The following is a 72089-nucleotide window of genomic DNA, read 5'->3' as shown; positions in this document are numbered from 1 at the left end:
CCTTTACGTCATTGAGGTGACATCCCTGCAAATCATGATTATAAATAGGAGATAGGGTTAGGATCAATCTTCATTTAAATTCAAGATATTCTCCCTTTATAATCTCTACCGAAGATCAATCAGGTATTCTCTTCTCTTTCTTCCCTCTCTTGCTCTGTTTTTCTGCTTTTATCCTGCCAAGAGTATGTTGCTCCGAAATTCTCCTCACAAGGATCACAAGAAGATCAGTCCCTTGAAAAGCCAAGGGGTCGTCAAAGACTCTCCTACAGAGAGGTGCTGCTTTACTGATGCTCATGTTGATAGGATCCGTCACTGTTTTCCGGCGGAAACCGTCTTCAAGTCTTTTACTCCCACCGCTCTGAGTGATTTCGTTTCCGACGCCTGGGTGGCCTTTCCTGCAACTCCGTTTACCATAGGATATTCATATCCTTTTCCAGCCTTCACCCAGTCCTTCTTTTCTCTGACCGGTATGTCCTATATCCAGGCCATGCCGATGATCTGGAGGGTTCTGTGTACCCTTGAGAGGATCATCGAGCAGGAGGGGATTGACTTAGGGATGTCGGAGCTGGCCGAGTTATATGATCTTACCACATTTGGTTCCTGTCGATACTTGTTGAAACGGAAAGCTGGAGAGGATCACCCTGTTTTTAAGGTCACAAAAAATGATACCAACTGGAAGCGACGATTCTTCTTTGTTAGGAGAGATACCATCCCTAACGGGGAGGATCTGCCCAAGGAGTGGGCTACTCATGGTAGGATAGAGGATCCTGGAAGGATCACCATCAGACTTGTCTCTTATGATGAGGATCACTAATGTCTTTTTTGTCTTTTGTGTTTTTTCAGCTATATCCGTTACTCATCTCAAGTTAACTCCTGCTGCAAGAGAGAGAGTTTTAGCTTTCAAGAAGCTTGATCCTGAGACCAGAAGTTTTCAAGTCACCATCCAAGATTCACAAGAAGTATCCTCCGCATCTGCCACAATGTCAAGTAAGTATCCTTACCAAAAAGTAAGTTCTATGCAAAAATATTAAGTTAGTTAGGAGACTTATCTTGTTTTGATTGTGTAGGTGCTGGGAAATCTGCTAAGTCCGCCAAGTCTGCCTCCTTGTTTGGGATTGATGATCTTGCCAACGTCAAGTCTTCGAAGAAGAAGACTCCTGCTGCTAGTCCCTCTGCTTCAGCCCCTAAATTACCCATTAGGGGTAAGGGAAAGAAGAGGAAGGCTCCGGAGGATCTTCAAGGATTTCCTCTGCTCCGCCAACAGTTTCTCGACTATGTCAATGAGGTAAGGATCATTGCCCCTGTTGGTTATCCTGATGGTTTTGAGGATCACCTGTGTCTGACGTCATATCCTGTTTTTCTTGCAGAGATTTACCGAAATAGAGACTTATGTTAATCACGTTGAAGATCAAGACCGCCAGATTGCCGACCTTCAACAGATGGGTGTGCTGAAGGATCTCAAGATAGCTGATCTTGAGAAGGAGCTCCGGGCTACCAAGGATAAAGCTGTCAAAGCACTGATCAGCTTTGACTACGAGAAGCGTGACATCACCCAGGATGCTAAGGTCTCTGCTGCGACAACTATGTATAAGATCCAGCTGCAGATGGCTGCGGAGGCTCAGGACCCTTCCTTTGACAAAGGCACATGGGACGTGGAAGGTTGGAAGGCAAGGCTAGCAGAGTTGGAGGATGACGATGATGCTGAGGATATCCCAATGCTGGAGGGTGGTGATGCTGGCAAGGATCAGGGTGGAGAAGCTAGTGGAGCCGGTGGTGATGAAGCAGCGAAGGTTTGAGCTGCTGGATTGGGCGATGATGGATATTTCGAGACTAGGCCGGAGCCCCATTTTTTGAGTTTGGTAGTGGTTTGTTTGTGGTTGTTGATGTTTGAAACAATTATGGTTTGTAACTTGAACAATAGTTTTTAGGGTTAAGGATCATGGATCCTTTGGACAATAGGTAGGATTACAAAAGGTGGAGGGATCCTCTGTTTGGGGGATGAAGCCTTTGTGATCCTGCCGCCTTTAATTTCCTGCACCTGCTAAGACCGCATAGACAATGGACACCCTTTGCCAACCCATGTGGACGGGCCACGTTTTGCTGGTAGAAATGTGGGTTGGCAATTTTGACAACTTTTTGAAAGGGTTTAAGATCCTTTTGTTAATAATATAACTCTAATCTTTCTGGCTTATCTCGTGTTGTTATCCTTTATTTATCTTCTTATTTCCCCGTTTTTAGAAACATATTTGTTAGAGTAACAAGAGTTGAGCAAACCATGTTTAATAAATTTAGGATATGATCCTAGATCAAATATCCTATCATTGAAAATTTTCAAGGATCATAGTTTTAGTTGTCAAAGTGTAGGGGTTGTTTAGTATAATCAAAATAGTCAAGGATCATACCTGAGGATCCAAGTTAGGATCCTAACCTTTAATCAAGATAACCATAAGTGAAATTTTAATGGATGATAAGGATTAAGGATCCTTATTTGTTTAACTTCGAGAACCTGAAAAATGGAACATATCTTGGGACTAAGCCAATGTAAAAGATAAATTAGTAGCTGGGGACATGCCCAAAGGATAACTGGGGATGATCCCAAAGGATCACTGGGGACAAGCCCAAAGGATAACTGGGGACAAGCCCGAAGGATAACTGGGGACAAGCCCAAAGGATCGTATGTAAACTGGAGTATGGCCCTTACTGGCGACTATCCAAACTTAGTGACATGAAAATGTCAAAACCTTAGCTAACGTGAAAACGTTAGAAACCTTATGAACGGATGTATGGTACGTCTACCCTTATACGTAGGATCCTGGGTATAGCCAGTACGATGAGGTTGTCAGCCCCGGAAGTGGGTACTGGTCCCAAAGACGTGAACTATATCAGGATCATCGTGCGCTGCTGGCGGAAACTGGGGATAATCCCAAGGATAACTGGGGTTGGACCCAAGGATCTGCGTTGCTTTTGAAGATCTTTGACGATATGCTGTAGATACCTGAACTATCATAACTCAAATGGTTCGTGAGAAGAGGATGAAGGATACAGGATCCTTATCCTTTGGTAAAAAGTAAGGAAATGTAATAGTTTTAAGATAAGGACATTACCAGAGTAAGGATCACTGACATCGCCGTGATCCTTTGAGGATACTTCAATGTAAGGATCACATGCTCGAAGGATCACGTTCACATAAAGTATCTCTTTAAGTGAACAACATTCCAGGCTCTTGGTAATAAGTTTCCTTCCATGGTTAGCAATCTGTATGCCCCCTTTCCTGCTTCAGCCTCAATCAAGTAAGGGCCTTCCCACTTTGGTGCTAACTTTCCGTCAGCAGGATTAATAGTGTTTTGGAATGTTTTTCTCAACACCATATCTCCGACTTGGAACTTCCTTATCCTAACATTTTTGTTGTAAGCACCAGCCATTCTTTGTTGGTAGCCTGCCATCCTTATCCTAGCCAGGTCCCTGATTTCCTCAATAGTATCCAAATCCTGAGCCAGGATTGTAGCATTCTCTTCAGGATCACGAGCACTTGTTCTAGCAGTTGGGATCACCATCTCTGTTGGGATCACTGCTTCTGCCCCAAATACTAAAGAAAAAGGTGTTTGACCAGTGGCATTCTTGGGAGTTGTCCTGTCAGCCCATAGCACATAAGGTAACTCCTCTGCCCATTTTCCCTTCTTGGATCCTAGCTTCTTCTACAGATTGTTGATGATGATCTTGTTGGATGATTCTGCTTGGCCATTGGCTTGTGGATGAACCGGTGTTGATGTTATCATCTTGATTCCCCAACTGTCACAAAAGTTAGTAGTTCTGCTTCCAATGAATTGGGAACCATTATCACATACAATTTCAGAGGGAATGCCAAATCTAGTTATAATGTTTCTTTTGATAAAGGATATAACTTCTTTTTCTCTGACTTGAGCAAAAGCTTCAGCTTCTATCCACTTAGAGAAGTAGTCAGTCATGGCAAGCATAAATACTTTTCCACCAGGTGCTTTAGGGAGCTTGCCAACTATATCCATCCCCCATCTCATGAATGGCCAAGAGGATGGTATGGGGTGTAGCAATTCAGCTGGTTGATGAAGGATATTGCTGTGTCTTTGACAAGGATCACATTTCCTAGCATATTCTACAGCATCCCTTTTCATGGTTGGCCAGTAGTATCCTGTTCTAAGGATCCTTGAGAACAATGCCCTGCCCCCAGTGTGGTTTCCACAATCTCCTTCATGGAAGTCTCTCAACACTTCTTCAATTTCAGGATCCTCGATACATCTCAAATATGGTCCTGCAAGAGATCGTTTATATAGCACATTATTTAAGATTGTGAATTGAGATACCTTAATCCTGAAGGCTCTAGGATTTTCTCCCATCGGAATCTCCCCGTATTGCAAGTATCTTATGATTGGTGAGATCCATGATCCTGCATAAGATTGAGCTTCCTCACTAGGGATTACTGCAGTATCCTCTTCTATTTCCATGGCTACCTGATTTTCAATAGCAGGAGCCAGGATATGGATGATAGGGATACTTATATCTTCTGGAATCTTTAAGGATGATCCTAAGTTGGCCAATGCATCAGCTTCCGTGTTATCCTCCCTTGGTACCTGTGTTAAGCTGAAAGAGACAAAAGAGAGTGCCAATTCCTTGACTATCTCTAAATATTTGGTTAGTTTTTCACCTTTAACAGCATAGGATCCATTAAAGTGATTGGTGATCAATAATGAGTCTACATATACTTTAAGATACTTTACCCCCATATCCTTAGCAATTTGTAAGCCAGCAATTAAGGCTTCATATTCAGCCTCATTGTTAGTTGCTTGGAACTCACAGGCTATGGAGTGGGGTATTATGTCCCCCTGTGGCGATTTTAGTAGTATCCCGAGCCCTGTGCCCTTGACATTTGAGGATCCATCAGTGTGTAGTATCCAAGGATCCTTGGTCTCATCCAGCTGCTGGACTTCCAATTCTGCTTCTTTTTGTAGATCACTACTGAAATCAGCCACAAAGTCAGCTAATGCTTGGGATTTAATGGCTGTTCTTGGCTCATATCTTATATCATGGGCACTAAGCTTTACTGCCCACTTAGCCATTCTTCCTGACATCTCTGGTTTCCTGAGGACATTCTTAATTGGAAAGTTAGTTCTAACAACAATAGTATGGGTTTCAAAATAATGCCTTAACTTAGTTGATGCCATGATTAATGCAAGAATAAGTTTTTCGAGGTGTGAGTACCTGGATTCGGCATCAAGTAAACTCTTACTTACATAGTAGATAGGATATTGTGTACCTTCATGATCCTTAACAAGGACAGCACTTACAGCGGTTGAGGATACCGCCAAATATAAGGATAACACATCTCCTTTTTCGGGCGTTGTTAATGCTGGTGCTGAGGACATATATTCTTTAAGGGCTTGTAAAGCATTCTCATGTTTCTCAGTCCATTCAAACTTCTTGTTCTTCCTTAGGATATCGTAAAATTCTTTACATTTTTCTGAGGATTTTGATATGAACCTGTTCAGAGCTGCTATCCTGCCTGTTAGCCTTTGCACATCCTTAGCATTGGCAGGGGACTTGATGTTCACTAGTGCTTTAATTTGCTCCGGACTTGCTTCAATGCCCCTCTGAGTTACCATATATCCTAGGAATTTACCTGCCTTAACGCCAAAGTGGCATTTTGAAGGATTAAGCTTCATGTTATAATTATCAAGGATATCAAATGCTTCTTCGAAATCCCTTAGGTGATCCTCAGCTTTCTTTGATTTGACTACCATATCATCTATGTATACTTCCATAGTTTGTCCAATTTGATCTTTGAACATCATATTCACCAGCCTTTGATATGTTGCACCTGCATTTCTTAATCCAAAAGGCATGGCAATATAACAATACAAACCTGTTGGGGTCATAAAGGCTGTATCCTCTTGGTCAGATGGTTCCATCTGAATTTGTTGGAATCCAGATGATGCATCCATAAAGGTCAACAGTTCATGCCCCGCTGTTGCATCCACCATGGAGTCAATGTGGGGTAATGGGAAAGGATCCTTGGGACATGCCTTATTCAGATCAGTGAAATCGACACATACCCTCCACTTTCCGTTTTTCTTTTGGACAACGACCACATTGGCTAACCATTTTGGATACTTTACCTCTCTGATCATACCTGCTCAAAGTAGTCTCTCTACTTCTTCTTGGATAATGGCATTCCTTTCTGGTGCAAACTTCCTCCTTTTTTGATGGATTGGTTTGATAGACCTGTCAATGCCAAGTTTGTGAGTAATAATATCCTTAGATATACCTGTCATATCTTCATGTTTCCAAGCAAAGGTAGATTTTCTTCTTTTGAGGAAGGATATTAAGTCTTCTTTCATCTTGCCAAGGATCCCTGATCCGATATAGATTTTTGATTCAGGATCACTAGGATCCAAGAGGATTTCGTCCACATCTTGTTCCCTTGCCTCCAAGACATTCCTCGGAGGATACTGTAATTGCTATTGCTTCCTTGGCTTCGAGGTTGGCTTCATGGATGAGGTATAACAATCCTTAGCCTCCTGCTGATCACTGTCGATCTTGATTATCCCCCATGGGCTAGGGAGTTTCACACATTGATGATAGGTGGATGGGACTGCTTTCATATCATGTATCCAGGGCCTGCCAAGGATAACATTGCAACAAGATAAACAGTCAATAACACAAAATTTTTGATAATTATGTAATCCTTCCACGTAGATTGGGAGTTTGATGTCCCCCAGAGTTTTCTTCGTTTCTCCACTGAATCCTACAAGCACGGAGGATCTTGGTGTGATGTCTGATTCTGGAATACCCATTTACTTCAGAACATCAAGCTGGATAATGTTCACTGAGCTTCCTCCATCGATAAGGATCCTGCGGACAAAATGGTTAGAGATAAAGAGAGTAATAACTAAACTGTCATGATGAGGATCCTGAATATTAATGCGATCATCCTCATCAAACGTTATCATCTTCCCTTCTGAGACACTTGATGTTCTAATAGGTCTTTCTCCATTATCCATTTTTGACTCCTTTGCATGCCTTTTGGCTGCCGAGAAGGATGTACCACAGATGTCTGATCCTCCAGAAATAAAGTTGATCACTTGTGCATTTGCCGGAGGTGCTGGAGCCTTTTCAGGGATCCTTTCAGGATCCTGAGTTTTTTGCTTTTTTCTTCCCAACAATTCTTTTAGGTGCCCCTTGCTTAACAGATATCCAATCTCTTTTCTTAAAGCTATGCATTCTTCAGTTAGATGCCCGAAATCCTCATGGTATGCACACCATTTTGACTTGTCTTTAGTCCCGGATGGTTTATCATTCTTCCTGGGCCACCTAGCTTTTTCACCTAGATTCTGCATTGCAAGGATTAGTTCATGATTATCAACGGAAAAACAATATTCTGAGATTGGAGGATAATCTTCATCATCCTCTTCTTGGTCAACAGCATGCACATTCTGGTTCTCATTTCTATGGTAGGATTTGAATTTGTTGTTCTTGAAGGAGGATCCTTGCTTCTCCTGTTTTGAGGATCCTACTTGTCTCTCCTGGATCCTCTTGTCATCCTCTAGCCGGATGAACCTGAGTGCCCGAGTTCTTACTTCATCTAGATTCCCGCATGGTGTCATAACAAGATCATCATAGAATAATGAATCCTTAAGCAGTCCCATTTTGAAGGCTTCAACAGCCGTAGCCATATCCAAGTTGGGAATGTCCAAGGATTCTTTACTAAATTTAGTTATATAATCCCTTAATAATTCATTATGACTTTGAGTTACCCTATATAAATCACTGGTTAATCTTTCAAATTTTCTACTACAAGAGAATTGGTTATTGAATAAATTAACTAAATTAGCAAATGAAGTAATAGAGTAAGGGGGAAGACTTAGCAGCCATTTAAGAGCTGATCCAGTAAGAGTGGATCCAAATCCTTTACATAGGCATGCTTCCTTTAGCTTTTCCGGGATTGGATTGATCTCCATCCTTTCCCTGTATTGTGCTATGTGCTCCTCAGGATCCGTTGTACCATCATACAGCTTCATAGTAGGGATATGGAACCTTTTGGGTACCTCTGCATCACAAATTGGTGGTGCAAAGCGAGATACCTTATGGCTTCCATCTGCGATCTCTGGGATAGGCTTGACTACCCCTGGAACACTTGAGATCATATCTTTTAGCTTCTGCAACTCCCTGGCCATAGCATGATTGATACCTGTATCCTGCATGAATCCATGGTTAGTGGTAAGATAATTATTTAAAGTGTTACCTCCTATTGGGTTCAAGTTAGTGAATCCATATTGCTGGGATTCTGGAATAACGGAGGGACCAGTGGAAGCAATGGTCTGCATTGGAATGAAGTCCCCTTGATGGACATCTAGACTTCCTGTTTGCAAACTCTTTAGGGATCCTGGCATCTGGGAGTATCCTGGTATCTGGAAGGATCCTGGTATCTGAGATGATCCTGGAACGAAGGAGGATCCTTGAACCTGGGATGATCCTGGAACGAAGGAGGATCCTTGAACCTGGGATGATCCTGGAACAAAGTAGGATCCTTGAAACTGCTGCGCTCCCGGGTAGGCTCCTGATTTCATGAAGGATCCCATATGCTGGGGATAGGATCCTGCCGGCTGAAAGTGTGAGCCTGATGTCTGAGTCATTGCTGTTGATCCGAGGTGCAATCCTCTTGATTCTCCCATAATTTGCACGTCTGGAATTTCCGATGGCTGAGAAGTGATCATTGGAGTATCAAAGCTCAAGGATTTGGGCATCAGTGGGGAATGATCCTCTGCCGTTCTCCTTTGTCTTTTGAGATCTCCAATTTCCCTGAGGATCCTTTCATTAGTTTCATCCTGCCGCTGCATTCGATCCTTCATCTGCAAAATCAAAGTAAATACATCACTAGTACTGGGAATATAAGAATTCATAGCAGAAGAAGATGGAGGTTTAGAGTTAGTAGGAGTTTGTCTCTTCTCAGCATTCTTCTGGGATCCTGCCGGTGGAGGAGGCAGAGTGTTCTGAGATGAGGTGACTGCAGACATCGCCGTGGACATGTTTTTCAATGATGAAGCCATGTGATTCTTTGAAATGATTTCGAACAGAAAGTTTTCTTATGAATGAAGCACCAATTGCCCCATGGTGGGCGCCAAACTGTTTTGGTCAAAAATCACACAAGGATAATGCAACCAAACTTTATGTAAATGGGGTATGATGCTTGGTTTGTAGAAAAAGTAAAGGATCACTTCAATGTGAAATATGCAAAGACACAATGATTTATACGAGGAAAAAGCCCTTGATCAATGTATGACCTCCGGCATAAAAAACCTCGGGTGATGGCAACTACCGATCACCAAACTTCAATATAAGAAAAATAGTTACAACTTTGGATGATAATGAGCTGAGTACAAGGATCACTATAGTTTCGAGTGTCTAAGCGTGTGAGAGTTGTGTTGTGTCTCCTTCCGAATGAGGAAGAGTGTTATATATACAAGTGTAGGTGACCTATTTTAGGTAAAAAGACTAATAATCAGCTCATTACCCCTTTAGAAATAAAAGTAAATCTAGCCTAAATTATCGCCCTTAAATCATGCCAAGTTTCCATATCCTTCACAACGTCCATCTCCGATTAAGCACATGCCATAGTTGTAAAGACGTGTCCTTTAATTGTGATGCTTAAGAGCGGATCCTGCTAGATGTCCTGCAAAACAACATTAAATTCAACGAAAGCAACTGTTAGCATGAGGATTCTATGATGGTCCGTGATCCTGATCCTGGAACTCTGCTGAGGATCACTATCTGCCAAAGAAACAAGGATCACCGGTTAGGATCACATGTGAGGATCATGTATTGTAAAAATCCAGCCCTAACACATGATATGAAAGCAGTCCCATCCACCTACCATCAATGTGTGAAGCTCCCTAGCCCATGGGGAATAATAAAGATCGACAGTGATCAGCAGGAGGCTAAGGATTGTTATACCTCATCCATGAAGCCAACCTCGAAGCCAAGAGAGCAATAGCAATTACAGTATCCTCCGAGGAATGTCTTGGAGGCAAGGGAACAAGATGTGGATGAAATCCTCTTGGATCCTAGTGATCCTGAATCAAAAATCTATATCGGATCAGGGATCCTTGGCAAGATGAAAGAAGATATGATATCCTTCCTCAAAAGAAGAAAGTCTACCTTTGCATGGAAGCACGAAGATATGACAGGTATATCTAAGGATATTATAACTCATAAACTTGGCATTGACAGGTCTATAAAACCAATCCATCAAAAAAGGAGGAAGTTTGCACCAGAAAGGAATGCCATTATCCAAGAAGAAGTAGAGAGACTACTTCGAGCAGGTATGATCAGAGAGGTAAAATATCCAAAATGGTTAGCCAATGTGGTTGTCGTCCAAAAGAAAAATGGAAAGTGGAGGGTATGTGTCGATTTCACCGATCTGAATAAGGCATGTCCCAAGGATCCTTTCCCATTACCCCACATTGACTCCATGGTGGATGCAACGGCGGGACATGAACTGTTGACCTTTATGGATGCATCATCTGGATTCCAACAAATTCAGATGGAACCATCTGACCAAGAGGATACAGCCTTTATGACCCCAACAGGTTTGTATTGCTATATTGCCATGCCTTTTGGATTAAGAAATGCAGGTGCAACATATCAAAGGCTGGTGAATATGATGTTCAAAGATCAAATTGGACAAACTATGGAAGTATACATAGATGATATGGTAGTCAAATCAAAGAAAGCTGAGGATCACCTAAGGGATTTGGAAGAAGCATTTGATATCCTTGATAATTATAACATGAAGCTTAATCCTTCAAAATGCCACTTTGGCGTTAAGGCAGGTAAATTCCTAGGATATATGGTAACTCAGAGGGGCATTGAGGCAAGTCCGGAGCAAATTAAAGCACTAGTGAACATCAAGTCCCCTGCCAATGCTAAGGATGTGCAAAGGCTAACAGGCAGGATAGCAGCTCTGAACAGGTTCATATCAAAATCCTCAGAAAAATGTAAAGAATTTTACGATATCCTAAGGAAGAACAAGAAGTTTGAATGGACTGAGAAACATGAGAATGCTTTACAAGCCCTTAAAGAATATATGTCCTCAGCACCAGCATTATCAAAGCCCGAAAAAGGAGATGTGTTATCCTTATATTTGGCGGTATCCTCAACTGCTGTAAGTGCTGTCCTTGTTAAGGATCATGAAGGTACACAATATCCTATCTACTATGTAAGTAAGAGTTTACTTGATGCCGAATCCAGGTACTCACACCTCGAAAAACTTATTCTTGCATTAATCATGGCATCAACTAAGCTAAGGCATTATTTTGAAACCCATACTATTGTTGTTAGAACTAACTTTCCAATTAAGAATGTCCTCAGGAAACCAGAGATGTCAGGAAGAATGGCTAAATGGGCAGTAAAGCTTAGTGCCCATGATATAAGATATGAGCCAAGAACAGCCATTAAATCCCAAGCACTAGCTGACTTTGTGGCTGATTTCAGTAGTGATCTACAAAAAGAAGCAGAATTGGAGGTCCAACAGCTGGATGAGACCAAGGATCCTTGGATACTACACACTGATGGATCCTCTAATGTCAAGGGCACAGGGCTCGGGATACTACTAAAATCGCCACAGGGGGACATAATACCCCACTCCATAGCCTGTGAGTTCCAAGCAACTAACAATGAGGTTGAATATGAAGCCTTAATTGCTGGCTTGCAAATTGCTAAGGATATGGGGGTGAAATATCTTAAAGTATATGTAGACTCATTATTGATCACCAATCACTTTAACGGATCCTATGTTGTTAAAGGTGAAAAACTAACCAAATATTTAGAGATAGTCAAAGAATTGGCACTCTCTTTTGTCTCTTTCAGCTTAACACAGGTACCAAGGGAGGATAACACGGAAGCTGATGCATTGGCCAACCTAGGATCATCCTTAAAGATTCCAGAAGATATAAGTATCCCTATCATCCATATCCTGGCTCCTGCTATTGAAAATCAGGTGGCCATGGAAATAGAAGAGGATACTGCAGTAATCCCTAGTGAAGAAGCTCAATCTTATGCAGGATCATGGATCTCACCAATCATGAGATACTTGCAATACGGGGAGATTCCGATGGGAGAAAATCCTAGAGCTTTCAGGATTAAGGTATCTCAATTCACAATCTTAAATAATGTGCTATATAAACGATCTCTTGCAGGACCATATTTAAGATGTATCGAGGATCCTGAAATTAAAGAAGTGTTGAGAGACTTCCATGAAGGAGATTGCGGACACCACACTGGGGGCAGGGCATTGTTCTCAAGGATCCTTAGAACAGGATACTACTGGCCAACCATGAAAAGGGATGCTGTAGAATATGCTAGGAAATGTGATCCTTGTCAAAGACACAGCGATATCCTTCATCAACCAGCTGAACTGCTACACCCTATACCATCCTCTTGGCCATTCATGAGATGGGGGATGGATATAGTTGGCAAGCTCCCTAAAGCACCTGGTGGAAAAGTATTTATGCTTGCCATGACTAACTCCTTCTCTAAGTGGATAGAAGCTGAAGCCTTTGCTCAAGTCAGAGAAAAAGAAGTTATATCCTTTATCAAAAACATTATAACTAGATTTGGCATTCCCTCTGAAATTGTATGTGATAATGGTTCCCAATTCATTGGAAGCAGAACCACTAACTTTTGTGACAGTTGGGGAATTAAGATGATAACATCAACACCAGTTCATCCACAAGCCAATGGCCAAGCAGAATCATCCAACAAGATCATCATCAACAATCTGAAGAAGAAGCTAGGATCCAAGAAGGGAAAATGGGCAGAGGAGTTACCTTATGTGCTATGGGCTGATAGGACAACTCCCAAGAATGCCACTGGTCAAACACCTTTCTCTTTAGTATTTGGGGCAGAAGCAGTGATCCCAACAGAGATGGTGATCCCAACTGCTAGAACAAGTGCTCGTGATCCTGAAGAGAATGCTACAATCCTGGCTCAGGATTTGGATACTATTGAGGAAATCAGGGATCTGGCTAGGATAAGAATGGCAAGCTACCAACAAAGAATGGCTGGTGCTTACAACAAAAATGTTAGGATAAGGAAGTTCCAAGTCGGAGATATGGTGTTGAGAAAAGCATTCCAAAACACTATCAATCCTGCTGATGGGAAGTTAGCACCAAAATGGGAAGGCCCTTACTTGATTGAAGCTGAAGCAGGAAAGGGGGCATACAGATTGCTAACTATGGAAGGAAACTTGTTACCACGAGCCTGGAATGCTGTTCACTTAAAGAGATACTTTATGTGAACATGATCCTTCAAGCATGTGATCCCTACACTGAAGTAACCTCGAAGGATCCCGGTGATGTCAGTGATCCTTACTCTGGTAATGGCCTTATCTTAAAACTATTACATTTCCTTACTTTTTACCTAAGGATAAGGATCATGTATCCTTCATCCTCTTCTCACGAACCATTTGAGTTATGATAGTTCAGGTATCTTCAGCATATCGTTAAAGATCTTCAAAAGCACCACAGATCCTTGGGTTCAACCCCAGTTATCCTTGGGATTATCCCCAGTTTCCGCCAGCAGCGCACGATGATCCTGATATAGTTCACGTCTTTGGGACCAGTACCCACTTCCGGGGCTGACAACCTCATCGTACTGGCTATACCCAGGATCCTCCGTATAATGGTAGACGTACCATACATCCGTTCCTAAGGTTTCTAACGTTTTCACGTTAGCTAAGGTTTTGACATTTTCATGTCACTAAGTTTGGATAGTCGCCAGTAAGGGCCATACTCCAGTTTACATACGATCCTTTGGGCTTGTCCCCAGTTATCCTTTGGGCTTGTCCCCAGTTATCCTTTGGGCTTGTCCTCAGTGATCCTTTGGGATCATCCCCAGTTATCCTTTGGGCATGTCCCCAGCTACTAACTTATCTTTTACATTGGCTTAGTCCCAAGTTATGTTTCATTTTTCAGGTTTTTAAAGTTAAACACATAAGGATCCTTAATCCTTATTATCCATTAAAATCTCATCTACGGTTATCTTGATTAAAGGTTAGGATCCTAACTTGGATCCTCAGGTATGATCCTTGACTATTTTGATTATACTAAACAACCCTTACACTTTGACAACTAAACCTATGATCCTTGAAATTGATTGCTTCAGAAATTTTCAGTGTCAGGATATTTGATCTAGGATCATATCCTAAATTTATTAAACATGGTTTGCTCAACTCTTGTTACTCTAACAAGTATGTTTCTAAAACAAACTGGAAAATAAAAAGATAAATAAAGGATAACAACACGAGATAAGCCAGAAAGATTAAAGTTATATTATTAACAAAAGGATCTTAAACCCTTTCAAAAAGTTGTCAAAATTGCCAACCCACATTTCTACCAGCAAAACGTGGCCCGTCCACATGGGTTGGCAAAGGGTGTCCATTGTTTATGCGGTCTTAGCAGGTGCAGGAAATTAAAGGCGGCAGGGTCACAAAGGCTTCATCCCCCAAACAGAGGATCCCTCCACCATTTGCGATCCTACCTATTGTCCAAAGGATCCAGGATCCTTAACCCTAAAAACTATTGTTTAAGTACAGACCATCATTGTTTGAAAACACCAACAACCATAAAAACCACTATCAAATTTTAAAAATTGGGCTCCGGCTATGTCTAGAAATTTCCATCATTGCCCAATCCTGCAGCTCAAACCTTCGCTGCACCATCACCACCAGCTCCACTTGCTTCCCCCTGATCCTTGCCAGCATCACCACCTTCAAGCATAGGGATATCCTCAGCATCATCATCATCCTCCAACTCTGCCAGCCTTGCCTTCCAACCTTCCACGTCCCATGTGCCTTTGTCAAAGGAAGGATCCTGAGCCTCCGCAGCCATTTGCAGCTGGATCTTATACATGGTTATCGCAGCAGAGACCTTAGCATCCTGGGTGATATCATGCTTCTCGTAGTCAAACTTGATCAATGCTTTGACAGCTTCATCCTTGGTAACCCGGAGCTCCTTCTCAAGATCAGCTATCTTGAGATCCTTCAGCACACCCATCTGTTGGAGGTCGGCAATTTGGCGATCTTGATCTTCAACGTGGTTAACATAAGTCTCTATTTCAGTAAATTTCTGCAAAAACAACAAGATATGACGTCAGACACAGGTGATCCTCAAATACCATCAAGATAACCAACAGGGGCAGTGATCCTAACCTCGTTGACAGAATCAAGAAACTGCTGGCGGATCAGGGGAAATCCTTGAAGATCCTCAGAAGCCTTTCTCTTCTTTCCCTTACCCCTTATAGGAGCTTTAGGGGCAGAAGCAGAGGGACTAGCAGCAGGGGTCTTCTTTCTTGAAGACTTGACATTGGCAAGTTCATCAATCCCGAACTTGGAGGCAGACTTGGCAGACTTAGCAGGTTTCCCAGCGCCTACACAATCAAGACAAGATAAGTTCCCTTACTAACTAAACAGTCTTACATATAACTTACTCTTTAATAAGGATACTTACTTGACATAGTGGCAGATGCGGAGGATACTTCTTGTGAATCTTGGACGGTGACTTGAAAACTTCTGGTCTCAGGATCAAGCTTTTTGAAAGCTAAAACTCTCTCTCTTGCAGCAGGAGTTAACTTGAGATGAGCAACGGATATGGCTGCACAAAAGACAAAGAAAACATTAGTGATCCTCATCATGAGAGATAAGTCTGATAGTGATCCTTCCAGGATCCTCTATCCTACCATGAGTAGCCCACTCCTTGGGCAGATCCTCCCCGTTAGGGATGGTATCTCTCCTAACAAAGAAGAATCGTCGCTTCCAGTTGGAATCATTTTTTGTGACCTTAAAAACAGGGTGATCCTCTCCAGCTTTCCGTTTCAACAAGTACCGACAAGAACCAAACGTGGTAAGATCATATAGCTCGGCCAGCTCCGACATCCCTAAGTCAATCCCCTCCTGCTCAATGATCCTCTCAAGGGTACACAGAACCCTCCAGATCATCGGCATGGCTTGGATATAGGACATGCCGGTCAGAGAAAAGAAGGATTGGGTGAAGGCTGGAAAAGGATATGAATATCCTATGGTAAACGGAGTTGCAGGAAAGGCCACCCAGGCGCGGAAACGAAATCACTCAGAGCGGTGGGAGTAAAAGACTTGAAGACGGTATCCGCCGGAAAACAGTGACGGATCCTATCAACATGAGCATCAGTGAAGCAGCACCTCTCCGTAGGAGAGTCTTTGACGATCCCTTGGCTTTTCAGGGGACTGCTCTTCTTGTGATCCTTGTGAGGGGAATTTCGGAGCAACATACTCTTGGCAGGGTAAAAGCAGAAAAACAGAGCAAGAGAGGAAAAGAATAGAATACCTGATTGATCTTCGGTTGAGATTATAAAGGGAGTATATCTTGAATTTAAATGTAGATTGATCCTAACCCTATCTCCTATTTATAATCATGATTTGCAGGGATGTCACCTCAATGACGTAAAGGTTGCAACGGCTAGTTCGAGATTAACGGCTAGTTATCCGAGTTGTTCGTTGCAGATAAGATCAAAGCAAAATATAACTCATTTATTTACAAAATCACTCCTTATATTTTGGGGGCAATTGTTAGGGCTGGATTTTTACAATACATGATCCTCACGTGTGATCCTAACCAGTGATCCTTGTTTCTTTGGCAGATAGTGATCCTCAGCAGAGTTCCAGGATCAGGATCACGGACCATCATAGGATCCTCTTGCTAACAGTTGCTTTCGTTGAATTTAATGTTGTTTTGCAGGACATCTAGCAGGATCCGCTTTTAAGCATCACAATCAAAGGACGCGTCTTTACAACTATAGCATGTGCTTAATCGGAGATGGACGTTGTGAAGGATATGGAAACTTGGCATGATTTAAGGGCGATAATTTAGGCTAGATTTACTTTTGTTTCTAAAGGGGTAATGAGCTGATTATTAGTCTTTTTACCTAAAATAGGTCACCTACACTTGTATATATAACACTCTTCCCCATTCGGAAGAACACACAACACAATTCTCACACGCTTAGACACTCGAAACTATAGTGATCCTTGTACCCAGCTCATTATCATCCGAAGTTGTAACTATTTTTCTTATATTAAAGTTTGGTGATCGGTGGTTGCCATCACCCGAGGTTTTTTATGCCGGAGATCATACATTGATCAAGGGCTTTTTCCTCGTATAAATCATCGTGTCTTTGCATATTTCATAGTAAAAGTGATCCTTTACTTTTTCAACAAACCAAGCATCATACCCCATTTACATAGAGTTTGGTTGCATTATCCTTTGTGTGATTTTTGACCAAAACACTGTATATGATCCCTCATCTGTAAAATCAAGGTAAACATGTCACTAGTAGTGGGAGTAGAAGAAGCAGAAGAAGTTGGAGGTTTAGAGAAAATAGGAGTTGGTTTCTTCTCAGCATTTTTCTGAGATCCAGCAGGTGGTGGAGGCAAAGGGGGAATGCCCTGAGACGAATTGACCGCAGACATTGCAGTAGAGGTATTCTTCACTGATGAAGCCATGTATTCGTATTCAATGAACCGGAATGATCACCAACAGAAAACTTTCTTATGAATGAAGCACCAATTGCCCCACGTTGGGCGCCAAACTGTTTTGGTCAAAAATCTAACGAGGATAATGCAACCAAACTCTTAGTTATGGGGAATGATGCTTGAAATGATGAACAATGACAAGGATCACTTAAATGTAAATTGCACAAGTGACACAAAGATTTATACGAGGAAAAAGCCCTTGATCAATGAATGATCTCCGACATAAAAAACCTCGGGTGATGGAAACTACCGATCACCAAGTGCAAATTAACCAACCAATGTTTACAACTTCGGATAGTAACGAGCTAGGTACAAGGATCACTATGGTGTAATGTGCAAGAATGTGGGAAAAATGTGAAGTGTTTTGCCGAATGCTCAAGAGTGTAGATGTACGAGTGTGTGTAGCTGTAATTAGCCAAGTGTTCTAACTACTAGCTCGTTACCCCTTTTTAAAAATAGAAGTTAACTAGCCTAACAAACTATCCGCAATTCGTGCCAAGCTCCCACGTTCTCCACAACGTCCATTTTCGGTCAAACGTGTGCGAAATAAGCATGGAATATTCCTTAGTAACGTTGCCAAGACCAGGACCAACTTGTAACTCCTGCAAAACAATACGAAATTCAAAGAGAACAATCGTTAGTATAAGGATCCTTAGGATGATCCATGATCCTGATCCTGTAGCTCTTCTGAGGATCACTATCTGCCACAGAAGTAAGGATCCCTATTAGGATATCATGTGAGGATCACAGGTCATTAAAAATCTTGCCCTAACAATAAATACCCCCTGTCACATCACCAACATGTGACAGCTCTCTCTTCGACCAGCATGCTCAAACCCTCAGTTCTCCTGATTTCTCACGATTCTTATAAGTTTTCAACTCAAATCTTGTACATCTATCATCTACACACACTTCTTCATCATTTTCACATTTCAATCTTAACTTTTAACCATGAAATCAGCGGATTTGAGGTGTTCTAGGATAATGTCATCATGGAGTTCTTATGAACTACAAGATTTGGCTTCATTCCACCAAGAACAACTCAGATCTAAGTGATTTCCACATGTTTTACCATTGTTTTCGCATAAATCTAAACGTTTTCATGGTTTGAAGGATTGAAAGATGGTTTCATCTCTTTCTTTCAACTCTTTTACACTCAATGCACTCAAAACCGATATAATCGGAGCTCATTCAGGCCTTCTACTCTTTCCTAGTGAAGTGTCGGTCTAAGATCTGATTCCTATCAACAAGATAACCGACTTAGCGGGTTGAACATGAACAACCGTCACGAACAGTAAACTGATCGGACTGGGGTGATTCCCACTTCGGTCGGACGACTTGGACTTGAGGAGGTTCCGTTGTTTAGCACGTCTTCATACCGTCTCGAGCAAACCGCAAACTTTCAAGACTTAACAAACTTTTCAAGTTTCAAAACAATCAGATAGTTGGACGGATTGCCGTCCGATCGGATTGCCATCCGATCGAACGACAATCCGATCGGATTTCACCTGTCTTCAACACTTAAACTTTTTATTAATTATCAAAGATAATCAGTTTCTAACGGATTGCCATTCGATCGGAAGACCATCCGATCGGATGACCATCCTACTGTGAACTTGTTCTCAACTTAAATGTCTCGCTGATCAGATCGCCTTCCGATCGAACCGCCATCCGATCGGATGACCGTTCGATCGAACGACCTGAAAGGTAGAGATACTTCTCTGATTTTAAAATGCTATAACGAAAACTTTAAAGCCATCATACACCAACACATCCATCCCAAGCGAATGTCAATCTGACCGAATGGCCATCCGACCGGATGACCATCCGAACGGATTGACATCCAATCGAATGACCATCCGATCGGATTGTCATCCGATCGGATTGCCATTCGTCAATCAGTTCACATCACCGCTTAACGCGCCGTTCATCGCTTATGCTATCGTTCTATAATCAGACTAACTTTCCAGTGCTCCCTTCAATCCAAGATGGTGTTTATTTACTTAAACGTTATCTGTGAGTATACTCGAACCCTTTTTGCTTACGCACTTTTGGGTGTTACATACGTTACTTATTCAAATCACAATCGACACACAATGCAAACACTTTTATACGCCAACCGTTATTGCATGTTACGTATTATTCGATGAATGCTTGTATGTTATGTATACACAGTGATTGTTGCCTGACACCTTAGCAACGGTAGTACTATAGTTTGGACTCAGCACCTGTCGTGCACAGGGGTTGTTAAGGGCTTTACTTCACATGTCCCAGTGGGGATATGTGTTGCGCATTCTACAACTCGCAGTCACGTCTGTGCATATTTCAATGTCGATAACCTACTAGCTTCACTTTGCTACATGTTACATTCTGGTTATGCGTAAACGATTTTCGCTATCTATTTATACTATTAAACTTGTATGCTCACCTTTACACTATGTGTATTGACCTCTATTTTAACGTATGTGACAGGTGTTTGAATGCTTAGGATGTCGTGCTCTTGCTTTTGTGGAATCAAGTAGGAGAGACTTGAAACAAACAAAAACAATTTATATTTGAGTTGTCGAAATAGTTCTATCTGTCTTTGAGATATTTGGTCTGTAATAATTAGATTGTTGAATATGTTGTGGTATGAGACATGACTTATAAATATTTGGTAAATTTAGTTGTTATGGATTTCTCTTGGACAATCTGTTTCGCTCAGTGCCTCGCCCCGTTGTTTCCGGCATCGTTTGGGGTGTGACAGATTGGTATCAGAGCCCGCAACCGTTGACTCTGTGATTTATTGTGATTTATCGCTTTTATGTGAACTTTTATGTGTTTTATGTGGTTTTACCTGTTTATGTGTTTCGATTTTGGTGATTTATACGCTTTTCGCTGTTCGCTTTGATCATCACGCACAACTCGCACTGCACATTTATCTCAAAACGCTACCAAATCGCATGCCATGTTACTCGCTTATGCTATACCACTCGCTATGCTACTCACTATGTACTCGCTAGTCGCAATCTCTATTCTCGAACGCGTGACCCTGAATGATAGGTGAATATGTGCAATATATGTAGGTGAATACGTGCAAAATATAGTGTGGTTTCTGTGGTTTACGTCCTTCTGTGATCTACGTGCTTATGTGTTTCTGTGCCTACGTGACTATGTGCTTATGTAATTAGACGTATTAAGTGTGTTGTGAGGTGAGATTCGACATATAGTGTCTGAATCATGTGGCGATGTCTACTGCAGACAATGTCGTCATTTGGATCGCATACTGCTCGCTTCGCCCGTCGTAACCACGAGGACAAGCGTATCGCCTCTCTGGTCGCCAAGCAGATGGTGAAAGTCATACCGCAAATTGTCAGCGAGCTGAATGAAAACGCTAGCAAGTCCTCTGAAGAGTCTAGGACTGATTCCCCAAAAACTACTTTTAGCTTCAAGCAGTTTAAAGCCTGTAGACCCAAGGAATTCACCGGAGAAGACGGGCCTACTGCCATGTTTCAATGGTTCGATTCTATCGAAGTCACCCTGCGCCAAATCGACTGTCCTGAAAACCTTCGCACTGTTAACGCCACTGGCGTTTTCCAGTCCAGGGCTCTAGACTGGTGGACTGCCGAAAGAAACAAGCGAGGGAATGATGCAGCTTACGGGCTTACGTGGGATGAGTTGAAGGACATCATGATGAAGGATTTCTGCCCTCCCCACGAGCTTCAAAATTTGGAGGACGAGTTCTGGCACATCAAACAAGAGGGTGGCGACAACGCTGGTTTAACTGCCCGCTTTAAGCAGCTGAGCATAATCTATCTGGGCCAAGTTACTACCCCTGAAATCACCATCAAGAAATACATCCGTGCTCTACCGGATCGTGTGGCTGATTTCGTGCAAGCCGCGAAGACGACAACTATTGAGGAAACCTTCCTGCTCGCTGCCGAGATCAATCACAAGCCAGTTCGGGCTGGTTACTTTGATAAAGCCTCCAAGAATCTTCACCAAGTTACCGTTGCTCTCACCGCTCCGCAAGCTTCGAAGTCCTCCTGCCGCAAGAGAAAGAACAACAACAACAGTAGCAAGAATTGCGCTGTCACAGCTGCCGCTCCGCTCCAAGCAGTACCTGCTCAACCGCAGCCCCAACACCGCCAAGTAGCGACACCGGTCACCAATGCACCGCTGGCCAAGCGTGCATATACTGGTCCTCACCCGACTTGCCCTACCTGTACTTATCATCATCCCGTGGGGATTGCTTGCAGATATTGTGTTCACTGCAACATGTACGACCACTTTACTGCCAACTGTCGTACTGGTCCACGTCAAGCTTCATCTCCAGCTCAAGTTCAAGCTCCTGCTCAACAAGCTCTCCTTCCTGCTCCTCAGGGCCAGCAGCTCCTGCACCCGCGATCCACGCTAGAGCTTGCTTTGCTTGTGGTGATCCCAACCACTTCGTAAACATGTGCCCCAACAGGGTAGCGAAACAAGAGCCGCAACAACAGCAACCTCAACAACAGCCTCAACAGCAGCAGCAGCCAGCAGCCCGCGGACGTACTTTCAACATCAATGTCCGCCTGGCCCAAGTAGATAACAATGTGGTTAATCATACGTTCCTCGTTAATGGTATATATGCTTCGTGTTTATTTGGTACTGGAGCCGATAACTATTTTGTGTCGTTAGAATTCGAAAATCTCCTTAATCGTAAGCGCGCCCATCTCCCCTCGATGTTCGTTGTTGAAGTTGCCACTGGAAGAACCGTAACCGTTCGTTCCATCCTACGTGATTGTACTCTCGAACTCAACAATCACGTCTTCCCTATCGATCTTATCCCGGTGCAGCTTGGTAGTTTTAATATCATAGTAGGTATGGATTTCTTCGTGAAAATCGTGCTGAAGTTGTTTGTTTCGATAAGATGATTCGTTTCTCTCTCGCTAATGGTGATCAACTTTGTGTCTATGGTGAAGTCGCGTCGAAGAATCTCAAGCTTATGTCGTGTGTTTAAGCGAGCAAGTATCTCCGCAAGGAATACAAAGCTTTCTTAGCACACATCGTAGTAAAGGAGGAAAATGAAAAAAAGGCAATTGATAAGGTGCCTGTGGTTCGTGATTTTCCTAAAATCTTTCCTGCTGATTTACCTGGTTTACCCCCGAGCCGTGATATTGATTTTCGTATTGACCTCATTCCTGGAGCCAACCCTGTTGCTAAATCTCCTTATTGCCTCGCTCCGTCCGAAATGCGCGAACTCTCGAGTCAACTCCAGGAATTAGTTGACAAAGGCTTCATTTGCCCTAGCACCTCTCCTTGGGGCGCGCCAGTTCTTTTCCTCAAAAAGAAGGATGGGTCGTTCCGGATGTGCATCGACTATAGGGAGTTGAATAAGCTGACTATCAAGAATTGTTATCCCCTGCCCCGAATCGATGATTTTTTTGATAAATTGCAAGGTGCTACATGTTTCTCGAAGATCGATTTACGCTCAGGCTATCACCAGTTACGCATTCAGGAGGAAGATATACTGAAAACCGCTTTCCGAACCCGATACGGCCATTATGAATTCGTCGTAATGCCCTTTGGTTTAACCAACGCACCCGCGGTTTTCATGGATTTGATGAACCGTGTGTGCAAACCATTTCTTGACCGCTTCGTCATCGTGTTCATCGATGATATCCTTATCTATTCGAAGTCGAAAACCGAACACGCGCAACATCTACGTTTGCTTCTCGAGCTACTCCAATGGAATCGACTCTATGCCAAGTTCTCCAAGTGTGAATTTTAGCTAGAGGAGGTTCAATTCCTCGGTCACATAGTCAATAGTCAAGGTATACACGTCAACCCCGCGAAGATCGAAGCTGTTAAGAGTTGGGTTACTCCAAAATCACCATCCGATGTTTGTTCGTTCCTCGGATTGGCGGGCTATTACCGTCGATTCATCGCTGACTTTTCGAAAATCGTTGTCCCACTTACTTCGCTGACGCATAAAGACAAGCCTTTTGTTTGGGGAACCAAACAAGAGACTGCCTTTCAAACTCTCAAGCATATGCTCTGCAATGCTCCTATCCTTGCTCTAACCGACGGAAACGATGACTTCGTTGTCTACTGTGATGCCTCGAACCTTGGTCTCGGCTGTGTCCTCATGCAACGGGACAAGGTTATCGCTTACGCCTCTCGTCAGCTCAAGATTCACGAGAAGAACTATACAACCCACGACCTCGAGCTAGGCGCAGTTGTTTTTGCGTTGAAGATTTGGCGACACTACCTTTATGGTACCAAGTGTACGGCCTTCACCGACCATAAGAGCCTACAACACATTCTCAACCAAAAGGAACTGAATATGCGTCAACGCCGATGGGTTGAACTTCTCAACGATTACGACTGTGAGATTCGTTATCACCCTGGCAAAGCAAATGTTGTGGCTAATGCTCTAAGCAGACGAAGCTATGTGTATAGCATTCGTGATACTCATGCCTAACACGACCTCGAAGCCTTGATCCGCGACGGTCAGCATGCCTGAACGGTATCTACTACTATCTAGATCGCATCTGGATTCCAAGTCGCAATAACCTTCGAGATATATTGTTGACTAAAGCGCAAAAGTCTCGATATTTCATTCATCATGGCGCCGACAAGATGTATCATGACCTTCGTCTACGGTACTGGTGGCCGGGAATGAAGAAGGATATCACAATCTATGTTTCGAAGTGCCTGACTTGCTCGAAAGTCAAGGCTGAACAGCAAAGACCCTCTGACTTGCTTGTGCAACCCGAGAACCCGATGTGGAAATGGGAAAGCATAACTATGGACTTTATCACGAAACTCACGCGTACACCTTCAGGTCATGATAGCATCTGGGTTATCGTTGACCGTTTGACAAAATCTGCTCACTTTCTGCCGATACAAGAAGACTACAAGGTAGAACGATTAGCCCGAATCTACACCGACGAGATCATCCGTCGATACGGGACGCCTCGTGACATCATCTCTGACCGCGATGGTTGGTTTACCTCGCGTCTTTGGGAAACGTTTCAATCTGCTCTCGGTACTACTCTAAATCTAAGTACCGCTTTCCATCCCCAAACCGACGGTCAGACTGAAAGAACGATTCGTACCCTTGAAGACATGCTTCACTCGTGTGTCATAGATTTCGGTGGTAATTGGGACGCGCACTTACCTTTGGTCGAATTCTCGTACAATAACAGTTATCATTCTAGCATTCAAATGGCACCATTTAAGGCATTATACGGAAGAAAATGTCGATCGCCGATTGTGTGGCATGAGATCGGAGATGCGCACGGTCCTAAACTGCTGCAAGAAACGACTAACAAGATCCTCCAAATTCGAGACAATCTACTGAAAACTCGGAGTCGTCAGAAAAGTTACGCCGATAGACGCCGCAAGCCCCTTGAATTTGATGTTGGCGATCACGTACTCCTAAAGGTTTCACCTTGGAAAGGTGTGATCAGATTCGGCAAGAAAGGGAAACTCGTGCCTCGATATGTTGGACCCTTTAAAATTCTGGAACGGATTGGGAATGTGGCCTACAGACTTGAACTACCGGAGGAACTTAGCGACGTTCACCCGACTTTCCATGTTTCGAACCTCAGAGAGTGCCTGGCTGAGCAGAATTTACAAGTTCCACTAGAGGATCTACAAGTGGACGAAACATTACACTTCGTGGAGAAGCCTATCGAGATCATGGATCAAGAAACCAAGAAGCTCAGACGCTCACGCATTCCCATTGTGAAAGTTCACTGGGAAGGCAAACGAGGCGTAGAGTTCACCTGGGAACTCGAAAGTGACATGAAGGCGAGGTACCCGCAGTTGTTTGTCACGCCTATGGCCTAAATTTCGGGACGAAACTCCCTAGAGTAGGGGAGGCTGTAACAACCGGCGTTTCGAAGGTCAACATACAAGTCAAAGTCAAAGTCAAAGGAAGAAAAGATTGCTAATTACGATCTGTCACTCCTTGCTTAACTAGAGATTGTAAGTCTTGACTTGTAATCGAACTCTTTTATTTATTTGCTTTAGTTGTATTATGTGGAGTAAATGCTAACATTCGAGGTTTAATCGATGTTTAATCGCTAATCTATTTATCGCTTATTCGCTAATCGCATCGCAATCGCATTCGCAGCCTGGACTTATAGGTTCTGTATATTGTTTTACGTGTGTGTGCCATTTATGTGTTACTTGTGCATGTTTACTTTATGTTTGTGGTGATTAATCGAAAACGCAATCGCAACTCTATCGCAATCTAATCGCAAACGCTAAATGCAAGGTTAATTATATTGATTGTATGTTAGATATAGTATTTGTGTGACTATTATTTTGCATCACTTAATCGACACTCTCTTAAACGCATCGCAACGCTCAACATGCAAAACGAAACGTCAAAACCTAACTCTCCGGACCACTTTGAGCGAATGACCATTCGATCGAATGGTCATCCGTATGGATGGCCATCCGATCGGAGTGACATCCGATCCGACACTTGCGCACTTTCCTCTTTTGGCAACCTATAAATACCCCCCGTCACATCACCAACAGTGATGTGACAGCTCTCTCTTCGACTAGCACGCTCAAACCCTCATTTCTCCCGATTTCTCAAGATTCTTGTAAGTTTTCAACGCAAATCTTGTACATCTATCATCTACACACACTTCTTCATCATTTTCACCTTTGAATCTTAACTTTTAACCATGAAATCAGCGGATTTGAGGTGTTCTAGGATGATGTCATCATGGAGTTCTTATGAACTACAAGATTTGGCTTCATTCCACCAAGAACAACTCAGATCTAAGTGCTTTCCACATGTTTTACCACTGTTTTCGCATAGATCTAAACGTTTTCATGGTTAGAAGGATTGAAAGATGGTTTCATCACTTTCTTTCAACTCTTTTACACTCAATGCACTCAAAACCGATAGAATCAGAGCTCATTCAGGCCTTCTACTCTTTCCTAGTGAAGTGTCGGTCTAAGATTAGATTTCTATCGACGAGATAACCGACTTAGCGGGTTGAACATGAACAACCGTTACGAACAGTAAACTGATCGGACTGGGGTGATTCCCACTTCGGTCGGACAACTTGGACTTGACGAAGTTCCGTTGTTTAGCACGTCGTCATACCGTCTCGAGAAAACCCAAACTTTCAAGACTTAACAAAATTTTCAAGTTTCAAAACAATCAGATTGTTGGACGGATTGCCGTCCGATCGGATTGCCATCCGATCGAATGACAATCCGATCGGATTTCACCTGTCTTCAACACTTAAACTTTTTATTAATTATCAAAGATAATCAGTTTCTAACGGATTGCCATTCGATCGGAAGACCATCCGATCGAATGACCATCTTGTTGTGAACTTATTCTCAACTTAAATGTCTCGCTGATCGGATCGCCTTCCGATCGAACCGCCATCCGATCGGATGACCGTTCGATCGAACGACCTGAAAGGTAGAGATACTTCTCAGATTTTAAAATGCTATAACGAAAACTTTAAAGCCATCATACACCAACACATCCATCCCAAGCGAATGTCAATCTGACCGAATGGCCATCCGACCGGATGACCATCCGAACGGATGGACATCCAATCGAATGACCATCCGATCGGATTGTTATCCGATCGGATTGCCATTCGTCAATCAGTTCACATCACCGCTTAACGCGCCGTTCATCGCTTATGCTATCGTTCTATAATCAGACTAACTTTCCAGTGCTCCCTTCAATCCAAGATGGTGTTTATTTACTTAAACGTTATTTGTGAGTATACTCGAACCCTTTTTGCTTACGCACTTTTGGGTGTTACATACGTTACTTATTCAAATCACAATCGACACACAACGCAAACACTTTTATACGCCGACCGTTATTGCATGTCACGTGTTATTCGATGAATGCTTGTATGTTATGTATACACAGTGATTGTTGCCTGACACCTTAGCAACGGTAGTACTATAGTTTGAACTCAGCACCTGTCGTGGACAGGGGTTGTTAAGGGCTTTACTTCACATGTCCCAGTGGGGAGATGTGTTGCGCATTCTACAACTCGCAGTCACGTCTGTGCATATTTCATTGTCGATAACCTACTAGCTTCTCTTTGCTACATGTTACATGCTGGTTATGCGTAAACGATTTTCGCTATCTATTTATACTATTAAACTTGTATGCTCACCTTTACACTATGTGTATTAACCTCTATTTTAACGTATGTGACAGGTGTTTGAATGCTTAGGATGTCGTGCTCTTGCTTTTGTGGAATCAAGTAGGAGAGTCTAGAAACAAACAAAAACAATTCATATTTAAGTTGTCAAAACAGTTCTATTTGTCTTTGAGATATTTGGTCTGTAATAATTAGATTGCTGAATATGTTGTGGTATGGGACATGACTTATACATATTTGGTAAATTTAGTTGTTATGGATTTCTCTTGGACAATCTGTTTCGCTCAGTGCCTCGCCCCGATGTTTCCTCCATCGGTTGGGGTGTGACACGAACGAACATAAACGAATAAGTTACCAAACAATCATGAACATAAACAGACAAACACGACCCCTGTTCATGTTCGTTCATTTAACTGAACGCATGAAATTTCTTGTTCGTGTTCGTTCAGTTATTAAACGAACGAACACAAATGAACTTCCCACCAAATGATTCATTAGCTGTTCGCTGAAAATTCGTATGCAATCCTATTTATTATTGTTCTGCAGTTGTCCAAATTTTTTTATATATAATTTTACTTTTGGATCACTTGACTTCATGAAATGTACATGAATTTAGTTAGTTTTTAGAACTCAGTAGGAGGTTTCCAATTGCTGGAAACAAGTAGGGCTGTAAACGAGTCGAGCCGAGCCGAACCGAACTATGGTGGGCTCAGGCTCGGCTCGTTTAAAAATCGAATCGAGCCAAGCCGGCTCATTTTTCTTAACGAGCTAGAAAGTTGGGCTCGGGCTCGGGCTCGGCTCGTCAAAAGCTCGAGCTAGCTCGTGTCTCGTTTGTTTAAAAAAATTTCATATTTTTGTATTTTTTACACATAATGGTATACAAAAAACCAAAAAACAATAAATAAAGCAGTATTTAGGCTAATAGAATATTAAGTTTGAGCAAACTATATATAAAACGTACAAGAAAATATTCTATGTTACTTACCTTAATGTATTTTTTAAATCAATATTACTAATTAAGAATATAGCTTAACAATCTATTTTTTTGATAAAAAATAACCATGTTACTAATTAAATAATTTCTTAAATACATTAGAATATACACACACACAAATATAATTTGAGGTTTAATTTAAATGAGCCAACGAGCCAAATAACGAGCGAGCCATGAATCGAACCTACCTTGGTTCGGGCTCGGCTCGGTTTGCCAACTCGTTTAAAACCGAGCTAACTTCGAACCGAGCTTTTTTCGAACTTTTTTCGAGCGAACTTCGAGCGAGTCTCGAACCACGGGCTTTTTGAACGGCCCTAGAAACAAGCTGCAAGGAGATGGGAGAAAGAAATTTGAAATGAGCAAGTTTGAATGGACAATAATCAAGGCTATTTATAGTGATCAAATGATCACCAAATCAAGCCAAGTGTCCCATGAGGTGTTATGGACTGATGAGTGTCATCACACATGTCCAAAGGAGGTGAATTGGTGGAAAAATCGCGAGCTTGGAGTCCAAGGAATCAGCAGGCTGCTGCCAGGTAGTTTCTGCTGTGTTGGGTGTCCCTTATGGACCGTAAGAGATTGGGTCTTACGGTCCGTAAGACCCTCTCAGACCAAATGTTTTTTGCATTTTGGCAGTTTTGGCCCCAGGACTTGTGTTATCGCATTTTAGTCATTTTTATCCCCTTTAACCCAATTATTTAGGTTATATAAAGGTGTTAAGGCATGTGTAACTTGGATTTTGTTTCGAATATGTCGTGAATATCGTTTCGCACGATCATACGATTACGTATTTTGTAAATAAAATATAACATTTTATTAAATAAGAAAATGATCGAAATTGTACAATGTTCGAAAATTGCAAATGTCACAAGATATTGTGAAGATCATGAACAGATCCCTACCGAAAGAAAAGAATAGTGTATAGACGATTTTGGTATAAACATCTGCAAAATCAAATTAACCGAGCTGAATAAATTCGTATGAAGTAAAGAAACCGACCACTACCAGAAGGAAACCGACAATTAACTAAACCAAACAAAATTACGATTTTAGAGATTTGCCATATCTTTTATTTTTGTCAAAACTCAAAGTTCATGTCGTATTACGCATTGAATTTGTAAAATCTTTCATATATGTTAGAACCTAAATCCGTATCAAAACCGATCCAATCAAGACATGTAAAATAAATATGTTCACTTGTAAATCAATTAACCAAACCATTATATACATCTAAACGATAAACAAAACTGAAATCAACGATTCAATCAATCAACCATTTTCAGTAGCTCCCGATCAAAAACCAAAATAATGCCAAACCAAACCAAACCAAATCAAATCAAACCGTGCTAACTATTATCCTCACATCATATTTCTCCAATCAACTTATTCAAATTTCAAATCTATACTATATAATAAAAGAAACCTGTTTTGGGACACTTGTCATTCTCTCATTTAATTGATTAAAATTAATAATAATAATAATAATAATAATAATAATATTTAATCTAAATTAATACAAATTTTTATTATTAATAATATTTAATCAAATCTAAAATCTAATCTAACACAAATTTTTATTATCAATTAGAATTGAGACCCGCCGCAATGCGGCGGGGATTCTTTAGTTATGACTAAGTCGATCTAGGACACGCACGTTATGTTAAACCTGTCAAACGGGGAAAAATAGACGATGTAAAAACATTCACCCACACACGCATGTTGCGTCATGTTAACTCGCAAAATTTAGAACGCAACGTAAAAAAGTTAAACCAAAGACGCACGTTGCGATGTGTTAAGTCACGAAATTTAGAACCAAGCATAAAGCGAAAAATTTGCGGAAAATGAAAACTGTAAAGGACCAAAGTTGAAAGTTAAAAAAGTTGTGAGGATAGATTGCAAAAGATAAAAAGTTTTGGGTTAAAGGTAAAAAAACAAATAGTTTTGGGTTAAAAGTAATTTATGGAATACTTTTGGGTGAAAAGTAAAAAAAAAAATCAATTTTTTTTGGAAACCCCCAAAGCCAAGGTTACGATAACTATATGCATAACGATTTTTTCTTTGGAAAACCCCCAAAGCACACGCCGCGTTGCGACGGGGCGTAAAACGATGTCAAATAGTACTAATATCACACAACCGTTATCGACCACCAACACTGACTCGACCTAGGGTTAAAAGTAATTTATGAAATAATTTTGGGTGAAAAGTTAAAAAAAAAATCATTTTTTTTGAAACCCCTAAAGCCAAGGTTACGATAATCATATGCATAACGATTTTTTCTTTGGAAAACCCCCAAAGCACACGCCGCGTCGCGGCGGGGCGTAAAACGGTGTCAAATAGTACTAATGTCACACAACCGTTATCGACCACCAACACTGACTCGACCTAGGGTCTGCGTGTTGCGACAAACCTGTCAAACATGAAAAAATAGAGGTAAAAACATTGAACCACACATGTACGTGGCGTCGTATCAACTTGCAAAATTTGAAACAAAACACAAAAAAGTTGAACCACACTTGTACGTTGCGTCGTATTAACTCGAAAATTTAAGAACTGTACCTAAACCGAAAATTTGCCAAAGATGAAAATTATAAGTGACAGAAATTGTGAAGTTAAATTACAAATAATGAAAAGTTTTGGGTTAAAGTTAAAAAAACAAATTATGTAGGGTTAAAATTGCAAAAGGTAAAAACTTTAGGTTAAAAGTATGAAAAGTTTGGGTTAAAGTTAAAAAAACAAATTATGTAGGGTTAAAATTGTAAAAGGTAAAAACCTTTGGGTTAAAATTAAAAAATCAAGTTTTTTTCTGAAAAACTCTCAAAGCACATGTTACAAGTGGTTATGCACAAAAAGTATTTTGGGTGAAAAGTAAAAAAAAATCTTTTTTTTTGAAACCCCCAAAGCCAAGGTTACGATAATCATATGCATAACGATTTTTTCTTTGGAAAACCCCCAAAGCACACGCCGTGTCGCGACGAGGCGTAAAACGATGTCAAATAGTACTAATGTCACACAACCGTTATCGACCACCAACACTGACTCGACCTAGGGTCTGCGTGTTACGACAAACCTGTCAAACATGAAAAAATAGAGGTAAAAACATTGAACCACACATGTACGTTGCGTCGTATCAACTTGCAAAATTTGAAACAAAACACAAAAAAGTTGAACCACACTTGTACGTTGCGTCGTATTAACTCGAAAAATTAAGAACTATACGTAAACCGAAAATTTGCCAAAGATGAAAAGTATAAGTGACAAAAATTGTGAAGTTAAATTACAAATAATGAAAAGTTTTGTGTTAAAGTTAAAAAAACAAATTATGTAGGGTTAAAATTGCAAAAGGTAAAAACTTTGGGTTAAAAGTAATGAAAAGTTTGGGTTAAAGTTAAAAAAACAAATTATGTAGGGTTAAAATTATAAAAGGTAAAAATCTTTGGGTTAAAATTAAAAAATCAAGTTTTTGTTTGAGAAACTCTCAAAACACATGTTACAAGTGGTTATGCAGAAAAAGTTTGCTTATTTATATATAGAATAATATTATTTAGTTAACAATCCACGTATGTAGATGAAATCATTAAACCCGTTAAAAATATTTTATCTATAATATCATGTACATTTCCAGTAAGCAACCTCTAAAAGTGGAACTTTTTCCAGAAAATTCATTCATATAAAAAACAAAAAATGATAAATGAAAATTCATTCATACAAAAAATGATAAATAAATTATTTATACTATTACTAGATTAGAACCTCGTGTATTACACGGGTCGAATAAATGTAATTTTATATATTAAATAATAAAAAGTTATATCTTTATGAACGTCGTATATTGTACGGGTTAAATAAATGTAATTTTATATATCAAATAATAAAAATAGTTCCAACTTTGGACACATGTCATTCATTTGAGTCATCTATTTTTTAGTTTTCTCATCTCTATCTCCTAATTAATTATAGATAATTAATATTAATTAAAAGATAATTATAAAATTAAATTTAAACAATTCGAATAGGAGATAATATAATCTTTTAAAATATTTATTAGATTTCAAAATTATTTATCTTGACATTAACAAAAGATGTACACTAAATATAAATTAATATAATGTAAAGAGTTAAATGTCATTTTAGTCCCTGTGGTTTGAGCCATTTTGTCAGTTTAGTCCAAAGGTTTTATAATACACAGGGTGTATAAAGATATAATAAGATATATTTTTTTATTGATTGGTATAAAAAATTACATGTGCTCAACCCATATAATACATGATGTTCTTAAAAATGTAACTTTTTTCATTATTTAATTTATAAAATTAAATTTACTCAACCCGTACAATACACATGGTTCTTAAAGATATAACTTTTTTATTATTTAATATATAAAATTACATTTAATCAACACATGTAATAAATAAGATTTTAAAGATATATTTTATATTATTTGATATATAAAATTACATTTATTCAACCCGTGTATTACACGGGGTTCTAACCTAGTTCAAAATAAAAAAAAGAAATAGAGATAAAAAAATCAAATGGGAAAATGATAAAAAAAAGTAGTGGTTAGCAGAAGGCAAATTTGGGCCTCACCGACTGGAACAATAGAAAAAAAAGTAAAAAAAAAAAAAACGTTTCGTTGGCAGGAAGAAAGCCAGTCTTAAATAGGTCAGACCGACTCCTTCAACAATTATTTCATGACATCTCCCCACCCCCGTTTTCAAAATCCACAATCCAATTCTCCTCTTCAACAATTTCAATTGCTTCGATCATCCTTTAATCTATCCAATCACAGGTCAAATTCACATCTCTCTCTCTCTCTCTCTCTCTCATATTACACCTTTAATTTCATCTTTTTTGTTTTAATAATGATATGTAAAATTAGTCATCGAGATCGATGTAATTCTGTTTGTTTTTGTTGTGGAGATCGGTTTTGGTTGTTGATGTGTGGTTGTTTGGATGAATTTGAAACGAATTTCGTTTGTTTTGGTTGAAATTAGGGTTTCGTTTGATTTTTGTTAATTGTTTGTTTTGTGTTACGATTGTGGCTTGTGTTTATGATTTTTGTGAAGTATGTATACGATCGGTATGTTTATTTACTTTATGAATGGTGAGACGATTGTTGAAATGATGAGCGTTATTTGGAAAGGTAATTAGGATGTATAATTGTGTGTTATGATGGATATTTGGGGGTTTATGTTTTGTTTTTTTTTTGGTTAGATTATGGTGTGTGTATTTAATTATATATATTTGTTGCAGTATTGGTTTTGTTTTGACTGTTTCATTGGTTTATTTGTTTAAGAACATTGAGATCTATGCAGTTAATGCGGTAAAATATCGGATATCGGTCAAGGACCGATATTTGAAATATAGGTTATTTCGGTTAGATATCTGTGGGATATCGGTAATTTTAATATAATGCAGAATTTATATATATATAGCAATTTAACACCAATAATTCAGTGATATATCGGTTATATCGGTCAAATATCGGTGATATATCGGTTATATTGGTCAAATATCGGTGATATATTGGTTATATTGGTCAATATCGCCGATAATATCGGTACTGATATTTTGACCGATATTTGACACCGATAGTTTACTAAGGAACGATATGACCGATATAACCGATATATCACCGATATTAACTGCATAGAATTTAAGATTGAATAGTAATGTTCAATTTGAGTCATATTCTTGGGAAAATTAACAAACTTGACAATAATAGGTCTCCTTTGATGTGTTTGATAAATTTTTGAATCATTAAAACGACAAATTCGTATTTTTACGGCGTTCGGATGGATATTCTGTTGGTTGCCTTTTTAGATTGGAAAGTGCTTTAAAAAATTCGTATCAGACGTTTCGATCTAGATATTAATTGTAAATATAGTAAAATTTTTAAGTTATGATTAATTATATTGTTTTTACCATTATACGAGTTCGTTTTGGGAGCCTTCCCGTTCGTTCGATTATTGATTTGAACCATAATTTGAGGGATAACAAACTAGTACACAAGTGGCTTGTTATACTATCCTGATTTTGGCGTAGATTTATGGGTGTTGTGATGTCTATACAATTATACTTTATCTGTATGTTTATTTACTCTATGAATGAATTGATGAGCGTTATTTAGATAGCCGGTAAAATCGTACGTGATGATGGATGTGTAGGGTTTTAGTGTTTGTTCTTTGTTAGATTATGGTTATGTTTTGACTGTTCCATTGTTATTTTTTTTTGTCTTTTGTGTAAGAACATCAAGATTGAATCGTTATGTACAATTTGAATCATACAAGTGGACGAATTAACAAACTTCATAAATTTATACCTCTGTTAAAGTGTTTGATAAATTATTTGAAGCCTTAAAACCGACGAAATAGTACATTTATGGCAATCAGATGAAGCTTTTAATTGTTGCTACTTTTTCCAATGGAAAAGGTTTCAAACTTTTATCGAACCTTTAAATGTAGATATTAACTGCGATTTCTGTAAAAATTCAACTTATATGTTTAAATTTCGTAGTTCTGAATAGTTATTGTTCTTACCATTAAATGAATTTTTTTTGGAACTTCTCCTTTCGTACCATGATCGGTTGGAAGACACACATACATGGTTTGTTATTCTATCTCAATCTTGGCATATAATTATGAGTGTCGTGAAGTCTATACACTATCTGTACGTTTATCTAGTATGTTAATGATGATCATAGTTTAGAAACATAGATAGCCTGTAAAATCGTATATATGGGGTTATATTATTTGTTCTTCGTTAGATTATGAGATGTGTATCCAATTGTATATTTGCTGCAGTATTGGTTTTGCTCCGACTGTTTTGATTGTTGCATATTTTCTTGGTTTGTTTAATAAGAACGTTGACAAAATTTTAAAGCATTAAAACCGACAAGTTCATATTTATGGCAATCGGATGTATCCATTAATTTCAGTCTTCTCTGAATGGAAAATGCTTTAAAACTCTTATCATCAAACGCTTTAATGTAGATATTAACTGTGAATTATGTAAATTTTTCAAGTTATATGTTCAGAATCCGTACTCTTGAATCTTGAATTCTTGATTGGTTATAATTCTTAGTATTGTCCGTGTTCATTCTGGAAACATCCTGGTTTGTTCCACAGCTGGCTTGAATAAAAAAAATTAAGGGATGCATCGTAACCGATATATAGAAGTTTTGAACCCAAGTTACATACTCATTTAAAATACTGTATCAGCAAGTTTGAAAACGATTGCCGTATCTGTTCATGACCAGTTAAATACGTCTCATACTTTGTGCTACTTAGGGGGTGTTTGGTGTTGCGTTTTCAAAACTGCGTTTTGAAAAAGCATGTAGGTACATGCTTCTCCAAAACTGCGTTTTGGAGGCAGATAATCACTTTTTCATCCAAACACTTTTTTAGGTTATTTATGTTTTACAAACGCAATAATCAAATAATCACTTCAAAACGTAATCCCAAACACCCTCTTAGAGAGTAAGTGAGTTTGATATATGCATTTATAAAGTTACCATAATATGGTTGGCAAAAACTTACCTTGACAGCTTGGCTAATTTGTTCGCGTTGCTGATATAGGTAACACTGGATTGACATATGCTTGCTCTTCGGTTAACATTATATAATATATTTTAATATAATAGCGATTATGGCTGTTTGATTAAAGCTTTTTGTAGTTAGTAACACATGCCAGTATGGTAAAGTTCTTAAGTTTTTACAGAATTAGCCGAAGCACATATTGAAACAGCTGTTATAATCTTTAATATGCAATCCAAACATCCCCTAAATAAATCGACCCTTTTTAAGTTGTTTCTTCATGGAAAAAAAAGATCCACGATCATTACGTTTAGTTTTATGCTCGATTAAATTTGTACATAAAATTTGATACAGATGGAATCTACCAAAGAGACAGCTGCTCCAGAGGGCCCCATTCTCTGCGTCAACAACTGCGGCTTTTTCGGGAGTGTGGCGACCATGAACATGTGCTCCAAATGCCACAGAGAGATGATATTGAAGCAAGAAAATGCCAAACTTGCAACTTCATCCATCGATGACATCATCAACGGGGGTGGTTCAGGGAGTGATGTCGGAAAGGATGTTGCGGCTGCTGATGTCATCAACGCCGCAACCCAAACCGCCACACCGGTGGAGTTGAATGTGTTTCCACTTCAAGCATGTTCTGACGGCTCATCTTCAAGTGAAGTCCCCGAGGTGAAAGTGGGACCCAAGAGATGCTCCACTTGTCGTAAACGGGTTGGCTTAACGGGCTTCAACTGCAAATGCGGTAATCTTTTCTGCTCTGCTCATCGTTACTCTGATAAACACGAGTGTCCGTTTGATTACCGAGGTGCTGGTCGTGATGCCATTGCCAAGGCTAATCCGGTGGTGAAAGCTGAAAAGCTTGATAAGATATGAAGAATGGGAATCGGTCAAAAGGTAGTCAAAGTATGAAGATGGTTACTTGTATTACTCAAAAAAGTCTATATCCATGTCTTCTAAAGTTGCCAATTTAAATCCGATCTTGAATGACGTGAAGACGGGACCGTGTTATGGACATACTTATTCTACTTGTTGATTGGTAGGGATGATTCGGTTTGGTTTGTTTCGGTTCGGTTCCATTGCGTGTTTTGTTTGTCTTAAAATGTATTGCATGCATGGATCTTTCTGTGTTAAATCTGTAATTTGTTCTCATTAGTAGTCTCTTGATCTTAGATCTCTCTAATGGTAGTAAACTGAACTTAAGTTAAGGTTATAATTTTGATAATCTAATACTTTAGAGTCACATTAAAAATTACAATAAAAAATTGATTAGCTTTTCTGGTGAAAAGGTTTAATTTCAGAGGTGAAAAGGTTTTCTGGTGAGTTGCTGATGTTGGAAAGGTAATTGAAAATGTCTATATACACAAGTATGGTATAGGTGTTCACAATTTGGTACTAGAGAGCAGGGTCGTTTTAACATTTTTGGAGGCCTAAGGCAAAATGAAACTTTAGGGCTCTTTTTTCGTTTTTTGATTATTATAAACGGTACCGGTACTTCTTTATCTGTATTTGAATCCAAGCAAAAATCTAACACAAGAGTGGTTTGCTTGTATAAGAAACTAGCTTACAATTGTGTTTGCTTGTATAAGAAACTAGCTTACAACCCCGTGTATTACACGGGTTAAATGACGAGAAAATGTATATTATAACAAAAGAACAGTTATATTTTCGCTTAACGAAAGTCAGCACACTTCCTACCTATCCGAGAGAAGGATAATACGAGCAAACTGGCCGAAATTTACATGAGAGAGATTGTTACACGCCATGGAGTACCTCTCTCGATTATCTCTGATAGAGACGGAAGGTTCGTATCGAGGATATGGCAATCCTTCCAGGAAGCTTTTGGCTCAAAGTTGAATCTGAGCACTGCTTTTCACCTGCAGACCGACGGTCAAAGCGAGCGGACGATTCAGACGTTAGAAGACATGCTGAGAGCATGTGTGATGGATTTGGGCGGTAGCTGGGATAAACATTTGCCTTTGGTTGAATTCTCATACAACAACAGCTACCACACCAGTATTGGTGCCGCGCCATTCGAAGCTTTATATGGACGCAAGTGCAGATCACCGCTTTGTTGGGCAGACGCAGGTGATAGACAATTAGTTGGTCCTGAAGTGGTACAGGAAACCACAGATAAGATCGCACAGATACGGGACCGCATTAGTGCGGCTCGTGACCGGCAGAAAGCCTACGCGGATCGAAGCAGGAAACCTCTAGAGTTTGAGGTTGGTGAGATGGTTTTGTTGAAGGTATCACCCTGGAAGGGGGTGGCACGCTTTGGGAAGCGTGGAAAGTTGAATCCGAGGTATATTGGACCGTTCAAGATCTTGGAGAGAATCGGGTTAGTAGCATACAAGTTGGATTTACCTGCCGAACTGAATGGTGTTCACGATACATTCCATGTATCCAATCTGAAGAGAAGTCCAACTCAAGATACCGTTGCCATTCCTACCGACGAAATTCATGTTGACGACACGCTCCATTTCGTTGAAGAACCTGTTTAGGTCACGGATTGGAAAGTAAACAAGACCCGCCGGAGCAGTGTCAAGCTCGTCAAAGTTCGTTGGAATGCTAGACATGGTCCTGAATTCACCTGGGAGCGTGAGGACCGAATGAAAGAGAAATACCCCCACTTATTTCCTGAGAACCCTGCTTCTACAAGCAGAACTTAAAATTTCGGGACGAAATTTTTCTAACGGGGGGAGAATGTGACAACCCTCACTAAACCAGGTATCCGTACGATTTAATTAATAAATAATTGCTGCTTAATTACTGTGCTTAACTGAAATTGCCAATGAACTGCTACTTGATTTCTAGCACTTGTATATTCCTGCATCATACTTTGATTTCCATCACTAGATTATTTACACGTTGAACCTTAGTGACAAACATGATGCCTAAAGCACAGTAGCATTAGAACGGATAACCTATTGAACATGCTGATAAAGCCAGCATCAGGCAGACACTGCCTCTAAAGGCCTGTATGAGCCAGAAATATTTTACTACACCCATAGTGAGTGTAGGGATACAAGGGTTGTAGAACTGCGTCTCTAGGAATAAGATATAATGATTGGATGTGCCTAAAACGTACTCTAAGCACAAAACACAGCACTTTTATTAACATACTAGCTTCTGGCTAACTAATAAAGTGCCAAAACATGAGGAAAATATTCCTGACACTTTGTAGAATAAATAGTGTCACTAAAAATATTATTAACGACGCTTAAAAGCTTGCTTAAGCACTTTAACGGATTACTATCCAACCGAACAACCGGACTATACCCGGAACATAAAAATATTGCCAAAAATATTATTGGTCTTTTTCTGAGCCAGTTAGGGTCCCTGATTACCCTAACACCCGCATTATAACGGATCACACCACTAACCGAGTTAACCCCTAATCTAACTTGGTTTAAAGTAACTAGACACTAACTATATGATTGAAATCGAACCAAATGACCCCCCCCCCTTGGGCCGATCGGTCACAATGTGACCAAGTGAAGTACCATCTTGATTATAATATTATATGATGTCTCATATCTTGAAGACATGAAAACCAAAGGATAAACACACTAACTTTGCCTATAAATACTTGTGATTACATATGAGATTATCACATTCCACAAAACACTCAAAACTCTCTCTCTTTCCCTCTCCAAGAGCTACGGCCGAACACCCCCTTGTCTACACATCCATTTTCGACTTCCACTCTCTTCATTCCAAGCATACACAAGTCTTTCGGGTCACGTATTAGGAGTCTTGGAGCAAACGGAAGCGGAAGGACCTCGTTACCTTGCTTTTATCCACCACATTTTCGCCTAGATTCTTCCCTAGCCCCGAGCTAGAGGTATAACACTTAAAACTCATTCTCGAACATATCTAAAGTGGTTAATAAGATTTGTAACGGTTAAAAGTCGGAAACTTATCTTTTGAATCTTTAAAGTTTACTAAAACATGAATCTTGTTGGTTAAAAGATCATAAGTTGTGTAAAAGTTGTAGTGTTTAAATATGGTGATTATTTAGGCCCGATCTACGTTGTGGTGGCTCGGATCATCGTTTAACCCAACTTTGTTAAGATCATAGATCTTGACATAAGCTTGTTTCTATCGGTACAAGGGTTAAAAGGTGAAACTCTACCACACGAGAAACATGAACTTGTGTAAAAGTGTTTTTACTTGTAAAATAGTATTTAAAACTAGCGGATCTACGTATCTGCAAGTGGTATTTTCGTAGAACCAAGTGTCGAGAAAATCATGTTTTAGAGTACGTTTTAGGCACATCCAATCATTATATCTTATTCCTAGAGACGCAGTTCTACAACCCTTGTATCCCTACACTCACTATGGGTGTAGTAAAATATTTCTGGCTCATACAGGCCTTTAGAGGCAGTGTCTGCCTGATGCTGGCTTTATCAGCATGTTCAATAGGTTATCCGTTCTAATGCTACTGTGCTTTAGGCATCATGTTTGTCACTAAGGTTCAACGTGTAAATAATCTAGTGATGGAAATCAAAGTATGATGCAGGAATATACAAGTGCTAGAAATCAAGTAGCAGTTCATTGGCAATTTCAGTTAAGCACAGTAATTAAGCAGCAATTATTTATTAATTAAATCGTACGGATACCTGGTTTAGTGAGGGTTGTCACATTCTCCCCCCGTTAGAAAAATTTCGTCCCGAAATTTTAAGTTCTGCTTGTAGAAGCAGGGTTCTCAGGAAATAAGTGGGGGTATTTCTCTTTCATTCGGTCCTCACGCTCCCAGGTGAATTCAGGACCATGTCTAGCATTCCAACGAACTTTGACGAGCTTGACACTGCTCCGGCGGGTCTTGTTTACTTTCCAATCCGTGACCTCAACAGGTTCTTCAACGAAATGGAGCGTGTCGTCAACATGAATTTCGTCGGTAGGAATGGCAACGGTATCTTGAGTTGGACTTCTCTTCAGATTGGATACATGGAATGTATCGTGAACACCATTCAGTTCGGCAGGTAAATCCAACTTGTATGCTACTAACCCGATTCTCTCCAAGATCTTGAACGGTCCAATATACCTCGGATTCAACTTTCCACGCTTCCCAAAGCGTGCCACCCCCTTCCAGGGTGATACCTTCAACAAAACCATCTCACCAACCTCAAACTCTAGAGGTTTCCTGCTTCGATCCGCGTAGGCTTTCTGCCGGTCACGAGCCGCACTAATGCGGTCCCGTATCTGTGCGATCTTATCTGTGGTTTCCTGTACCACTTCAGGACCAACCAATTGTCTATCACCTACGTCTGCCCAACAAAGCGGTGATCTGCACTTGCGTCCATATAAAGCTTCGAATGGCGCGGCACCAATACTGGTGTGGTAGCTGTTGTTGTATGAGAATTCAACCAAAGGCAAATGTTTATCCCAGCTACCGCCCAAATCCATCACACATGCTCTCAGCATGTCTTCTAACGTCTGAATCGTCCGCTCGCTTTGACCGTCGGTCTGCAGGTGAAAAGCAGTGCTCAGATTCAACTTTGAGCCAAAAGCTTCCTGGAAGGATTGCCATATCCTCGATACGAACCTTCCGTCTCTATCAGAGATAATCGAGAGAGGTACTCCATGGCGTGTAACAATCTCTCTCATGTAAATTTCGGCCAGTTTGCTCGTATTATCCTTCTCTCGGATAGGTAGGAAGTGTGCTGACTTCGTTAAGCGATCCACTATTACCCAAAATATAACCCCGTGTATTACAACCCCGTGTATTACACGGGTTAAACTAGCTTACAACCCCGTGTATTACACGGGTTAAATAGTAAAACAAAAGAACAGTTATATTTTCGCTATTCAAAATAATTTTCTAAGTTTTCACTTCTCTTTTGAGCTACTACAATCCATTTTATTATGTCTTCAAAAGAAATAACAATTAAAAAAATAAAAATAATGGTCATAAAATTGTAAGTATTTTTAAAAATAATTATAAGTTATGAGGTTATGGTAAATGAATTGTAATTAAATTCTACTATATATATTAATGATATAATAATACTTTGATAATGTCTTTAGTTGCGTAATGTCTTTATTTAGCATGATGATAATGTCTTTAGTGGCGTAATATGATTGAAATTAAGTTTAATATTTAAAACTCAATGTTATTAGGAAGTTGGACCATTTTTTTAAGATGAAAACATATTGATAGTAACATAAATTTAAAATTGAAAGAAAATATTGAACACGTGTATTACACGACTTAAGTAAATATAATGTTATATACTTAATAGCAAAAAAAAAAGTCTTTCAAAAACCATTTAGTGTGTGACAACCCTCACTAAACCAGGTATCCGTACGATTTAATTAATAAATAATTGCTGCTTAATTACTGTGCTTAACTGAAATTGCCAATGAACTGCTACTTGATTTCTAGCACTTGTATATTCCTGCATCATACTTTGATTTCCATCACTACATTATTTACACGTTGAACCTTAGTGACAAACATGATGCACTAAAGCACAATAGCATTAGAACGGATAACCTATTGAACATGCTGATAAAGCCAGCATCAGGCAGACACTGCCTCTAAAGGCCTGTATGAGCCAGAAATATTTTACTACACCCATAGTGAGTGTAAGGATACAAGGGTTGTAGAACTGCGTCTCTAGGAATAAGATATAATGATTGGATGTGCCTAAAACGTACTCTAAGCACAAAACACATCACTTTTATTAACATACTAGCTTCTGGCTAACTAATAAAGTGCCAAAACATGAGGAAAATATTCCTGACACTTTGGCACAAAACACAGCACTTTTATTAACATACTAGCTTCTGGCTAACTAATAAAGTGCCAAAACATGAGGAAAATATTCCTGACACTTTGTAGAATAAATAGTGTCACTAAAAATATTATTAACGACGCTTAAAAGCTTGCTTAAGCACTTTAACGGATTACTATCCAACCGAACAACCGGACTATACCCGGAACATAAAAATATTGCCAAAAATATTATTGGTCTTTTTCTGAGCCAGTTAGGGTCCCTGATTACCCTAACACCCGCATTATAACGCATCACACCACTAACCGAGTTAACCCCTAATCTAACTTGGTTTAAAGTAACTAGACACTAACTATATGATTGAAATCGAACCAAATGACCCCCCCCCCCTTGGGCCGATCGGTCACAATGTGACCAAGTGAAGTACCATCTTGATTATAATATTATATGATGTCTCATATCTTGAAGACATGAAAACCAAAGGATAAACACACTAACTTTGCCTATAAATACTTGTGATTACATATGAGATTATCACATTCCACAAAACACTCAAAACTCTCTCTCTTTCCCTCTCCAAGAGCTACGGCCGAACACCCCCTTGTCTACACATCCATTTTCGACTTCCACTCTCTTCATTCCAAGCATACACAAGTCTTTCGGGTCACGTATTAGGAGTCTTGGAGCAAACGGAAGCGGAAGGACCTCGTTACCTTGCTTTTATCCACCACATTTTCGCCTAGATTCTTCCCTAGCCCCGAGCTAGAGGTATAACACTTAAAACTCATTCTCGAACATATCTAAAGTGGTTAATAAGATTTGTAACGGTTAAAAGTCGGAAACTTATCTTTTGAATCTTTAAAGTTTACTAAAACATGAATCTTGTTGGTTAAAAGATCATAAGTTGTGTAAAAGTTGTAGTGTTTAAATATGGTGATTATTTAGGCCCGATCTACGTTGTGGTGGCTCGGATCATCGTTTAACCCAACTTTGTTAAGATCATAGATCTTGACATAAGCTTGTTTCTATCGGTACAAGGGTTAAAAGGTGAAACTCTACCACACGAGAAACATGAACTTGTGTAAAAGTGTTTTTACTTGTAAAATAGTATTTAAAACTAGCGGATCTACGTATCTGCAAGTGGTATTTTCGTAGAACCAAGTGTCGAGAAAATCATGTTTTATAAAAGTTGGATGACACACTAACGAATATGATTTTACAAACCACAAGTGTATAAACACTTGTGAAATGAAAAGTTTCGACAAAATAACAATCTTTGAGAAAGATGACGGGAAGTTGTAAATGATGATTTATTCTAAAAACGAGGTTTTTACGGGATTAAGTTATTTTACACATAGATCCACAAAATATAACGGGATCTACACTATAGTTTTCGGAAAAACCACAAGTTCATGTGATTATACGATTTTACATACTTGTCGACTAGTTTGATGTGTCGGAAATTGATTTGTTGATTTAAAGAAGTGTTGAAATGATTTTGTAAAAGAAAATGATACGCTTGAAAGCGTGGCCACCTCCAGTTACAGGGGAAACTCTGGCGAAATTTTTCTAAAAATATAACACTTAGAATTATTTACAAGTGTTAGAATTATTTTTGATATGTTTTCAAAATATATTTCGCCACGACTTTATTTACAAATATTCGGAGGTGGGATTTTCACAAAACTAAACGTGATAAGTATATATTTTGTAAATATATTTTTCACCACACTGTTTATGATTATTTTGTGAAAATACATAAATATTATTTTTAGAGTAAAAATAATATTTCAAACGATAACAGCTCCAAAATAATACAAACGCTTACACGACAAACATATAAGTTACACCGGTAATTATTATTACCACTTAATCGTTAAAACGTAACTTACGCATTACGGAAATATTCATGAACGCGTATCTTGTCGACGCATTATTTTGGAAATATTATGTGAAGTGAAAATATAATATTTTTGAGAAAAATATTTATATTTTGGAAGTAGAAGTAAAAATATATTAAGTGGGACTTAATGATATAATACAAATACACATGTATTAAATCTCCCATCCTTGGGAAGGAGATTAACTACCAAAGTACATGCAAAATATAAACCCGGAATAGTTGTCTAACTATTTCCCAAAAACTTAAACTATAAAGCTAAGGCACGACCATCCGTCTAATAGAGTTAGCACATGTAGGTCGTTGCACAGCTGCCTGACATCCGGAGTACTTGGTATAGCGACGCGCTGACTGTGAGTTCATGTCCCCCTTTTTCCCTTAACTGTTTTCAGTTTTCTAAACTACGGGGGTGAAATACATGTTACATTGGTTATGAATACTTTATACATGGTATGGTTAGCGTAAGGAGGTTTGTTACTTAGATCATGTGAGTGGGTAGGCGGAAACTTGAGGCCATTAATCCTCATGGTAGGACCGAGGGACAGGAGCGGTAGATCTATCTGGGTGTAGCGAGCCCAGCCCCAGGTCCAGCATAACGGACCTAGGGGTGACTTAGTGCCCGACGCATAAATCCGCTAGGTTTGAGTCTTCCTACTTGCACTTCACACATATCAATGGCCTTGCAAACCATTGGTGATCTCTTTTTCCTTATTTGCTACATACCAGGGTTTTTGATAAATACAAAGGTTTATTTACTCACTTTCGCATGAACTCGCTCAACATTATTGTTGATTTTTCAACTTACATGTATTTCAGGGAATTAAAGATCTGGCACGGTATGGCATGTTTTCCGCTGCATTAGTCACCGAGGTCATCCAGGGTTTGGGGAATGTGACTCTTTCCTGGACAAGTCACAGTCCTTAAACCATGTTTATGTTACGTTTGGTGTTTGTAATGTTTGGTGAACAAGTTTATGGTTGTTAGGGTATTATCCCGTTAAGACAATGTTATGGTATTCTATTTTAATGGATGATCTTGCATATTTTTAATTCATATAGCTTTGTTATGATTAAGCTATGGTATTAAGAAGTCACACCAAATTAACCACGCTTCCGCATAGCCAGGGTGTGACAGCTTGGTATCAGAGCTCTGATCATAGCGAACTAGGATTCCTTCTCGAGTCTAGACTATGATCACTAGGGCTCTCACGAAAACATTTTTACAGCATACCACTTAAGTCCAGATCCAAAACCTTTTATAAACAAATGTTGAGCGCATTTTATTTATTTATTATTTCTAGGGAGTCAGTCTGGGAGGCTGGGAGATTTGGCTAGTGGGACTAGGGAGTCAGTCTAGGAGGCTGGGAGATTTGGCTAGTGGGACTAGGGAGTCAGTCTGGGAGGCTGGGAGAATTGGCTAGTGGGACTAGGAAGAACAGTCTGGGAGGATGGGAGGCTAGTGGGACTAGGAGAATTACGTGGTATCTTACTTGGTAGCTTATGTGATTACCTGATTGTATAACTGATTATTTGAGTATAGTTGTGTTTATGTTACTGACATCATGAGTCACCTGTGCCATGCGACATGTTTATGCGTATGTGACTCGGACACCACCGGACCCCTACCTATCGTATCTGATGACCTCCCATCTTCGGAGCATGAGGTGCATACATCTGATTCCACCAGCACGGACGACGACGATTTCCAGCCCTTCGCACTACCCGAGGGTGCTGATGAGCCTGCGGATGGCCCCCCTGCTGAGTACTTACCCCTAGTTGTGATTTCGGCTCCTATTCCTTTAGCCGTCTATCCCGCATATGACTTACTACTCGACGCCGAGGCTGACGGCGATATCGATCTGTTTGAGGACGAGCCTATTGAGGATGAGATTCCGGATGCAGCCCTTCTTCCTGCTGGCGATCTTCTGATGATCGCTGATGCCCCTGCCGAGGACTCACCCGCACATTCATCGGTCCCAGACTCCTTTGAGTCTGTGGCTTCCGCACCTTCTCACGAGGTGAGCGCATAACACTTCGCACACGACTCGGACCCTGACCAGGCATCCTCAGCTGCACCTATTCCGAGCTTTGCATTTGAGCATGACGACATAGAGGATTCTGATCCCATTTTTCCTCCGGGATTCGACCCGGATCATGATATTGAGTTTATCCCGATGGACCAGCCCATGGAGGATCCCGCTGATCCAGTTGATCCTATTGATCCCGATTTTGATTTTGATATGGCTTTTGATGACCATGAGCCTGCCTTGGCTCCTGAGCAGGCAGCTGCTCTAGATCCTATGCCCGAGCATGACCCCGTACATGCTGGCATCCCAGTGGAGCCTGTTCTAGCTAACCCGCCCGTTGATGATCATCTGGAGGGTGATCATGTTGTTGCTATCGATCCTGTTGTTCCTCCACCTTTTGTTGCTGATATACCTGTTGAGCACATTGCACCGGTTGATCCTATTGTTGCTCCCCCATTTGATCCTGTTCCACTTGAGCCTGAGCACGCACTGTTTGCTGACCACATGGATCCACCCGATGAGGATGCTCAGCACGGTTGGATACCTGCTGATGAGGACGTTCCACCTTTGCCCCCTCAGATCCCTGTTACACGACATATTGATTTCACTTTTCAGGTTCCTCAGTTTGTACCTCCAGCGAGGCCTGGAGAGGGCTCTTCAGCCCATCCTTTTGGGCACGTACCGATGTCTATTCCCTTCATGCCCCAGATGTCATTTGTTCCACCCTCTACTTCACCATTTCATGTGGCACCGTTTGACCCCACCAGTGAGCCTTTGCTTTGGTCGACACCAGCAGCCATGCCACCTACTGATCCGTACCATCCGTTTCATGTGGGACACACTATAGAGGACGTTTTGATGTCCTTCGTTCATCAGCACGAGTCACACACGCAGCGTCTCCTGGAGCTCGAGAGAGCTCAGCTGCCACCATATTCATGCCATGGTCAGATACACTCTCCTCTTCAGCCATGTCGATCATTACCCCCAGATTTTGCTGCTCATCTCTTTACACTAGAGCAGCAGGTTGCCTCTGTCATTCGCACTCAGCAGGCTATGGAGGAGGACTGGCTTCAGCTACGCCGCTTGCTTTACACTTACTTTCCCCCTCCTCCACCGCCATCTGTATAGAGCTCATCAGTACTGCTTGTGTAGACGTTGGTGAGAGGACCGCGATTGCTTTTGGTTGCATAGCATTTTGGAGACTACATGATGATACTGACTTTTGACACATACTTGATGTATTTGATGTATTTGACACTGATTTGATATAGCTTTTGGACATGGGTGATGTAGCCCCTAGTTGATTGATGATTGTATGACACAGTGATGTACTGATACACTTACGTTGTGGTCTCGATATATATGGCAATCGCAGTATTCTCATCATATTTGATTCGCTTGATTGCTTATTTATATTTTTATGACATGGGATGTTGTGTGTATATTTTTATGACATGGGATGTTGTGTGTATAATATTTGTAACATGGGATGTTGTGTGACTAGTATTTGTGAAGTATTGATAACATGAGATGTTATGTGCTATTACTATTACTATATACGTACGCGTTACTATGGCCTGACCGACGTAAACACATCTTTAGAAGATGCCGCCAAGACGTCAACAACAGCAAATGCCTACGACTCAGGAAGAACTACAGCAAGTCATTGCTGCTGCTATTGCTCAATATGCTGCCTCTCAAGGAGGAATGAGTGGAAGCAACTCTGGCAACACTGGCAACAACAACAATCCACCTCATGGGTGCACCTACAAACAGTTCTTGGACTGCAAGCCCGTAAACTTTGATGGCACCGGAGGTGCTGTCGCTTTTGTCCGCTGGGCTGAGAAAACAGAATCCGTACTTCGCATGAGCAAATGCGCGTTGGATCAACAAGTCACTTACATCTCAGGGCTATTCTTGGATGGAGCCCTATCATGGTGGAATCTACAAGTCCAGACACTTGGCGAAGCTGCTGCTTACGCGCTGACATGGACCGAACTGAAGGAACTCATGCGCAAAAAGTACTGTTCTCGCGCTGAAATCCAGAGATTGGAGACCGAGTTCTGGCATCTGAAAATGGAAGGTCCTAAGATAGCTGAGTATGTTCAAAGGTTCCACGATTTGTCGCATGTGGTACCCTACATGGTTACACCTGAGTTCAAGAGAATTAAACGCTTCATTTGGGGATTAGCTCCTCAAATCATCAGCATGGTGACCTCCTCCAAACCTGCAACTATCACTGAAGCCATTGATTTGAGTGTGGCTCTTACGGAGGAGGCAATTCGTTTAAACAAGTTTGATGAAGCTGAGCCCAAGAAGAAGGAGACTCATGTGGAGTCCTCTGGAGGAAACAAGAGGAAGTTTTCAAACTTCAAACAGGGCACCGGGGTGGTGGTTAAGAAAGGAGAGCAGAACGCGCCAGCTCAGGATACAGTTGGTAGGAAGAAAGGAAAGGGATATATGGGTGCACAACCCAAGTGCAACTCATGCCAACGACATCACTCTGGTCGTTGCAGGCTAAGAGTTTGTGAATCATGTGGGAAGTCTGGTCATACGAAGGATTTTTGTTGGGCTAGTGCTGGCCGGGGAGGCCAAGAAGGATCTGGGAATAGGAATAATCGTGGTGGTAATGGAAATCGCCCCCAAGGAAACCATGGAGGTGATGGGAATCGGATCGATCATGCAAACCAAGCGGGCGCCATGAATCGAAATCAGGGGAACAATCAAGAGGGAAACGTTGGTGGAAATGGGCAAAGGCCCGGATGTTTCAACTGCGGTGATGTTGGGCATTACAAGAGGAATTGCCCGGAATTGAACCAAGCCCGCGGAAGGGTTTTCAACATAGAAGCAAGGGAAGCGCGCCAGGATCCCAATGTTGTCACTGGTACGTTCCTTGTAAACCAACGCTATGCATCCGTTTTATTTGATACTGGCGCCGATTATAGCTTCGTGTCGTTAGAATTTAAGAATATGCTTGGTTTAGCCGCTAGAAAGTTAGATATTCCGTACTCGATCGAATTAGCGAATGGGAAGTTAGTAGAAGCTAATGAGGTGATTCGAGGTTGCGTAATCGAGTTGGGAGAGCGTGAGTTCGCTCTAGAACTACTACCAGTCCAGTTGGGAAGCTTCGACGTGGTAGTAGGGATGGATTGGTTATCAAGTAACAAGGCCGAGATAGTTTGTCATGAGAAGGTCGTTCGTATCCCGACCGATGATGGTGAGACCATTGTTGTGCACGGAGAAAAGCGTGAGACGCCGTTGAGGATTATTAGCTGCCTGAAGGCAAGAAAGTGTTTGCAGAAGGGATGTGCTGCCTTTCTGGCACACATTGTAGACAAGAAGGCTGCTGAGCCAAAGATCGAAGACATCCCTGTCGTGAGGGAATACCCAGAAGTTTTCCCAGAAGATTTGCCTGGCTTGCCGCCTCAAAGGCAAGTGGAGTTTCGTATTGACTTAGTTCCAGGCGCCGCGCCTGTGGCTAAGGCACCCTACAGACTTGCTCCGTCTGAAATGCAGGAACTGTCGACACAACTTCAAGAGTTGTTAGACAAGGGATTTATCCGACCGAGCTTCTCGCCTTGGGGAGCTCCAGTTTTGTTTGTCAAGAAGAAGGACGGTAGTTTCCGCATGTGTATTGACTACAGAGAGTTGAACAAGCGTCATCAAGAACAGGTATCCCCTGCCAAGAATCGATGATCTGTTTGACCAACTACAAGGTTCAAGCTTCTATTCAAAGATCGATCTTCGATCCGGATACCATCAGCTACGGATACAGGAAGAAAGTATCCCAAAGACAGCCTTCAGAACTCGATATGGACACTACGAGTTTCTCGAAATACCCAACTTTGGTCTGACAAACGCACCTGCAGTGTTCATGGATTTGATGAATCGAGTTTGTAAGCCGTACTTGGATAAGTTCGTGATTGTGTTCATCGATGATATTTTGATTTATTCAAAGACGAAGGCTGAGCACGAACAGCATTTAAGAGCCATTTTGGAGCTGCTAAAGAAAGAACAGTTGTACGCCAAATTCTCTAAGTGCGGGTTTTGGCTACGAGAAGTGCAATTCCTTGGGCACGTGGTGAATGGAGATGGAATCCACGTGGATCCAACCAAGATCGAGGCGATCAAAGATTGGGAAACGCCAAAAACGCCAACCGAGATTCGGCAATTCCTGGGTTTGGCTGGCTATTATCGAAGGTTCATTGAGAACTTTTCAAAGATCGCCCAACCATTGACGCTCCTCACTCAGAAGGACAAGAAGTTTGATTGGGGAATCAAACAGGAGGAAGCATTCCAGACATTGAAAGATAAGCTTTGCAACGCGCCAATCTTAGCTCTACCGGAAGGTACCGATGATTTTGTGGTATACTGCGACGCATCGCGTCAAGGATTGGGTTGTGTGTTGATGCAACGCCAAAAGGTTATTGCATACGCGTCACGCCAACTGAAGGTACACGAAAAGAACTATACCACCCATGATTTAGAGCTCGGCGCAGTAGTTTTTGCTTTAAAGATCTGGAGACACTACCTTTATGGTACGAAGTGCACAATCTTCACAGATCATAAGAGCCTCCAACATATATTCAACCAGAAGGAGTTGAACATGAGGCAAAGACGATGGGTAGAACTGTTGAATGACTACAACTGCGAGATTAAGTATCATCCAGGGAAGGCGAATGTGGTCGCCGATGCCCTAAGTCGAAAAGAGAGGATCAAGCCCATAAGGGTTAGGGCTTTGGAGATGGTTATTCGAACCGACTATCCTCTGCGCATTCGTGCCGCGCAGAAAGAAGCTCTCAAGGAAAGAAACCTTGAAGAAGAGTATCTCCAGGGGATGGAGAAGATATTGGTACCCAACAGGGAAGGAACGTTGTGTTTTGAGAAAAGGATTTGGGTTCCTCTGTTTGGTGGTTTAAGGAAGGTTATTTTTGATGAAGCTCACAAGTCGTGGTACTCTATCCACCCTGGAGCAGATAAGATGTACCAGGATCTTAAAGATTATTATTGGTGGCCTAGGATGAAAGGCGATGTTGCTGTTTATGTGAGCAAATGTTTAACTTGCGCCAAAGTTAAGGCGGAATACCAGAAGCCTTCGGGACTTCTGCAGCAACCAGAGATTCCCAAGTGGAAGTGGGAACAAATCTCTATGGATTTTATTACAAAGTTGCCAAGAACGCCAAGAGGCCATGACACTATTTGGGTAATAGTGGATCGCTTAACGAAGTCAGCACACTTCCTACCTATCCGAGAGAAGGATAATACGAGCAAACTGGCCGAAATTTACATGAGAGAGATTGTTACACGCCATGGAGTACCTCTCTCGATTATCTCTGATAGAGACGGAAGGTTCGTATCGAGGATATGGCAATCCTTCCAGGAAGCTTTTGGCTCAAAGTTGAATCTGAGCACTGCTTTTCACCTGCAGACCGACGGTCAAAGCGAGCGGACGATTCAGACGTTAGAAGACATGCTGAGAGCATGTGTGATGGATTTGGGCGGTAGCTGGGATAAACATTTGCCTTTGGTTGAATTCTCATACAACAACAGCTACCACACCAGTATTGGTGCCGCGCCATTCGAAGCTTTATATGGACGCAAGTGCAGATCACCGCTTTGTTGGGCAGACGCAGGTGATAGACAATTGGTTGGTCCTGAAGTGGTACAGGAAACCACAGATAAGATCGCACAGATACGGGACCGCATTAGTGCGGCTCGTGACCGGCAGAAAGCCTACGCGGATCGAAGCAGGAAACCTCTAGAGTTTGAGGTTGGTGAGATGGTTTTGTTGAAGGTATCACCGTGGAAGGGGGTGGCACACTTTGGGAAGCGTGGAAAGTTGAATCCGAGGTATATTGGACCGTTCAAGATCTTGGAGAGAATCGGGTTAGTAGCATACAAGTTGGATTTACCTGCCGAACTGAATGGTGTTCACGATACATTCCATGTATCCAATCTGAAGAGAAGTCCAACTCAAGATACCGTTGCCATTCCTACCGACGAAATTCATGTTGACGACACGCTCCATTTCGTTGAAGAACCTGTTGAGGTCACGGATTGGAAAGTAAACAAGACCCGCCGGAGCAGTGTCAAGCTCGTCAAAGTTCGTTGGAATGCTAGACATGGTCCTGAATTCACCTGGGAGCGTGAGGACCGAATGAAAGAGAAATACCCCCACTTATTTCCTAAGAACCCTGCTTCTACAAGCAGAACTTAAAATTTCGGGACGAAATTTTTCTAACGGGGGGAGAATGTGACAACCCTCACTAAACCAGGTATCCGTACGATTTAATTAATAAATAATTGCTGCTTAATTACTGTGCTTAGCTGAAATTGCCAATGAACTGCTACTTGATTTCTAGCACTTGTATATTCCTGCATCATACTTTGATTTCCATCACTAGATTATTTACACGTTGAACCTTAGTGACAAACATGATGCCTAAAGCACAGTAGCATTAGAACGGATAACCTATTGAACATGCTGATAAAGCCAGCATCAGGCAGACACTGCCTCTAAAGGCCTGTATGAGCCAGAAATATTTTACTACACCCATAGTGAGTGTAGGGATACAAGGGTTGTAGAACTGCGTCTCTAGGAATAAGATATAATGATTGGATGTGCCTAAAACGTACTCTAAGCACAAAACACAGCAGTTTTATTAACATACTAGCTTCTGGCTAACTAATAAAGTGCCAAAACATGAGGAAAATATTCCTGACACTTTGTAGAATAAATAGTGTCACTAAAAATATTATTAACGACGCTTAAAAGCTTGCTTAAGCACTTTAACGGATTACTATCCAACCGAACAACCGGACTATACCCGGAACATAAAAATATTGCCAAAAATATTATTGGTCTTTTTCTGAGCCAGTTAGGGTCCCTGATTACCCTAACACCCGCATTATAACGCATCACACCACTAACCGAGTTAACCCCTAATCTAACTTGGTTTAAAGTAACTAGACACTAACTATATGATTGAAATTGAACCAAATGACCCCCCCCCTTGGGCCGATCGGTCACAATGTGACCAAGTGAAGTACCATCTTGATTATAATATTATATGATGTCTCATATCTTGAAGACATGAAAACCAAAGGATAAACACACTAACTTTGCCTATAAATACTTGTGATTACATATGAGATTATCACATTCCACAAAACACTCAAAACTCTCTCTCTTTCCCTCTCCAAGAGCTACGGCCGAACACCCCCTTGTCTACACATCCATTTTCGACTTCCACTCTCTTCATTCCAAGCATACACAAGTCTTTCGGGTCACGTATTAGGAGTCTTGGAGCAAACGGAAGCGGAAGGACCTCGTTACCTTGCTTTTATCCACCACATTTTCGCCTAGATTCTTCCCTAGCCCCGAGCTAGAGGTATAACACTTAAAACTCATTCTCGAACATATCTAAAGTGGTTAATAAGATTTGTAACGGTTAAAAGTCGGAAACTTATCTTTTGAATCTTTAAAGTTTACTAAAACATGAATCTTGTTGGTTAAAAGATCATAAGTTGTGTAAAAGTTGTAGTGTTTAAATATGGTGATTATTTAGGCCCGATCTACGTTGTGGTGGCTCGGATCATCGTTTAACCCAACTTTGTTAAGATCATAGATCTTGACATAAGCTTGTTTCTATCGGTACAAGGGTTAAAAGGTGAAACTCTACCACACGAGAAACATGAACTTGTGTAAAAGTGTTTTTACTTGTAAAATAGTATTTAAAACTAGCGGATCTACGTATCTGCAAGTGGTATTTTCGTAGAACCAAGTGTCGAGAAAATCATGTTTTATAAAAGTTGGATGACACACTAACGAATATGATTTTACAAACCACAAGTGTATAAACACTTGTGAAATGAAAAGTTTCGACAAAATAACAATCTTTGAGAAAGATGACGGGAAGTTGTAAATGATGATTTATTCTAAAAACGAGGTTTTTACGGGATTAAGTTATTTTACACATAGATCCACAAAATATAACGGGATCTACACTATAGTTTTCGGAAAAACCACAAGTTCATGTGATTATACGATTTTACATACTTGTCGACTAGTTTGATGTGTCGGAAATTGATTTGTTGATTTAAAGAAGTGTTGAAATGATTTTGTAAAAGAAAATGATACGCTTGAAAGCGTGGCCACCTCCAGTTACAGGGGAAACTCTGGCGAAATTTTTCTAAAAATATAACACTTAGAATTATTTACAAGTGTTAGAATTATTTTTGATATGTTTTCAAAATATATTTCGCCACGACTTTATTTACAAATATTCGGAGGTGGGATTTTCACAAAACTAAACGTGATAAGTATATATTTTGTAAATATATTTTTCACCACACTGTTTATGATTATTTTGTGAAAATACATAAATATTATTTTTAGAGTAAAAATAATATTTCAAACGATAACAGCTCCAAAATAATACAAACGCTTACACGACAAACATATAAGTTACACCGGTAATTATTATTACCACTTAATCGTTAAAACGTAACTTACGCATTACGGAAATATTCATGAACGCGTATCTTGTCGACGCATTATTTTGGAAATATTATGTGAAGTGAAAATATAATATTTTTGAGAAAAATATTTATATTTTGGAAGTAGAAGTAAAAATATATTAAGTGGGACTTAATGATATAATACAAATACACATGTATTAAATCCCCCATCCTTGGGAAGGAGATTAACTACCAAAGTACATGCAAAATATAAACCCGGAATAGTTGTCTAACTATTTCCCAAAAACTTAAACTATAAAGCTAAGGCACGGCCATCCGTCTAATAGAGTTAGCACATGTAGGTCGTTGCACAGCTGCCTGACATCCGGAGTACTTGGTATAGCAACGCGCTGACTGTAGTTCATGTCCCCCTTTTTCCCTTAACTGTTTTCAGTTTTCTAAACTGCGGGGGTGAAATACATGTTACATTGGTTATGAATACTTTATACATGGTATGGTTAGCGTAAGGAGGTTTGTTACTTAGATCATGTGAGTGGGTAGGCGGAAACTTGAGGCCATTAATCCTCATGGTAGGACTGAGGGACAGGAGCGGTAGATCTATCTGGGTGTAGCGAGCCCAGCCCCAGGTCCAGCATAACGGACCTAGGGGTGACTTAGTGCCCGACGCATAAATCCGCTAGGTTTGAGTCTTCCTACTTGCACTTCACACATATCAATGGCCTTGCAAACCATTGGTGATCTCTTTTTCCTTATTTGCTACATACCAGGGTTTTTGATAAATACAAAGGTTTATTTACTCACTTTCGCATGAACTCGCTCAACATTATTGTTGATTTTTCAACTTACATGTATTTCAGGGAATTAAAGATCTGGCACGGTATGGCATGTTTTCCGCTGCATTAGTCACCGAGGTCATCCAGGGTTTGGGGAATGTGACTCTTTCCTGGACAAGTCACAGTCCTTAAACCATGTTTATGTTACGTTTGGTGTTTGTAATGTTTGGTGAACAAGTTTATGGTTGTTAGGGTGTTATCCCGTTAAGACAATGTTATGGTATTCTATTTTAATGGATGATCTTGCATATTTTTAATTCATATAGCTTTGTTATGATTAAGCTATGGTATTAAGAAGTCACACCAAATTAACCACGCTTCCGCATAGCCAGGGTCTGACATAGTGTTCGCTTTAAAGATAATTTGGTACTTTATTTAGATAATCCGCTTGTAATTGTAGTCTTCTAAGTTTTGTAATTGTAGTCTTCTAAGTTATATACTATAAGTACTTGTACATGTGATTTGATACTTTATTAGCAATTATTGTTTATATCCAAATAATATATTTTATCTTAACAAATATATATATGGTTAGGGTAAAATGAAAATTTCGACAAGTTGTGAGAACTTAGAGAACTTGGCCTTACAAAAGGTTTTTTGAATTTTTTTACAGGGGGTGTGAATGAGCGGTTAGAGACTTAGGACGTTAAACTTTTTGATTTTGGATTCAAATGGTTAAAACTACTAAAACATAGGGACTCAAAAAGTAATTTACTATTAATTAAATTTGAAATTATGACCTCTAAATATATTAAATGATATTATACTTATTATATTATTTGATACATTTATATTTGTTATAGTTAATTATTAATTAAATTTGAATTTATACGTTTATCTCTAACTATATTAATTAATATTATATTATATTTTGTGTATAAAAATTAATATGTAATACTATTACTAAAAGGGAGGAGGCACCAGAGAGTGACACGTGTACAAAAAGATTTTTGTTTATTAGTATAGGAAGATTAAACAAATCTAAAACAATAAATTTACATTAATATTAATAGTTAACATATAAATTTTGTTCTGATTGGAGGCCGTATTCATTTGGAGGCCATAGGCCTAAGCTTGGGTTACTTATACTATTCGTTTGGCCTGCTAGAAAGTGAGTAAAGACCATGTTCTCTTGTTTAGTTATCAAACACCTATTACATAACTGCTCTAGTTTTGATAGCTTAAACATAAAAACTTAGGTCTTATCCTAAGTAGTGAATTTGGCTTATATTTGAAAGTGGTGTTGTCACACCGGCACACCCCACTGCAATGGGATATAGGTCGTATCATTGGTTTATGCATAGTTCTCTAATCACAATACAACAATTTATCTAAGTCAACAAAACGTTTAGACCCAAGTCTAATTAACATCATTCAAATGTCATTAAGGCAAGTCTACACAATTCTGAGTCTTAGATTAACGACATCATTTAACAATCATCAAAAACATTGTCTAAATATTAGGTTCATCATCACATCCTAAACGTGAATCAAAATGTCTTAGCATAGGGTGGGAATTTAAGGTCTCGGGGTTTCCTCTTAATATTTCCACAAGTCAAGCCTCCTACTCCTACCCATCATCTAATGATCCTTATAGCAATGTTTTTAGGACCGGACCGAAGGTCGACCCGGTCGCCTTACAGGGTCAAAGATTGGACCGGTCTGACCGGTTCGACCGGATTTAAGACCCGGATTACGTCATAAATCATATAAATTATATAAAAATATATATAAAATATAGACCCGGATTTGACAAATTTCATCAATTTTTTTATGTAAATTGCAGCCCACCAAGGTCTCCTACAATATTGAGTTCAACAACAATATCAAAATTTGCATCTAGTTGCTATCGATTTCCATATTTAAACTTCAGGCATTTAGATAATAGTTCAATTTCATTAAATACAAGGAACAATACATCTGTAACTATTATATAAAAGTGTAAAACAATTTTATTAAATAAATAGAGCAAGAGACGGACCATTTTGTAGTAGATTCTGTCAACGGCGAGGTAGAAATGGCGTTGTGAACTCCATTATTTAATAATAATAAAAAAAACAGACCAGCCCGACCCTACGCGACGCCCGACCGCCCGGCCCCCGGCCCGACCACCGGGTTAATGTTGAAACGGACTTAAGTGCTGAACCGGCCCGGTAAAGGCTCCGAATCCCGGTCGGATCGGTCCGATCGGCCCGGTCTGGTTTTCAAAACCTTGCCTTATAGCCCTTGTCATTTCTTTTGAAAGTAAGCATACGTTAGCATAAAAGCAGGCGAGTTCACAACCAGTCGACTCCATCAAAACAATTAAACCAAGCTTTGATGTGTTACAAATGCACTTCAAGTCAAATCTTATTTTGTGATCACTAACTGACATATGTCAAATTCAGTTTTCATGTAGTTACGGTACCGACTACATGCATATATGACCTGAGAAAACAAAACGACTCAATGATTTACACTAGTCGTACATGTAAATGATATAATACACTTACAAAGAAAACACGTTATTTATCAAAACATTTTGCAAGTTTTTTCATCCTAAGGCCACCCGGGGCGGTGGCATATTTGCATGTTATACAATTGTTCACGTGTGGAAGAATGGAACAAACTACCGCCACCGCATAAGTTTAATGCGTGGACTTGAAATCGCGTTAACATTTTGACGCGTTATGTTTTGAATGTTAGGGAAATTGTTGGTTGGGGAAAAATTTTTGGGTGTGGTGGTGAGTGATGGACATTTCCACTAAAAAAGGTTGTGAGTGATGGAATAAAGCTTGATGACGTGGCGGAACTTGATTGGAAGTTGTGAGTGATAAATTGGTGGTGAGTAATAACCATCCCTGCCCCCTAAAAACATATAAAAAGGGGTTAGCCGTGAAAGACTCACCTTAGATCATATAGAATCACAACTTCTAGACTTAAACATGACTTGCTTAGCACACATGATAATAAGTGAGATTAATCGTAAAATTAATCCTACACATTCACATAAGACTCCATCAACGATTAACATCTTTAGTTATTATGTTAATATAAAAACTTGATTAGTTTCACAAAGGTTTAATGTTTAATTTAGTCTTATTATGGCTAACCAATAGTCCTATAGGTTAAAAACGTGTCGAATATACTTGCATGAACTTAGATGGGCTTTTATCTAGAAGAAATACGGCCCTTATGAGGTTTGGAGCCGAACGGCTCCGTGTGACATCATCATAAATTCTAGGTTTAGGGTTATACGGTTCGTATCATAGATTCATAACTAGTCATACGGTTCGTATCGGTGGTCCATATTAATTACTTAGTTTCAAAACAGATCCATATAATACTATGGCCATATGACCCATATCATAGAAGCTTAGAGGCCATACGGTCAGTATGTCCTGAAGAACAGTTTTGTCCAGATTTCATTTTCATGATATAAGTCTAAAAATCGTGTTTTTCATGATCTAAAGTTGGGCACCAATACAGGCCTGTATGACCCACATACGGTCTGTATGCCCAAAACTGTGGGCGAAAACAAGCAGTTGGATCTATGGTTTTTGTGAAGTGCTGAACAGCTGGTCATAAGGCATATATGCCAAAAACCATACAATCGGTAGTGCAAGATTCAGATATTAACAATAACTTATCTTTACAGTTGTGGCAGTTTTAGTCTTTCTAACTTCAGTTTTAGTCTTTCTAACTTTTCAAAACCATAACACGACCTATTATACTAACGACAAATGGCGTTACTATCAATATCCATTCGTAGTACATATGTATTTTTTGTGACGAGATGTTAAAAACTACTTCGGCAATTTTACCTTTAGAGACACCAATAGTCATGGAATCTCTAGACGAGAACTCTTCATTCATTCATTCATTCATTCATTCATTGCTTGGCCTCAACCAGTATTCTAATATGGTTTCCGTATCAGAAAAAAGTTCGAGAATATTCCCAGATCATTGAAAATAAACTTATTGGATATTATCTTTACCATACTGATGTATTGCAAAATACATCCTTTATTCGTGTATAGTTTGTACATATTTCGTTAGTTTATTTCAGTTTTTAGTTAGAATTCGTTACTTCTGTTTATTTGTTCGTTTTCAGGTCATTGCTACTGAAAGTTGAAGAAAACGCTAAAACCTGTTGATTATGAAGCTGAAATAAGATACGGGTCGTCACATAGCTGAACGAGAACGAAAAACGAGAAAATTTGGAAAAAACAGGCCTTGGCGCTACGCGAAGGGACCTTGAAAAGGGTTGGACAAGCACGAGCAATAAAAAATAATAAACTGAATTATTAAGCGTGGCGCTACGCGAAGGGTATGGCATTTAGGCTTGACGTAGCGCAACGAGGTCAATTGTCGGCACATTATCAGCTTTTGAACAGGATTCTTGTAGGGTTTAGTTATAAATATATTATTAACTCTAACCTTAAACCCTAATCGCGAATTTGAGAGAACTTGGACGAATTTAGCTGGAAGTTTAGCACTTTGAAGCGTTTTTGAAGACTTGAAGCTGCTGGTCAAAGTCTGGGAGCTTAGGAAGTCAACCGGGTCGACTTTGGGCAATTCGGGTTTTCTTTTCTTCGTCTTTCAATCTTTGATTATGTTTCTAGATTTTGAAGTTACTTCTTTTGTGTTTACTGCTATGACGATTGTTGGCTAGACTTCTTTTACTGCCAAGATTGGAGGATAGATTTATGATGTTTAGATTTTTATTATGTTTAATTAATTATTTATGGGTCGTTGATAAAAGAAGGCGGTTTAGTTTATTAGGTTTAATGTACATGCATGCTTAAAGTTGTTTTATTTTCGTTTGTTGCTTCGTATGATTCTTGGTGATTGTCTATATCACATAATAGATTCATACTAGGTTATAAGTTTTGGTGAGTGTTTAAATGATGGAATAAATTTACAATCATTAGTGTTAATCGACCGATACACCTTAGAAGTAATATTTGGTAATTTAAGAAATTAAAGCGTTCTACTAAATTCAATAGCTGTGAGGTGCGAAATTATTGTTAGGTCTTAGTCATTAAATTGCTAGGTAGGATATCTGTGAGGAGTCTGAACTAGTTTCTTTAGTGATAGTTGTCTAACAAGTTAAACTGAAATTCCAAACTTATCCTATATTTATAGCCTGTGAGGGAGTGAATCAAATAAGGGTACTTTTAGAAACCTAGATAACCTGTGAAGGAGTCTAGTAACCGGTAGTCATAACAACCTAATTAGAGTTCCATAATTTTCCCCTTGCATCGGGTCGAGGGGCTTATTCGGTATCTCGGTAGGTTTAGTATATTAAGATCCTGGTGCCATAGTAATTAATAAACATAGTAAAGTCATTACTAAAATAAATAAAGATTCCAGTCTAGGCAGTTGTTTCCATTAGTTGATAAAAATCCAAGTTTAGTTCGTGCTTAATTAATTTTAGTTAATTAATTCAATTTGCAATCTTAGGATATTTAGACCCCCCCCCCCTCAAACAAACATAAAGATGGTTAGTGTCGTGTCTGAGTCAGTCTAGGTCTAGATAGAGTCTAGTTAACGTAATTAAATACAGTCTCGTGGGTTCGATATTCGGACTTACTTAGCTTTACTAGAGTCGTTCGGTTCACTTGCCGGTTAGTAGTTTAGTCGAGTTTAGAGAGTCTAGAGTATTACTTTTGTGTTAAGATTAGGTTAATTTTAGTTGTTTTTATTAAACTATGTTTAGCACATCAAGTTTTTGGCACCGTTGTCGGGGACTCTTTGGCAATTGCGTTAATTACTTTATTTGGACTTGTTTGACATCATACGTGCTAATTATTCGTTTGTTTGAGTCGTAGGAGTCTAAGTATTTATTTTTACAATGTCTTTTATTTTTATTGAGTCATTTGAGTCGTCTTACTTGTTTAATTGTCGGTTTTGCAGTGGATGCCCCATACACTTTCTCAAGGACCACCGTCGAAGCCGTCATCAGATAAGCCACCTTTCTCCTCTTCAACCCCTAAGGTAAGTACTTCTTGTTCTTCATCTTCCGCCCGTTCTGACTCTACCCTCCAATCTAAGCCACCCAACTTTGACTTCACACCGAAGTCATCACCCCATAATTCCCCACCACCTTCTCGTCCTACTAGTCCATAACCCTTAAGACCAAACATGGCCGACCGTCGTACTCTCCACCAACAATCCACCACCGGTTTCACCGGTGTTAACTCGCCCATCACCCTGCCCGTAGTCAACAATGGAAAATCCTGGCAGATCCCGTCATACATCATGACCGCGATTAAGAATTCTTGTGAATTTCATGGTCGTGACGACAAGTATGCCCCTGCCCACATCAACCGCCTTACCCAAATCTGCAGCACCTTCTCTATCAAGGGTGCTAATCTTGATGCCCGTTACTTATAGGTTTTCCCATTCTGACTTGCTGGCCGAGCCGCCACATGGCTTGATTCGCAGCCAGTAGGTTCTTTCACCACCTGAGCCGCCCTTAGAGATGCCTTTCTTGCTAAGTATTTTCAACCCGATAAAGCGTCTCGCCTTCGCGATCAGATCCATTCGTTCCGGTTGGAGCCTGACCAGCCCTATTACCTAGCCTGGGAGAGATTCCAAAGCCTACTCTCTCGCTGCTCTCAGCATGGTCTGTCCGACTAGGCACTTGTAGAGAAATTCTACAACGGTCTCACTTCTGAGACTCGTGTAGGTCCCCTTGATGTATGGATCTTTCACAGAATTGCCAATCTAATCAAGAGTGCGGAATCCTCTTGATCAGAATATAGCAGAAAACGTGTAGGAACATAAATCAACAATTCACTTTCAAACCGGATCTTTATTGATTATCTATCAAACTGATTACAATCAATCAAGATCCCTAACCAACACTCAAATTCGTCCAAAGCCCTATTGCCTCTCACGAATTCTCTCTAAAACTGTTTTTGGCTGATTAACCTAAACCCTAAAGCCTAACCTTGTTTATATAACACAAAGTTTGCTACTTGGGCTAGGGATTCCTACATGGACAAGCCCAATTCGTCCCCCTAGACCCAATGTGGGTTTTGTTTAGCCCAAACTCTATAATCTTACTAATACAAAGCTAAACCCACTAACTGTTTATCGTTTAACTAATTACAAGATATCCAAAGACCAAATCTAAGCTATTGTCACAAATATGCACCAACAACCCGAGCTCGGTTTGACACCTCAGCAGGAGGCCACTTAATAGGTAAGAAAACAATGGCCGAACGCCAAGACTTGTTTGAGAGTTTTGCTCATACTGATTATGAACAGTGGTCTGTCGCCAGGAATTCAATTCCTGTATCTAGTACTTCCTCAGCTATTCCCTTAGCTGCTTGAGGAATACACCAAGTTAGTTTGGAAACGAAGATAGCCGCTACCTTTGATAGCTTGAAGAGAGAGGTTAGCAGCCAAATTCAAGAGATTAGGGAATCCATGAATAGATGTGAGGTTTGTAGGGGAGGTCACGATACCGTAGAATGTCCATTACTCACTCAGGAGCAAGTTGATTACCTCACTGGTCAAAACCAAGCGCCCACTAACCCTTTTATTAATAATAACTCAAACTATAATTCGAATTGGCGTAATAATAATAAACTCCGTTCTTCCGGTAACCCCCCTGGTTTCCGAACAGGTCAGACTTAAAACAGGGGGCAGGGTCAGTTCTGTAGTGGGGGTTCAAACAATCAGGGTCAGTTTTCTGGTGGGGGTTCGCAGGGTAAGTATAACTCAGGGGGTTCAAATAGGCAGTTCAATAGTGGGGGGTCAAACAGTCAAGGTTCAGATAACCAAAACTTGGGTAGTGGTCTAGATGAGATTAAGTCTATGTTATCCCAATTGCTAGTTAAAGACCAAACCACCCAGAAACCCTAGAGGAGCATGCTACCTTGCTAAAGAATAATCATTCGAACTTACTAGATCTTCAAATAACTGTCAATGAAATCTCTCGTAAGTTGCAAGAAAGACCACCCAGTCAATTCTTAAGCAACACCCAACAAAACCCGGAAGCCCAATTGAAGGCCCTTTTGACCCGTAGTGGTAAAACCCTAGGGGAGGTAGTTAGAGATGAGGTAGTTGAGGAAGTGGAAGAGGAGTTAGTAGATGAAGAGATTGAGATGGAAGCTCCAGGTAAAGTGCAACCTAGGTTAAACCCAACACGTACCGCACACACCGATGAACCCTTAGTTGAGAGGAGCATAGAAAAGAGACCCGTATAGGTTAGGCCATCTCCTATCGTAGATCTTTCACGCATCCCATACCCCGCCCGCCTTAAGAAACAAAGGCATGCTAAGGAATATGCGTAATTCTTAGACATGTTCAAACAGTTGAAATCAATCTTCTGTTCATCGAGGCCCTTCAATCCATGCCTAAATATGCAAAATTCTTAAAGGACCTTCTAAAGAGAAAAGATAGGTTAGGAGCGATCTCGAACATCCCCTTGACTGGTGGGTGTTCCGCCGTTATCTTGAACAAGGTCCCGGAAAAATTGACAGATCTGGGCCTTTTTAACATTCCATGCCTATTCGGGAGTGACACCAAATATAGAGCCCTAGGTGATTTAGGTGCTAGTATCAATCTCATGCCCTACTCACTTTACCAAAAGCTAGACCTAGGAGAGTTGTCACCCACACGCATGTCCTTGTCTTTAGCCGATAGGTCAGTTAAGTATCCTCGTGGCGTTGTCGAAAATCTATTAGTTACGGTGGATAAATTCGTCTTTCCTGTAGACTTTGTCATCCTTGATATGGAAGCTGATGAGAGAGTTCCTATCATTTTAGGATGTCCATTCTTGTGTACCGTAAAGGCCATCATTAATGTCTTTCACGGTAACATCACACTTAGAGTCGGTGAGGAGACAATCACATTTGAGGTAGCCCGTTCGATGCAACACCCTAGTTGTTCCAACGACTATAGCAGTCCATGTCACTCCATTTATTTCTTAAACTCATTCTTATCGTGCATTGACCAGTGTCTAGACTTTATTAGTGGAGCCGATCTAGTAGGTAAGGGTGAAGAAGAAGAAGTTGAGGAGGTTGTAGAAGAGTGTGAGGAAGAAGTTGGGACCACCTTTGTTCCCGAAGTGTTAGAGCTTAGTGAGGTTAGAGAGGGGATCGAGAGAGCCCCAATAGAAAATCCCATCCCATTAGAGCGTCAGGTCCTCCCGTCCCATCTAGAGTATGATTTCTCAGGAGAATGATCCAATTTTCCTGGCATCATCTCTTCTAAATTAGCGGAGGAGGAAAAGAGTAGGTTGTTAGAAGTCTTGAAGTTGAATCGTGAGGCGATTGCATAGAGACTTTCGGATATAAAAGGCATTAACCCCGCCTATTGTACCCACCGGATACTCATGGAGGATGAATATAAGCCGGTGGGGCAACCTCAAAGGCGCTTTAATCTGAACATGCAAGAGGTTGTCAAGAAGAAAGTCCTCAAGTTGTTAGATGCCGGGGTGATTTACCCCATTTCCGAAGTGGTTATGAATGAGAAAAACGAGCTTATCCAGTCCAGGACCGTCACCGTTTGGAGTGTATGCATTGATTATCGAAAGTTAAATGACGCCACCTGGAAAGATCACTTCCCTCTATCGTTCATCGATCAGATGTTGGAGCGTCTATCGGGTCAACAGTTCTACTGTTTTCTCGATGGATTTTTGGGTTATTTCCAGATCCCCATCGCACCGGACGATCAGGATAAAACGACATTTACATGTCCTTATGGCACTTATGCGTACCGACGTATGCCATTAACGCTCCGGCCACTTTTCAGCATTGCATAGTTGCCATATTCCAAGACATGATTGTGACTTCTATAGAAGTTTTCATGAATGACTTCTCGGTCTATGGTGGCACTTTCGATCATTGCTTAACCAATCTTGATAGGATGCTAAAGAGATGCATAGAGACAAACCTAATGTTGAATTGGGAAAAGTGTCACTTTATGGTGACGAAAGGGGTAGTGTTAGGTTATAAGATCTCTAGAGAGCGGATAGAGGTAGATAGAGCAAAGATAAATACTATTAGCCGATTGCCTCCACCCACTAGTATTAAATCGGTCCGTAGTTTCCTTGGTCATGCAGGTTTCTATAGGCGCTTGATTAAGGATTTTTCAAAAATCACTCGCCCCATGACCCGACTCCTCGAAAAAGGCATTCCGTTTGTCTTTGACGAGGAGTGTCTTAAAGCATTCGACTTTTTGAAGGAGAAGCTGGTTAGTGCTCCGATCCTTGTCTCGCCCAATTGGAGCTTACCCTTTGAGCTCATGTGCGATGCAAGTGACTACGCCGTCGAAGCGGTGTTGGGCCAAAGAGTCGATAAACATTTCCATCTGATCTACTATGCGAGCAAAACGCTAAATGATGCTCAAGAAAACTACACCACCACGGAAAAAGAACTTTTAGCCGTAGTATTCGCATTCGACAAATTTCGATCGTACCATTTGCTTTCAAAGACTATCGTTTTCACCGACCATTCCACCTTGCGTTTTATTTTCCAAAAGAAAGACGCCAAACCCCATCTTATATGGTGTATTCTTCTTCTATCATAGTTCGACATAGAGATTAGGGATAAGAAGGGAGCGAAAAACGTAACGGCCGATCATTTGTCACGATTAGAGGATCCCAATAGAGAGGAGATTCATGAGGATGCAATAGGGGATATGTTCCCTCACGAGTCCATAGATTTAATAGTGGCCGAAATAGAGAGTTTACCTTGGTTTGCTGATTTGGCAAACTATTTAGCATCCGAGGAATTGGTGAAGGGAATGACTACTCAACAGAAATGGAAATTATATAGAGATGCTAGGAAATATATTTGGGATGATACGTATTTGTTCAAGATAGGTAATGATAGAGTCCTTAGGAGGTGCGTTCATAGGGAAGAAGGTTTAGATATCTTAAGACATGTGCATGAAGGAATGGTGGGAGGTTATCATGGGCCCCACGTTACCGCCCAAAAGGTATCCGATTGTTGGTTCTATTGGACGATTGTTGCCAAAGATACCCAAGATTTCGTCAAAAGATGTGATGCTTGCCAACGTACCGTCAATATCTCATCCAAGGATGAGATTCCCCAAAACCCCATTCAAATTCTAGAAATTTTTGATGTTTGGGGCATTGATTTCATGGGACCATTCCCTGCCTCTAGTGGGAATAGGTACATCCTCGTGGCGATCGATTACGTTTCAAAGTGGGTGGAAGCCCAAGCTCTTCCCACGAACGATGCCCGAGTAGTGGTGAGATTCCTTAAGAAGTTGTTCACTAGATTAGGTACCCCTATAGCCATCATCAGTGACCATGGCACTCACTTTTGTAATGCCGTCATGGAAAAGGCGTTAGCACGCTATGGGGTCACTCATCGTTTTTCCACCGTTTACCATCCTCAGAAGACCGGTCAAGTCGAAAACGCAAATCGTGGAGTTAAACGTATTCTAGAAAAGACCGTAGGGAAGTGTCGGAAGGATTGGTCTGATAAGTTATACAGTGCATTGTGGGCGTTCCGCACTGCATATAAAACACCTTTAGGAACCACCCCATTTATGATCGTGTATAGAAAAGCGTGTCATCTTCCTGTTGAATTAGAACATCATGTGTTATGGGCTTTGAAAACCGTAAACCTAGACCTAACTGATGCTAGGAGAAGATACTTTCAGATTCATGAGTTAGAGGATCTTAGGGAGGCGGCATACGCTCGTTCGTGGAGTATCAAAGAAAAGGCGAAAGTTTTGCATGATAGGAAGCTTAAAGGTTTAAAAGAGTTCAAAACGGGAGATCAAGTGCTTCTTTACAACTCCCGTTTGAAAGTTTTTGGTGGGAAGTTGAAGTCCAAATAGGCGGGACCGTATTTAGTTAGTGAAGTTTTTCCATACCGTACCGTTGAGTTGACGAACGAAGCCAATGGAATGAAAGTGAACGGACGCCATTTGAAGCATTACATAGGGGGACCCGTAGATTCGAATGAGGAGGAGGTAATTCCCCTCGAAATTCCACCCAAAACATCTGAATAGTGCCTTGAGTGAAGACTCAAGTGTAGAGTTTGTACCGTTTGTATCATTAATTTATTTTACGCATTTTCGTATTTAACGGTAGTTTTCATACTTTTTCATGTCTTTGTTTTGTGTGTTTGAGAATTTTGCAGGAAATCATTACCAACGAGGAGCGAAAATTTGAGAGAAAACGACATTCCAGGTAAGTCCCAGTGTTAGAAAATATTTGGGATGAGATTTGGGAGGTTTGGGAGAAAGCTGAAATTTTTCTAAGGCATGGAAGCCTTAAAAATTTTGAAACTTTCTGTAAATATTGGACCTTGGCGTCACGCGAGCCATCTTACACACAGCCTTCGCGTAGCGCGAGGCCTGGACTGAATTGAAGCTTCCCAATCGAAGCTTGGCATCACGCCAAGGGTCCCTCACAAAACCTTCGTGTCACGTGAGGCCTATATTAGATTTGAACCTTTTGCCCGTAATGGCCTGGTGTCACGCGAGTGCAAAACTCAAGAACCGTCGCGTAGCGCGACCCCCATATGAACGAATTAAAACCTGTTGTTTTATCTTTCTTCCCCAAATCACTTCAAAACCCTAACCATGAGAGCACATCCGCAAATCCACCATTTTCCACAATATATACCACCAAACATCACCATTTTCACCCCATTTTCAACCCACATCATCCATATCACTTTCTTATCAATCCCCACCATCAGGTTTACCATTTCACCCACCAAATTGCTCGCAGTGAGGAGCTACCTTTACGACTTAAAGATTCGATTTTCTCTACTTTTCTTCACGTATCTGGTATGTTTTCTTGATTATTCTCTGCATATTACTTGTTTAGTAGTTAGTTTGAGTCTTATTTTGAGTTTTAGTTATCAGTTAGTGTAACAACTCTCACTAAAATTAATATTTAATATGATAATTATCCAATAAGAAAACCTTAATTGAGACACCCAAGTGATTCTGCATAAACCCTAAAATTTCCAGAACAATCGAAATCAGGATCAGGGCCCCTAAAACTCAAAGGGGGTAAACCCTAGCTAACGATTATCAATATAAAACGTTGTTTAATTCTTATTGGTCAAAATCATCAAGTCAGCAAGGCTAGTCCCGAACCTAGGCAGCCTATAAATAGAGTGCTTCCTTACGGACCGTAAGGGATATGGCTTACGGTCCGTAAGCCTGCCAAATTTCGTGTATAAATAGCAGACATTGGCACTTGCTTTCTGTGATTGAAATGACGTCAATTCTCACTATGTACGTCGAATTAGAGCAGTAGTAGTGCAATTAAACACACACGGGTCACGAAGTGCTGCTACGATGCTGGGTATTAACTCGATCACTGTTCAATTCTTTTCTTTCCGTCAGCTTTTATTTTTGTAAATAATAGCTCGGGATTTTACCCTCTAAATCCCTAAACTCTGCTCGTTATCAGGGTAATAACTCTAATCGCTGCTACGATTCAATCTCCGATCGATTATAACTATCCAAGGATTGTCTGAGTGCTGCTCAAATTGAGTTATACTTTGTTATTCATCGTGATTTCGACTTGAATGTTTGAGTGCTGTCCGAACTCGGGCTATGCTCTGTCATTCGTTGTGAATCCACTGAATTGTTAAAGTATTGCACTTGTAAATCGTTGTGAGGGTTTCTATCTCGTGATTATCGTTAAAGTTAAATTGAGTTAATACACTAATACGGGTTCCCTTGTATCTAGAAATTAGAACTCGTAAGCAGGGAGCTGCTAGAATACTTAAAAGCTAAGTAAAATTAATAAGTTAAATAAACTTAGCAGTTAAGTTAGCTGAGTAGATTAATTAATTTGTTAATTAAGTTTAGCATGATTAATTAATCAGTTAATCAATATTAATTAAGCTAACAAGATTAATTAAGCTAAGTAAGGTTTATTAAAAATAGATATATATAGGGTCGTATGAGAACGTTTAATATTAATAATTAAATATATTATATTTTTTTCCTTACTCCGTTTTTAATGAAACTTAGGTAAAAACGTAGATAAAAATATGCTCGTTCTAAAGATATATTCGTCGTTTTATAAAACGTCATATTTTAAAAGTTATAAGAGAAAAACGAGTGAAGCAGCTGAATTAATATATATAAGCAAGCTAGCTAGCATGTCAAGCAGGTAGGTAGGCACGTCAAATCTATCCCACATCGATCAGAAGATTATTTGAGGTGCTTGCTAGCTTGCTATAAATAAGAAGCTTAGGATTCATTTTTCTTTGCTCATTTCTCTTCTTCTTCTTCTCTCTATACGTTGGTGTTCTAACCAATAATCACCGATACGATATTCTGTTCGGTCGATTCAGGAACCAACTAACGGATGCCAAAGTATTATACTTTGTGAATTTCGTTAAACGGAATCCAAAGTACTATACTTTGTGAGTTCGTTAAAGTACTATACTTTGTGGGGTTCGTTAAACGGATGCCAAAGTACTGTCTGAATAAGACTACACTTTGTGAAGTTCGCTAAGGTTCGAATCTCGTGACTATCGTTAAGGTTTGATTTAGGTTTTACACAAATACGTATTCCATTCTGTTAAACTATATGTTTAACTACTGAAAATACTTCCCACTACACACTCACAATCAAACAAACTATTAAATCATCAGAAGATCCAGAATAATAAAGTGCATGATTAATTATCGGAAGAAGTAGAATCAAGAAGTTTGTTAACTCAATCCTGCATGCTGATTTGTGAGTCATTCTCTTTTTATCAACTGTTTTACATAACTCCAAGTTATTTTCAAAGTTATAATTACAGGGATTAAGTCTATGTAATCACCAAAGTACAGCCGGTATGTGGGGTTTTGTATACATTACTTATTTCCCGTCACACTTGGACAACGAGTTAGCCAAGGGGTGATCTGACCACAGTCACAGACACCATTTGGACAACGAGATAGCCAATGGGTAGTCGAGTGACAAGTACTGTGGGTAGTTGGTTTGATATCAGAAACATTGTAATTCCCCTTAATACTGTAAATTATAACAAATCTGTTTTTATAAAACCTGAATGAACTCACTCAGTATTTCCCGCTGACAAAACCTTTTTAAAACGCGTTTCAGGTAATTACAGTAGATTGGGGTAAGAATTGGATCCAGCACTGAAGGACTTCAAGAAGTGGCTTATTTTATTAATTAAATCAACTTAAGAAATATTGTTTTTGGGTTTATCCCGTATTAAAAGCTACCTTTGTAAAACATGGGTTTATCCCATCTATTTAATAAATAAAATCCGGTGTTTCTAAACTCTGATATTTTTTCCTAACTCACGGTCCTGATGAAATTTCCGCTGCAATGTTTTTCAAAAATAATCACCGGTACCACTGGACTGCTCACAGCACCCGATTCCGTCCAGGGTGGATCGGGGGTCATGACAGAAGGTGGTATCAGAGCCACTGCTTTAAGCCTATAAGTGTTGTGATAACAATACTTAAGCTTAAATAAAAGAGTTAGGAGATTACTGTTAAATGGTAGCACGGCCGATAGCAGTTAGACTTGAACATAAGAAAAGATGCCTTAGTATAAGCTAAGCCACTTGTTTACGCAATTAGGTGTTGTAATAATACCTAAGTTTAAACGGAGAATTAGAAACTTAATATTATCTGATAGCACTCTGAATGATATTTAGACTTGAACATAAGAATTTTGCCTTAATATAAGTTTCAAGATAAAATTACTTATATAAGTATAATGTAATGGATAGTGATATGCTATAAGAATGACGGTTAGCATGTAATAGCACTTAATTACTATTAATTCTTGCTTATTGATATTACTTGGTCTAAGAATAAGGATATGTTATGGAATCACAAATTTCCTTGATTTTGAATAAAAGCCCTAATAAAAGAGGCATTTT

The 72089-nt window shown here is 40.1% G+C and overlaps 3 protein-coding genes across 3 annotated transcripts; all 3 read left to right on the top strand.

Moving 5' to 3' along the window:
- Positions 1-33345: 33345 nt before the first annotated feature.
- LOC110885510 (zinc finger A20 and AN1 domain-containing stress-associated protein 8) lies at positions 33346-37424 on the top strand. Its single transcript, XM_022133209.2, has 2 exons — positions 33346-33503; positions 36604-37424. The coding sequence occupies exon 2, from the start codon at positions 36604-36606 to the stop codon at positions 37126-37128; it is 525 nt and encodes a 174-aa protein (XP_021988901.1). The 5' UTR covers positions 33346-33503; the 3' UTR covers positions 37129-37424.
- Positions 37425-63438: 26014 nt separating this feature from the next.
- LOC110882271 lies at positions 63439-65416 on the top strand. The gene is made up of 4 exons (XM_022130337.1): positions 63439-63526; positions 64138-64347; positions 64545-65089; positions 65189-65416. The coding sequence occupies exons 1-4, from the start codon at positions 63439-63441 to the stop codon at positions 65414-65416; spliced, it is 1071 nt and encodes a 356-aa protein (XP_021986029.1).
- Positions 65417-66012: 596 nt separating this feature from the next.
- Positions 66013-68046, top strand: LOC110882273. Its single transcript, XM_022130338.1, has 2 exons — positions 66013-66621; positions 66763-68046. Exons 1-2 carry the CDS (start codon positions 66013-66015, stop codon positions 68044-68046), a joined length of 1893 nt encoding a protein of 630 aa, XP_021986030.1.
- Positions 68047-72089: the final 4043 nt, after the last annotated feature.

Source organism: Helianthus annuus, chromosome 10, assembly GCF_002127325.2.
Source record: "Helianthus annuus cultivar XRQ/B chromosome 10, HanXRQr2.0-SUNRISE, whole genome shotgun sequence".
Classification (NCBI taxonomy): Eukaryota; Viridiplantae; Streptophyta; class Magnoliopsida; order Asterales; family Asteraceae; genus Helianthus; species Helianthus annuus.
Note: the sequence above shows the minus strand (reverse complement) of the source record. Positions and strands in the feature narration are given on the sequence as shown.

What these genes read in the sequence shown, in the direction of transcription:
- LOC110885510 (XM_022133209.2), top strand. Translation starts at nt 36,604, where the DNA reads ATGGAATCTACCAAAGAGACAGCTGCTCCAGAGGGCCCCATTCTCTGC.
- LOC110882271 (XM_022130337.1), top strand. Translation starts at nt 63,439, where the DNA reads ATGGCCGAACGCCAAGACTTGTTTGAGAGTTTTGCTCATACTGATTAT. An exon ending in GAATTCAATTCCTGTATCTA is followed by an intron (nt 63,527 to 64,137) that starts GTACTTCCTCAG and finishes CGAACTTACTAG; the next exon opens with ATCTTCAAATAACTGTCAAT. An exon ending in GATTGAGATGGAAGCTCCAG is followed by an intron (nt 64,348 to 64,544) that starts GTAAAGTGCAAC and finishes ATGTTCAAACAG; the next exon opens with TTGAAATCAATCTTCTGTTC.
- LOC110882273 (XM_022130338.1), top strand. Translation starts at nt 66,013, where the DNA reads ATGATTGTGACTTCTATAGAAGTTTTCATGAATGACTTCTCGGTCTAT. An exon ending in AAAAAGAACTTTTAGCCGTA is followed by an intron (nt 66,622 to 66,762) that starts GTATTCGCATTC and finishes CTTCTATCATAG; the next exon opens with TTCGACATAGAGATTAGGGA.